Raw genomic sequence first — 50,900 nt, 5'->3', positions numbered from 1 at the left:
AGGAGGGTGTCAGGTGTCCTGATCTACCACTCTCTGCCTTATTCCCTTGAAATATTACTGTCTCACCAAACCTGAACAAGGCTAGTGGATTGCAGGCCCTTGAGATCCTCTTTATCTCTGCCCCCCACAATGCTGGGTTTGCAAACATGTCAGACAGCTTTTTACATGGGTACTGAAGGCGTGAAATCAGATCTTTGTGTTTGCTCAGCAAACATTCTTACCATCCAAGCCATCTCTCTAGCCCATACTGAGGGCTAATCACACTATAAGTGTTAGATCTAGAACAGAGGAGCCACAGAGCCACGTGATGCAAAATTCAAAATACAGCATAAAAGCCTCCGCTCAGCACCAGCCCTGATGGAACCTGCTAGGTCCCAGATGGCTGTCCCTCCAGAAGTCAGCCAACGTTCCCTCTAGTGAGGCATGGGTACAGACACACATTTATACACATGTAACTGTCATGCAACACCTTGGCTGTGCTATACCCTTCTGCACATAGTAGGTATTCAGAGACGGCTATGTTTATGTGGCACCTGCCATTATTGCATTCATAGTGAGGAGATTAAAAAGACCTTCCCAAGATTCCGCAGCCAAACAGTGTTGCCTTCTGTTTCCTGAAATTTACCCCCATTTTATTGATAAGAAAAACAAGCTCGGAGAGGCCAGGCAACTTGGCTCAACTCACATAGCAGGTTGGTGGTGGAGTTAGGAACTGTCCCTGGTTTTGGACTTCAAATTTTGCCCTTGGAGCCACCTGTTTCCCAGGACGTGTGTGTGTGTGTGTGTGTGTGTGTGTGTGTGTGTGTGTGTGTGTGTGTGTGTGCGTGCATGCCCATCTCCACAGTCACTGCTGAGCCATCCGTGGAGGCCCCTCATCCTGTAAACAAGCACAGGGAGGAGTATGAGTGATCAGCCTGCGAGTCTGCCTTCCTTCTGGAGGCACCAGGCCCAGGGTCAAAAGAACCTCCACTAGGCAGAGGCAGACCACCTCTCACAGCGACCCATGTCCAGAGAGGGACCTTGTCCTGTGACACACTGTGAGGAACAGAGCCTGCCCTGCCCTTCCCTGCTCCAGGAGAGGGTGGCACCCCAGAGCGTTGCTGGGGTCCGGTTCCTAAAACTGGCAGCTGAGCATGCTTGTGAGTGATGTCGTAACTCACCCAGGAACATACTGGACTGTATTCATGTACAACTCCATTTGCCCAGACTGGGTGCAAGCTAGGGGGGCCGGAGGAGATGGGAGTACACATCGAAGGTGCGTAAGAGAAGGTGCACCCAGTGGGTGCCCTTCCCTTACGTTTTATAAATGAAGAAACAGGGGCCCTGGAATGTGGAGGTGGCCTGCCTTCGAGCCAGATTCCCAGGCTTCATAGCCTAGCTCCATGGGTCACTGGCTCTGTGGCCTAAGGTGAATTACTTAAGCTCTTGGCCCTTGGTTTGCTCATTGTAAAAGAGCAGTGCTTGGGAGCTACTTCTTGGGGTTGCTTGGGAAAAGTTCTTTCTTGGAGAAGACGTTGACGGGAAGCAGCAGCTCCAAAGCGTGACTGGCCACCACCAACTGGCTGGCTCCAGACTCTGCCCAGCACCCTGTGCAAGCTGCACCTGACCCATTTAAACAGCATTGCCTGTGGGGAGCCAGCCTGGCTGAGGGCATCCAAAACAGTGCTCTGTCCTAAGAGAGACCAACCCAGGGGCACTGTCAGCAGCACCACTCTTGGCTTCTGGAAATGAATGGAAATGAAATGCCTACTGGGCTGTATTCATGTACAACTCCATTTGCCCGGACTGGGTGCAAGCTAGGGAGGCCGGAGGAGATGGGATACACATTGAGGGTGCGGATGCCTGGTGACCTTCCTGCCCAACCACCCTCAGGCATGACCATATCCTGTGAGAAGGTGGAGCTCCCAGAAAGCACCTCTACTGTCTGTGAAGGGCCAATGTCCAGGACCCAGTGGCTGTCCTGGGTCTGCTCAACAGAGTATATTAGTCCTGCTCAATTCCTCAAGGCAGATTCAAATTTCAATTATGAGCTTTGGGTAAATCACTGCCTCCCTAGGAGTTCAGATCTCTTTTAAAGGGTTTGGCTACTTCTCTGTGAAGAGGCTGGGGCATGACACAAAAGAGGAGGGCTGTGGGTGACACATAGACCTGTCTCTGACTCTTTCCACCCGTGGCAGTCTCTCCATCTGTAGACTAGTCTGTGGACACGGTGAAGGGAGCAATAGAAAAGGGGCGTCGGAGTTGGACAGTGGCTCAGTGGGACACATGCATAAGGGCCTGTGCTATGTTCAGTCCCCAGTACCATGAGAAAAGAAAGAAAAAGAGAAGGGAGACAAGCTAGGCTTGGTGATTCTTGTGGCTCATGCTTTTAATCTCAGCACTGAGGCGGCTGAGGCTGGAAGACCTTGTGAGTTCTGGACCAGCTTGGATTATATAGTGAGGAGCTCCAGACCAGCCACAGTTACAGAGTAAGATCCTGTCTTTTAAGGGGGGCAGAGGTCAGATCAGAAGCTATGAATATATTTCTTTTTAGAGGTAGGCTTGTAATGTCTTCCCAACCAGCTACTTATTTCCACTACAGTGAGAGTGACTTCCTTTAGTGAGGGCCTTGGCATGACTTGAGTCTGTAGTCATCCTCCATTTAAGGAAGGCTGGCTTCTTCAAGGACAGAACTACAAAGAGAAGCCTGAAGCCTGCAACGCACCCAGGATCATGTGGGAGAGTGGGCCACAGGAGGCACAGCCTGATCCTTGAGCTGTGTTCACATTTGTCCTCAGGAAACTATGCTTGTGTCCCTTCAGAATGGGCAAAGCAGGTATCTTTGGAGCTAGGAAGGAAGAGATAGCTACAGCCAGTCAGTGAAAGGGACTCCCGGGGGAGGAGTACGTGGGAGCCGAGGAGAGGAAGCAGTGCAGTTGCCTGTGTGAGGGAAGAGAGCACATGCCTAAAGGGCCAAGACAGTACTCTCTCTGAACAGCTCACTGGTCCCTATGGGTGCCTGGTGGCATCCCACAGGTCTCCAGCTCTAAGGGCTATGAAGCAGAGCTATCTGGACAGCTCAAGGAATGGGGTCCCAGCTGCGCTCTCTGTCCAGGCTGGAGTCCTAGAGCCTGGAAGCGTATTCCTTCTCACCAGATGAGGAGAGAGTGGGCTCCCAACTTTTGTGCCCTGACAAATCCCTGGATTTGGGGAGACGGTTGGGTACCCCAGAACCCTCTGAGAAGGCAAAGGAAATAGTACCCTGAAGAAATTGCTCCAGCAGGGACATCAAAGACAGAGGGAACAATCTCCTTTCAGGAGGGGCAGGCTGGTCTGTGTCAACCCAGACAGGCTATAGTCCTATTTACCCAGCCATTACAAGAAGTATTGTTCACTGGTACTCTGCAGCTGTGGTTTATCGCCGCTATACACAATTAAGCAAAGGACATTTCCCTCATAGCTCGCTCACGCAGCTGAAGGCCTGAGCAGCCAAAAAGGAGATTTCCCTAAGGAAGAAAGAGTCCTGTCTGAGTCTGCAGCTTGCTGGTCTGTCTTGTACATCCCAGAATGGTCCGGCAAGCCTACTCCTTTGCATACGCCTTCCTTTGCCTGGAAGGAGCCTGGTTGGCACCAGGAGAAAGCATTATGGTGACTCCACCGCCCTCTGCTCAGCTATTGCTTTCTAGAACTGCATATGGGCCCAGAGACTGTAAATAACATGGAAAATATGACTCTGCGCGTTCTTATACGAGACCCTGCTCCTGCACGTGGAAGCAGTCAGGGAGGACCCTGGGAGATGCTGGAGGACTCTGAACCAGGTTTACTGAAACAAAAGAGCTGGGTATGAGACGGGAGCAGACATAGCTCTACACAATGGTCTAGAACGCAGTGTGCACTTCACACAGCACACATGTGTGTTTTAAAGATTGGCCAGAGACCTGGGGAGATGGCTCAGTCACTGAGGTGAATGCTGTGCCAGTGTGAAGACCAGTGTGTCAAGCCCAGGAGCACCAGTGTGTCCCCAGAGAGGTGGAAGCTAGAGGATCCCTTGGGCTTGCTGGCCGTCTGACAGTCTAGCTGAATCAGGGAGCTCTGGATTTAGCGAGAGACCCTGTCTCAAATAAACACACGAATGTACACACACACACACACACACACACACACACACACACGGAATGAAAAAGATAGACAGAGAGAGAGAGACAGAAACAGAAACAGACTGGCCTGGGTCAGGCAGAAGTTGAATGGAAGCCAATCGCAGGCAGGGTTCCCTACAGCCAGCAAGGGGTCCCTGGCTACCATTAGCTCTTCATTCCATTTCATAGTCAAAGATGATGCTGTTAGAGAGCAATTGTGGGGGGCAGGCACAAATGATGAGGGTCTCCATCCACCAGGCACAGGATACAGAATTCCATAAGGTCAAGTGTTCGGTTTTAAGACTAGAGAAACTGGGTTAAAAGATGGGACCTGTGAGCTTCATTCTATGCCACTGTTGCCCTTCCCTCCTACCCTCCATCCTCCCTCCATCTCTTCCTTCCTATGTCCTTCCTTCTCTCCTTCTCCTTCTCTCAGCCTTCCTTTTGGGACTAGTTAGATTAAATTTAAAAAGAAAAACAAACAAGCAAGCAAACAAAACAGGGGGCTGGAGATGCGGTCCAGCTGTTTGGAGCACAGACTGGTTTTCCAGAGGAACTTAGTTCAATTCCTAACAAGTCAGGTGGCTCAGGACTGCCTGTAATACCAGCTCCTGGAAGATCCCATGCATTCAACCCCCTTGTCACCTTCACTGATAGGCAGGCAGGCAGGGACACATGCACATGCCTACACACAGAACTAAACGCAAAACTTAAACAAAACAAAAACATAGTTTGTGCGCTTGACAGACTCTTGTAACCACACCTCCAACCAAGATACAAGACAATGCCATCGCCTGAAACATTCCTTAAAATCCCATCTCCTCAACCCTTCCAAAGCAGGCTCCATTCTGATCATGTCATAGATTTCATTTGCTTTTGCCTATTTTGAATTTCATGTGTATAGATGCAGGCTGGTCTTTTCCCTTTTCTTCATTCATTCATTCATTCATTCATTCATTCATTCATTCAGCTTTGATCATAAGGTGGTGTGAGAATAGAAGTTCATATGAGGAGCGCCTGTGGTCCGGCTCTGCTAGCTGTGGGCACAGCTTTTCCGTACCACATGTCCCTCCATGCGCCTATCTCCATGTCATCCTCACTCAGCCCAGCCTCCCATTTTCTCACAGCACACTGACCCACTTTCCCCTGTGGAGCTGGCTGCCACATGCTCCCCTTGCCTGAAATCTCACCTCACAGCCCTTGGCACACTCAGGGAAATCAAAATCACTAGTATGTCAAGCTAGCTTCAACACCTGTGCCCCTCGGGCCAACAGCTTCGGGCAATGCCAGGTGAGTTGGGCACACCTCGTTCCCAGGAGAGCTTTCTCTTGCTTACCAGTGCTCAGCACACGCATTGAAAGTGTACACTGTCTGAAGGTGAGCTGTGCATGTGTGAGGGAAAAAAGGGACCGCAGGCCACAGGTGGGAGCAGGCATGCCGGGAAGGAAAGGAGTCCCATCAGGGCCCAAGGATGGGCTAGTGGATATTGAACTTTGTGTACATGAGCCCTTGAGCTGGTCACAGGAGTGTCCTGAGCAAGGCATTGCCATACCCTTGGTTTTATAGGGGCTGGAGCTCTGGCCCAGTTAGCCAGCCATTCCTCACAGAAATAGCCACTGAAAGTTCAAGATCAATCTGCTGGCAGCCTCGTCACCTGCAAAGTCCTGGTTTCTGGTGCAGAGGGCACCTCTTTTTGTGTCTTTATGTGGTTGGAAGAGGCATGCAGCTCTCTATAGTCTTAGATATTTATTATTAATTAATTAATTAATTTATTTACTTGAAGATAAGATCATATATCTTCAAATTCCCCACGTAGCTGAGGATGACCTTGAACACCTGATCCTCTTGCCTCTGTTGCCCTAGTGCTGGGATTAGAGGGGCATGTGCCACCACACCTAGTTTTTGGTTTTTATTTTTTAATCGATTGAGTGAGTGGGTGGGTGGGTGGGGCATGGTCATAGCATTCGAGGGTAAGAGGCAAACTTGAAGAATTCAACTCTCTCCTTCCACCATGTGGGCTCAAGAAATCGAACTTAGGTTGCAAGACTTTGAGGCAAGCACCTTCATGTGCCAAGCCATCTTGCCCCATATTCAGTCTCATGCATGCGGAAGATAGAGCCCGGAACTTTGTGCATGCTAGGCAAGCACTCTACCAACTGAACTACATCCTCAGACCTGGGATTTCCTTTATCAAGAGTGCTAAACCCACTTGTGAAGTTCATGCCTTAGTCATTTCTGGAACCACTCATTTCTGGACCTACTCCCACACACATCTGCTATATCACCTTGAGAGTGAGGAGCCAACATGTGAGTTTGGGGGTGACAGTCAGCCGGAATCCGGAAGCTGTCCACGGCTCACAGGACAGGTCCCCTCTGTATTCTGTCTTGCCACTGTAAGCCACCACCACCAAAGGCAGGGTGCAGCTCTCTATAGTCTTAGATGCACCAAGGACATCAGGTACAATGGAAAATGGAAAAAAGTCCCAATGCTGTGCTTGTGGTTGGGGATCCCGTGTCTACATGTCTCCCAAAGTTTTATCCTCCAAACTCTGAACCTTGCCTAGTTCTGATGGCGTGCACCCTCAGCCTCTGAGATGCTCTGAACTGTCAGCAGTTCTACCTCGGCAAACCGGGGCCTGAGCACCCCTGGGGCAGTTCTTGCATTCTTCCTTGCTGATGCGAGGCTTGGCCTTCCCACAGTCTCTGGACACCAGCACATTTCTGTGAGGAAACAGAGCCTAGGTGAGCTTCTTGTGCACTGACCCACTCAAGGTGTGACATGAGCAGCCATCAGGAGTGTGCACAGAATTGCTTTTGTCCTTTGCCTTCCAGGAGTCATCTCTGCCTCAGAGGCTCTGCCTCAGAGCCAAGGGCCAGAAATGACCAGGTTCTCTGTTCTTAGGGTTGTGTGAGATGGTAAAAATGGGAGATGGGGTGGGATGTGGGGTACAGAGCCCCATCCGTGGACTGCTGGAGAGTAGTGTGGAGCTGGCCCTCTGTGCAACGAGATAATTAGGAACACAGGACACTGACGGTCAATAATCCTGGCTCCTCATTTCACAGAAAGAACATTGGAGTCTGGAGACAGGAAGGATTCTTCTGAGGGCACATACATTATGAACTACGCTGCCACAAGCCTGGCCTCGCCTACTCCAGGACCTTTCTCTGTAGTCAGCTGCCCCTCCATTCTGCAAGAACAGCTCACAATGGCCTGACATGGGGACTGAAAGGGTGGCAGGAGGGTGGGACATAAACATCAACCACACACATGTGACACTTCCTCTGGGCCAGCATTCTAGATGTTGTTTAATTCTAACAGCCCCTGAGGATACAGATGTAGAATGGATGCCTGGGGCCCCTCATCTGCAGAATAGGAGCCTGCCAGTGTGTGGTATGGGGCAGGAAATGGAGCTGGGAGGGAATAAGGCTGAAGGCCCAGACAGGACCAGATAACACCAGGCCTTGGCTCAACATTGCACTCCTGGAGTATGACTTCATCCTAAGGCTGTGTGGCTTCCCTGGGGATATTAAGCAGAGAAACTTGAGGTCAGATTTTGGAGGAAGAGGAGGAAGTAAGAGAAGCAGGCAGAAAGCTGGTACAGTGGTCTGAGAGATACATGGTGAGGGTCTCAGCCAGACTGGTGTAAATTATAAAAGCTCTCCACCCTCAAAAGCTTGGGGCCCATGTAAGTCAAAGATCATGACCCTGAGGACTCTGTTTTCAAAGAAAATCAAGAGCCTTCCTCTCAAGTCCCTTCATTTTAGGAGCAAAATTTGAACTTACTGATTCTAGGACATGGGTGAGTTTTATCGCTGGATGGAAGTTTGCAGAAATCATCCAGCTAAGTCCAGTTGGAAAGCTGAAGTCAGTGTGCTCCAGACAGGCCAGGTTTCTGTGGTTCTGAGTGACCGTCAGCTGGCTTCAGATGTGCCAGCAGGCAAGCTGGCAATACAGCAAGGGTGCAGGCTACAGAGTCAAGTTGGGTGCCGCTCCTGCAGTTGGTAAGGTTCACAGAGGCCACACTCCAACCTCAAGTAAGATTGGAGCCGGGGCAGTGTGGTGGTGGCACACACCTTTGATCCCAGCACTTGGGAGCCAGAGGCAGGTAGATCTTGAGTTCAAGACCAGCCTGATCTACAGAGTGAGTCCCAGGACAGCAAAGGCTGCACAGAGAAACCCTGTCTCAAAAAAAAAAAAAAATTGAAGGCTCTTCCCGATTCTTGCTGCCTACTTTGTGTGTTTTGTCTGAAGGCTCCAAAGGGGAGATGGCACTGTGTTGGTAATTCTAGCAAAGAGGGATGCCCTAGCCATCTCTGGGAGGGCATCATGAGCCACAGTCATGATCTGGATTGTGTACTGGTGCCAGGCATGGGATGGAGTATTTCTGTCCACTTTGCTACTTTCTCCTCACGAGACCCTGGGTGTTCAGAGCCAGTCAGCCTCAAAGCTGTGTCACTGTGCACATAGGCTCCAAGCTCCAAGGGGCTGACTTGAGAACCTGTTCCTGTGCTGACAGCCCTGATATCTCAGGTACAGCACTCCTCTCTCTGACTCTCAGCTTTCTCGCCTGCCAGGTAAGTTTGTAGAACCACCTTACTGGGCCTCCGTGGGCAGCGGCGACTGCATTTTGCCTGCCAGCACCAGGAGAATTTGTACCTGTGTTTGGGAGGCTGAGATCTTAGTTTTGAAGTGACAGATAAGGAAGCATGAGAGGGCAAACCACATGTCTTTTGTGGTTTTTCTGGTTGGCTCTGCTTAGGGTGCCACCTAGAATTTTACACACCCAGCTGCTGTTTCCAGCTGCCACTTGAGGCCAGAAAAACCTTTCCTCCCCATTCCTAAGTGACACAGCATCTGTACAATGACTGGAGGCCATCTGGACAGTTTCCAGCTAGGCCTTTGGAGACATTTTTGGAGAGTGGGAGGGTACTGTCCTACAGAAGTCTAGGGTGTGGTACAATTAGTGCCCAGAGACTAGCCAAGCTACCTACTCTGTGATCTCACACAGCTAGTTAAATCTCTCTGACCCTCAATCCTTCAATCAGTGGAGATCGGGGATGGGTCAGACAGGCCCTCTATAGCCCCCGCCCCCCCTAGTCCTGAGGGGTTCTTTTGTGTGTTTGTTTGAGACAGTTTCTCCGTATAGCCCTGGCTGTCCTGGAAGTCAAAGAGATTCTCCTGAGTGTTGGGATAAATTCATGCACCACCCAGTCCCCTAGTTCTGAGTTTTATGAGAGAAATGGATAGGGAAAGAGTGACAGACTGTGAGCCCTTACGCCAGAAGAATTGGGCACCTAGGTGGCTGGAAGAGAGACTAAGAGTCATTCACAGTCCTCTTCCGTTCCATTGGTAACTCATAGAAGGACCACGCTTGTTTCACAGGTTAATTGATTTTTAAGTTACAATGTTCTTATATGAGCAGTACACATGTGTAATGGAAACACTCCAAAAAACTGAACACTTTCCATCGAGAACCCTCCTTCCCTGCCATCCCCAGGAGGATTTGGTGGCCATTCACAACCTCTCAGTGTGAACTTCTGGAAGCAACCTGCGAGTATGGAAATACATGTGTGCAATCAAGCCTTGGGATAGGTGACACACTGGCTGCCTGCTGAGTGGTCACGTATTGTGCTCATACCCTGAGCTATGATCGGTAGTAAGAATTTTGGCTTCTTTAAAAAACACACAACTATTATAAGAATGTGTTTTCAGTTTAATCCCAGGTGTGGAATATGGGGTTCCTTCCAGTCATCCCACAGCAGCTGACTGTGGTTTGCCCTGTGCTCTAGCAGGGGCATGATTTTGCCAGCCGCAGATAGTTTCTGCAAGTGTGTGATGTTTGGAATTCTGGGGGCTCTTTAGAGGGTAAATACTTGGGCCCTGAGAGCTGGGGACCTGTTGGTTGGTGGCTGGATGCTGTTGGCTCCTGTTAGTCACGATGTGTTAAGTAGTTGTGAGCAAGGAGGAAGAAAGAAGAAATTAGATAACCTAATGGAAAAGATCAAACTTGCCCTAAGGAACTTGATGCCCTTAATCAACAGGAAGTATTCTAATGATATTGTGGATGCTTTCTTCTTTATCCTTTTTTTCTCTCCTACCTAATGTTAGGGGATTGAAAGGAAGAGAGTAAAGGGGTGGAGAAGGTTGGAAGAGGAGGAACCCACAAAGTAGCCAAAAGAACGGCTACAGTGACCTCAGACATATCTCTAATCCAAATGGAGATGTCTGGGAGCTGCTGAGGAAGAAGGGTCCTTGGTTCTCGTTCCCAACATGCCCAGCTCCACATGACTCCGAGTCCCTTTGTGCTTTCTTGACCTTCCTCTGGTTGTTACATGTGTTTTTAGATGTGGAAACAGGGGCTCACATAGGTGGCCATCCAAGGCCATTCTGTGTTGTGTCCACAGAACTCTGGAGCCTGAAGGAGGCCGTGCTGAGCCCTGGTTTCCGGAGGTGTGCAGGCAGTATTAACTATAACTCAGGAAGGCGGGAGGCAGATGTGGAAATCAGAGGCCAAAGAACCACCCACCCTCTGCCCTTGGGACTCTCTGGCAGCAACTCTGAGCTGTGTAATATCAGCCCCTGCCCACAGAGCTGGTGAGATGAGTGGCCGTGTATGCACCTTTGACCTGGTGCTCTTTAACTCGATGACTCAGCCTGGGAGCTGGAGCACCATGATTGATTGAAGGCTGCGTTTGTGGCAAGCCTTTTTATACACTGAAATTAAGCTGGGCATGGTAGTGCACATTCGTAATCCCAGAACACAAGAGGTAGAAGCAGGAAGACCACTGTGAGTTCTATACTAGCCCGGGCTGTGTATTGAGACTCATTTGTTGTTGTTTAAATCGAGGTAAAATTCACACCACAGATATTTAGCTATTTAAAGTGTCAGCTCTGTGGCATTTATCTGCCTACAGCGCTGCATAATTGTCACCTCCGTGTTGTCCTAAAACATGTCTTGCTCTCCAAAGGAGACCTCACCTATTTATTATCTATCTAGCTATTTATTTATTTACTTCAATTTTTCAAGTGTTGGGGATGAGACCCAGGGCCTTATACATGCCTGCCTGGCAAGCCCACTATAACTAAGCACCCCACCCTAGCTACAACTCCACCTCTACCACTGGCCACTCCCCATCTTCCTGTCTGTTGTATCCCTGGCAACCCGGAGCTACTCTTCTGGGTTCCCGAGGGAGTCACACCATGCAGTGTTCAGCTTCTGGTGACTGGCTTTTCTCATTGAACCTGTTTTGAAGGCCATCAGGCTTGTAGCTGGTGCCTGTACTTTGCTTCCTGCCATGGCTGCCTGAGGTCCCCCTCGGTGGGTATCCTCTGCCTTTTCCGTTCACTCCTGCTATAGGAACAGTACGCTGACCCGTGGCCTCTCTCAGTGGCTTCTGGTTATAGTAAGTCTCCCACATCAGCCACCTGACGCTTACACACATAAAGTCCTTATCGAGGGTGTGGTTCCCGTCCTTGTTTCCAATGAGTGTCGACTGCACAATATAGCCCTTATTGAGCACTTACTGCATACCGTTCTGAATAAGTTTTATCCGTTTTCACTGAACAGAGGTGCTTTCTGTCCATCCTTAGTCCCTCCAGTAGCTGGGGTGGGCCTCAGGTGATCAGTCCCAGAGACCAGAAACAAGGTCAGCTGAGGAGTTATTTATAAGAGGAGAACTTAAAGCCGGGTCAGCCCAAGCCCGAGCCTGTTGGCGTTCCACGTGCGCCTGGTCTACGCCCTTGTCTGGACATATGCGGACTTTGCCCTGAGCAGGAACCGTGAGGACTTTCATTTTCCTTTTCCCGAGGGCTCGCTCGCTGCTTCACTTTTCAGTCATTGATTTGTTTTCACAATGACCAATCGGAAACAGAAAGCGTACCAGTCGGGAGGGAAATGAAAGTGCTGGAGGTGAATTTCCAGAAAAGTTCGACTGTAACCGGTTCACATGGCAAAGCCACCCAGTGGGCCCTGCACCAGCAGGGTGGCAGGGTGCCTTCGCCTGACAGCCTAAGTTGGGTATAGTTTTAGCTTTTGCATGTTTATCCTTCTTTGGTGGTTCCTTTTGTTGGTTCGTTTGTTTTTTTTGGGGGGGGGAGGGGTTTCAATTTTTGGTTTGTTTGGTTTTGGTTTTTGGTTTTTTGTTGTCATTGGGTTTTGTTTTTTGGGTTTTTTGATTTGGGTTTTTTTTTTTAATTTTTGTTTTGTTTGTGTGTGTGTTTCTGTGTGTTTTGTTTTGTTTGTTTTTGAGACAGGGTTTCACTGTGCAGCCCTAACTGGCCTGCAACTCTATGTAGACCAGGCTGACCCCACATTTGCTGCAATCCTCCTGTCTCTGCCCCTCAAGCACTGGGATTCCAGGCATCTCACATCCTAACTTGCTTCTACTCTACTCCTCAGACGAACAAAAGCTTTTTATACATTCACACAGGAAGTCCAACTTCCTCTTTCATACCCTCTGCCTCGGGTCCAGCTGGCAGGTGAACCTGAAACCCATGCTGGTCAAGAATTCGGGAACTGACACTGAAACTGTCTGATAGGCAATAGCCTTTCACCTTAGGACCTTCCTAGCACAGCCGCGTGTCACCCCCTCCACCTGGGCAAGCATGGTAACTGTGAAGAAAAAGTAAAACAGACGATCTAGAGTCAGCACAGAGTCCTCAGTGGAAATCAAATCAGGGATTCCAACCTCAAGCCTCCAGCAGCCTCCCATGTAGGGGCATCTCAGCCTGGGCGCCAAGGTTTCCTGGTGCCATCCACCTGCTCCCCCAACTATTTGCTTATGCTCTGCCTTCTACCCAGAGCTCTGTCACCCTCAAGTCCCCATCATCCTTCAGGCACAACTAGCAGTGCCCAGGGTTTCGGTCCCAGGAGTCAGGAGCAGCAGGCATAGTGTGTGGGCCCTGGCTGTAGCCTGACAGGTGTTTCAATGCCCTTGTTTGGGGTGGCCCTCACCAGCTCCTTGTGAGACAGGAATTGCCTTCCCTCTTCTTGCCTGCTTCCCTCAGGTCTAAAGGGCCTTGCATATAGCATTAGAAAACACCCAGGGACCACTGCTGCTATTCCTATATGAGGAGACGTCTGAGACTCTGAGAACTCAAGAGACTCCTCTGAGGACATGCAGCCAGTGGGAGGCCTGACCTGAGCAATCTTTCCCCATGCTAGCCCTCCATGTTCTGGTTCTGGGTTTCCAATGGGAGTGAATCCTCAAGGACATGCAGAGAGCTCTTTGCGAAGGAGCCATCTGTGCACGGTGGGTGAGTTGAGTCTCGCACCAGATGGCCAGTGCTCTAACCTGGGTCTGCCATGTACTCTCCGTGTGATCTTGGACAAGTTTCCCGAGCCCTTTCCCGAGCCCTCTGTGCCCATTTCCTCCTTCCTGGCATGACTACCAAGATGAGCCATACCTGATACCTGCTGCCAAAATCAGATCAGAGCTTCTTGGGCCTCCGCTGAGCTGCTAGGGAGAGCCAACTGCCAATAGCCCATCTCAGAAGAGGCTATAATTTCCAGGGTGGCTGGTGTCATTGGTTATCCTCCTTTTAGGGGCGGCTGTGGGACACCCTGAGTGGACCCATTCTCTCTATCTTGCAAGCGTCTTGAGTCACAGAGTCCCACGCCACCATCTGCCTCTATTGAAAGTGACCCTGTGGAGCTCAGATTCCTTGGGGGAAGCATAAAGCAATGTCTACCCCTCCTCTGAGGTTCCAGCAAAAAACTTGAGGCATGGTGCTGCCTAAGTTCCCTCTAGTCCCCGATCCCAATGACTGGATCGGGGTTCCTTACAGAGCCTACTTACAGGGGCGTGGGCACCCCTGCCCCAATCTGCTGCATCTGAAACATGTTATTCCACTCAGAGCACGGCTTCCACATTGCTGTGTAGATGAAGCCTCCATTCTAATCACCCTCAGGCTCTACACGCACGGCCCCCATCCAAGGCTAACTTTGATCTGACTGGAAGCAGCTGAATGCTCCGGGGAGAACCTCAGCTTTACTCTGTCCCTCTCTGGGGGAGTGCACATGTCAATATAGGCTAGCGGGGATGACCTTTGTGGTGTGTCGGGGTGTGGCTGAACTCGCCCGAAAGGCCATTGCTTGGCTCAGAGGGCAGTCACTTATGACACCCCATGACAGAGCAAAAGTCAGGATTCCTGTGCGGGACTGAGGATCTCTAAGTAGTTGGATTAAGAGACAGCTAAGCCTTTCATGGACGTACAGGGAGCTACAGTGGGGGATCTGCTTGTCTGCGAGCTTCAGGGCTAGTTTGCAGAGATGCTGCTCGGCAGTGGGTGACAGATGGATGGGAGAACGTCTCCTCACAGTTGAGCCACAGCAGGAGCAAAGGCAGGGAGGAGGGAGGCCAGAGGACACTGAGTCTGACCCCACAGCCACCTTGACTTTGGCAGGACACCCAGGGCTGGGCCGACCCACCCTGAGCCATAGCTGCCAGGAAAACAGGTCAGAGAGGGCGGACCCTGGCAGGATGACGCTAGAGACCTCCTTGCTGGCTCCAGAAGGGTGGTGGGAGGGAGCTGGCTGCATTGCACCCTGCCCTTCCTGAATCTGTCACTCTGCCCTGAGGACCAGGCCACCCAACATGTTTGTAGGCCAGTCCCAGGACTACAGCATCACTGGTGGATGACAGCCCTGTCCCTGCTCAGCTGCCCTGACAAAGCCTGCCAGGAAGCAGGCCCAGCTTCATTCCCAGCTGAGGGTGAGGTAGACGGGCTCTGAGGCTCAGTTTCCCACTTGATTGGAACTTTTGCCTCCCTGGGTCCCTGAAAGCTGGATGGAGGATGTGTTTTCAACAGCTAAAGCCGAGAGGTCTGCTGCCAATTACTAATCTATTGTTGGGATTGATGAAGGGTGACTGCCAGCTTCAGGAGGAGGCAGAGATTTGAATGCCCAGTTCTGTGGAAAAACGGTTTGTCAAGCCTCAGTTTCCCCACCTGTTTGAGCTGGAGAGCCTTTGGGCTCTAGGGTAGCAAAGCCTTAAAAAAGAACCATCCCGGGGTTGGGGATTTAGCTCAGTGGTAGAGCGCTTGCCTAGGAAGCACAAGGCCCTGGGTTCGGTCCCCAGCTCCGGAAAAAAAAAAAAAAAAAAAAAAGAACCATCCCAGAGGAGGTTAGGACCACATGAGGTTTTCTTAGTAGCTGTAAGCAGCATCCTCAGAGACCAAGGCCAGGCCACTCCCTGGTCTCCAGAGGTCTCCTTGGCTGATCTCCCAGGAGTCCACTGGCTCAAGGCAGCCTTGAGGGCCTTCTTACTGCCCTACTCCCATGCACAAGCCCCATTACTTATGAGGTATCTTGCTGTCCATGCTGGATGCTGTGGCTTCAGGAGAACATGTCAGTGGAGGTCGGTGACTCACACATTGAGTGAATGCCACCAAGACGGGCAGAAAGGCAAAACATGAGGGTCAGGGCTCAGGGCCAGGGGTTCAGGGCTGTCCTAAGGAAGTGGCCTTTGGCTGGGCCTTTCAGGGATTCTTAGCTGGTTTCTGTGCCCTCAGGCTCCAGCGCAGCAAGTGTCATGGTGCTGTTGAGGGTAGGGCTGAGGCGAGTAAGGGCACACGGAAGGCAAGATGGAGAGACCCACAGTATCTCATCAGGCTCCAGGCTGTTCTCCGTGAAAAAAAAAAAAACAACAAAAAAACAAAAAAACTTGACTGTAGGAAGTGACAAACTCCAGATTCTTGGGAGTAAGGAAGAGTCGAGGGAAGTTTGATGTCCCACTGGTGGATAGCCAGCTTGGCTTCTGGGCCTGGTGGCTCAGCTATCTGCCTCTCCGCAACCTGAACAGCCTAAGGGTTGGGCTGGCACAAAGGCTTGCTGTGCTGTGTGATCTTGGCTCCCAGAAGCCTGAGAGTGGCAGTCTTATAGAGACCACAGAGGCTCAGACCTTACTCTGGGACCCAAAAGGACACACCTCAGGGCCTATGACAAGGTTCCCTTTTCATTTATGACTGAGTGCTGTGGTGCCAGTCATGCTGGCTACTGGCACCCTCTCTAATTATTGTGTCTGTCCCCACACCCTGCTGCTGCTGCATCTGACTGAATGGACTCATTAAAGCCCCATAAAAGGAAGCGACAGGGAGCTACATCACCAACAAGGGAGGAGCCCACCCTCCTCCAACAGGGGTGAGGACAGAGAGGCTGTGTCTACCGGAAAAGCCTGACAGGACTGCAGCCTGCCAGCACCTCAGGGAGGTGAATGAGAGACAGAGATGGGGAGAAATGGAGGTGGTGAGAAACACAGAAACAGGGACAGAGGCAGAAAGAGATGAGAGAGACACTTAGGAGGAGTTTGGGAGCATGTTACAGGGAGGGGTAAGCCTTATGGAACACCTTAAAGCAGCTTGCCCTAAACACCAGAGGCTCTGGGTCTGGGCCTGGTCAGCCCTGCCAAGGCTGGGCAGGTGGTGGGAGGCACCTCTTGGTTTACCTGTCCCTGTCCCGTTGGAAGCCCCCTGTATATCCTCCTCACAAGTAAATGCATACAGCTCTGCCTCACAGCATCCTTCCCTCTGTGTACACCTTCAGAACACAGCACTGCGGACACAGTATTGAGCGTCCTGCATACAACATGGGGAATGCAAGCATGGAGAGCTGAGCACCTCTGTTCGACTGCGCACACTTAGGTTACTATGACAAGGACATGGTGGGAAAGCAAGCACAGAGCCAGCACACAAGCAGCCATGACTCTGGTTCCTCAGGATGCTATCAGTCTAGGTCTAAAGTACCAGTGTGGCTGTGGAACATTCTAGATTTTCAGCATGGCTCCAGAGCTGATCTCTCCCACCCTCCATCACCCAGACATCATCAGAGAGCTGTTCCTTCATAGTCTACCCATGTCCCCGAGGAAGGTCAAACCTCCCAGAAGCATCCTTTTAGGCAGGGCTTCTGGGTCCAAAGGCACCTCAGGCCCTGTACTATGCTGTGGGCCCTCATTGCCCCTGGCATGCTGCTCAGTCTTAGTTTATATTGCAAACTGACCATTGATTCCCTGCAAATCTGGGGAGCCCAACAGGATGTAAAGTGCCTCACAGGGCAGTGGCAGGAGAGACGCCTATCGCCCACCCACTCTGGAAAGGACCTTCAGAGAAGACAGTACTGAACCCTTCCTCAGGCCTCACAGAGCCTGGGAGCTTCCTCGGAGTTCAGGGAAGACTGGAAAGGCCAGGGCTCAGACAGGATATTCTGCCCCAGGGAGAAGCCTGAGCCCCTTTCCTTTGGTATTGTTGTGAGGCTGATGGGCTGTGCCATTGCTCTGCTGTGATGTTTCCAGCAAGATGTTTCCGGGAATCCAACCAGCACTCTTTCTGTCTATCTTCCAGTTCCTCCTCCCCTGAGGTGGCTCTGTGAGATAAGAGAGGAGGCACCAGCCAAGGGCCTGAGCTCCCGGACCGAGACCCACAGCATCACCAGGGAGCTCACTGATGTCTCCAGCATCTGCAAATGGAGCCTGCCACAGGGCAGTGGGAAAGAGGCAAAGAAAGGGTTATCAGTTAAAGTCAGGAAAGATGCTCTGGAGTGTTCTGGTGCAGTACAGAGCTTACACATACAGTCACTCAGTGGGCATCTCAAAACACTAGAGGAAAATAAAAGGGGAGGAGTGAGGTGTCTGAGGAGCTGGAGTGAGGAGAGAGATGTCTGAGGAGCTAGGGGCCTCTCTGACTTGGACACACCCCATGTCCGTGGATGAAACAGTGTTCCTGTGCCTTTTAAGAATAAACAGTACTGGGGTTGGGGATTTAGCTCAGTGGTAGAGCGCTTGCCTAGCAAGCGCAAGGCCCTGGGTTTGGTCCCCAGCTCCGGGGAAAAAACAAAAAAAACAAAAAAACAAAAAAACAAAAAAAAAAGCAAAAAACTTCAAGCACATAGAATTTATTCAACACAAACCACATTTTGAAAAATAGCCGGATGTGGTTGTTCACACCTTTAATCCCAGCACTGTGGAGGCAGAGGCAGGTGGATCTCTATGAATTTCAGGCCATCAAGTTCTAAGATAGTTAGCACTATCTTTAAATGAGAGAGAGGGGGAGAAGGAGGGAGGGAGGGAGGGAGAGAGGGGGGTAGGGGAAGATAAGGAAAAGAAAAGAAAAAGGCAAGCAACCCTGTTTTCATATTTTGATGAGCTTCCATTTTTGTTAAGCCAAGAAAATACTCTCTCCTTACAAGCGCTGTCCTGAATAGGACATCTACAGCAAACAGTCAAGGTTCAGGGAACACTGTGGAGGAGGGGTAAAAGGGAAGGGAAGAGCTGGAGAGGGGAGGGGGTGGGCACCTACCCGAGATCAAGACAATGTTAGTGAATACTCCGGCAGGAAGGACTCGATAATGTTGGTGAGTTACCAACGTTTAAAAAAGAAAGAGAGAGAGAGAGAGAGAGAGAGAGAGAGAGAGAGAGAGAGAGAGAGAGAGGAGAGAGAGGAGAGAGAGGGTAGGGCACATAAAGTAGGAAGGGGACATGGTGGGGGTATCTGAGAGGGGTAAGGATGAACTGATCAAAATATATACATGCATAAATTATCAAAGATAAAAGTTTTCTATAAAAGAGTTGCACCACTGCTTTGTAAAAATGTAAGGAGAAAAGATAAAGAAGAAAAGAAGAAAATGACTCATTGTACCACAGCTGAAAGAGCCTCTGTTACCATGTTTGTGATTGTATCCTGTGCAGTGTTCTGGTGATTTACAGACCCACTTGTATCTTTCATTAAAAACCCGAGGATGGGTTTTCCCTGCTGTTGGATCCTTTGGAGACTCTGGCTGCACCTCTTTAAGAGATTGGACGTAGAGTGTGAATCCTTGTATATCCTGGGGTTTCCAGTTTCGCATCCTCTGTATCACTCTGGGGCACTTTTGCTAACTGTCCTGTGATGAAGCGTTCTTAAGGGAGCAGCTCAGAGCCCCACAGTTGAGTGAACTCTTGCTGTGTCTGTGATGCTGTGAAATGCCTTTTAACAGGTTACATGTTTTTGTGAAGGGTGTCTACAAATGCATTTTCCCAGCAAATAAGTGGATAGAGGCTGGGAAAATGGCTCCGTGAATAAAGCATCTGCTGTACAGCATCAGTGCGTGTATGTAGCATACGTACATGTGCATGCCCAAGGAGACCAGAAGGGGATGTCATATACTGACACTGGAGTTACGGGTAGTTGTGAGCAGCCTGGGGACCTCTGCAAGACCAGCCAGTGCCTATAATTTCCAAGTCACCTCTTCAACTCCAATTTAAGCCATTTAAAACATTATGTACATACGTATGTATGTATGTATGTATGTATGTATGTATGTATGTAGTTATGTATGTATGTATGTATGTATGTATCTGTCTGTCTGTCTGTTTATCTATCTACTTATCTATATCTTTGATCTCTTCATGTATCCACCAACCATCAATTCCTTCATCCACTTACATATTTACTAACCTGCCCACCTATTTACCAATTCATCCACTCTCACACACTAAACCATCTATCTGTCTATCTGTCTGTCTGTCTGTCTGTCTATTTGTCTATCTCTATCATCTATCTATCTATCTATCTATCTCTATCATCTATCTATCTATCTCTATCATCTATCTATCTCTATCATCTATCTATCTCTACCATCTATCTATCTATCTATCTATCTATCTATCTATCTATCTATCTATCTATTTCTCTCTGCTTATTTTAATGTGTGCATGTTTGTATTATGAAATTGTGAAAGAGTAAATCAAGATGTATTAAAAAGAGAAAGGGTTTTGGAAATGTTTTTTTTTTAAATAAACTCAGACCCTTCTCTGAGAAGCCCACACTTGTACTCTCAGATGACTCACTCTTTCCCTGAGTTCCTTTCTTTCTCCTTTTCCCAAACTTTAGCTCTGATTCATATCAAGCTTGTCCTAAAATTCTTTTCTTTGAGGAAGACAACAATCCCAGAATCACCCGAGTCAAAGTCCCTAAAAGATTAAGGGAACTTTTCCGTTGGCTGAAGGTGACAGTGAGGAGGTGTGTCCTCATCTTTGCTGCCCCACTGACAAGAGCACATGGTAGGTAAGACTCAGCCCTTGGGCTAGAACCATGCTCTAGGTTAGAACCAGGCCTTAAGTAAGAACCAGGCCCTCTCCTTGGAGTCTGGCCCTTCTTCATCCTTGAAGCTTGGAGCCTCCTACATGTGAGTGATGGTGTTTATAGGTGTCTCTGTGAAACAGGACACAGTAGGGCATGAGCTATTGGAAACAGTCTTGAGCAAAAAAAGAAAGAAGACTCCTGTTTGTGGTCATCCTGCTCAGGGTGTTGTGGCTGATGTCAGGAGCCACAGTCTGCCCCTCAGACAGATGTTAGCTGGGTGTGAGTGTGCTCAGCAGGTATGTGTGGACCAGTGCCAGTGGCTGAGTGGGCACTCAGTGACACAGCACTGTTTCATAGGACAATGACTTGAGGGCTCCTGTTCCCTGCTCTTTCTCCATCGGGCAGGACTGGAGACAGGTGGGCTGTCCTTCTGGGATGCTCTGAAGCCTGTGCTTTCCCCACCACAGCTGAGCTCCCATCTTTCCACCCACAAATCTATCCATACATCTGTCTGTATGTTCATCCATCCATCATCTACCCATCCACCCACAGATATAGCATCCATCCATTCATTATCCATCCATCTTCTATCCATCCATCCATTCACCATCAACAAATTCATCATGCATCCACAGATACACCCTACTGATCACAGATTCATGCTGTCACTAGAGAGCCTGGGGCACTCTTCTCCTTCCTCCAGCAAACGTCCTACCTGTCCCACACCGGAGTCCTCTCCCTCCTCCAGCCAATCTTAGTGTCTCTGCAGAATCCTATACCCTTCTCTCTGAATGGGTGGGAGTGAGAGATTCTGGGGGAAGCAGGATCAGATTAGAGTATTCTGTTTGTGGGAGTCACTGTGAGACCCCTGCATAGCCCTGTTCTCCACCTGGATGGTGAAGACCACAGCATCTACCCACGCCAGGCAAGCTCTGATCTCCAGGATGAGTCATGGCAAGGGGCAGCCCACCTGGCCTTACATATCTCCAGTAGTCACCAGGAAGCCCCCTACTTCCCTGGGAGATGAACCGTCATGATGGCAGATAGCAGTCCAGCCTTGGCTGTCCAAGAGAACAGAAGAACTTCGTTTCACAGCCTTGAACAATTTCAAACAGGTTGTTCCCTCTCTCCCTCCTCCAACCCTGACAGCGATTGTTTGTTTTGGGAGCCAAATTCAAAGGTGGATTCTTCCCAGCAGAGAATCCGTTATCTGTAGCAGCAGAAAGAAATGGAACGTGGGAAGGGCCGGGTGAGAACAGCTTGGGAGCCCAGATAAGGGCAGAACCATGCATCCTGAGCCAACTATGGAAGCCATCTTGGAGGGCAGGGCTGGTGGCATCAGGCTCGCCCTAGAGAAAATGATTTACTTTCCCAAACAAGCTGGGTTACTGTGGTACAACAGCAGCCAGATGCCGGAAGATGCTTTGATGGGCTGCCACGGTGCAGCTTTGCTTCTAAAATCACTCTTGGAGCTTGGCAAATGAGGGACTTTTTTTTTTTTAAATCACCCTAGTGTTCATCTGTCCTTGAAAGTATTCACATTAAAAATGCTATTGAAGACAGAACAGAAAACAGAAAAAAGGTGAAGACCTGACAAAAGTTAGCTGTAATTCCTTCATCTGGAAACAGTCTATTTTGTGTGTATCTTTTAGAGGCTGCTGGAAGAGAGACCACCCCTGTGCGATGAACATTCAGGTAGTCTCCAGTCTTCCTTTGTTACAGACACGGAGCTCATGTCAGTTGCGTACAGGGGTGCTGACCGATCGGATGACTTTGTGAACATGGGATTTCCGAGACAGTTTTTCCTATTACGGTGAAAACACGGTAATGACTATCATTGTACATATTTGTAGCATATTAAGTCAAGCCAATCTTGCCAGCCGAATACCTCTGGGCCTGCGTGAGGCAGTTTTCAGTCACAGACTTCTCTAGACTCTCTGGGTCAAAAGATTTGGTAGGCTTCTTCTTCCGCAAACCCTTCATCTCTTCCCATTGCTTGGCTTACATATGCCTAGGAAGGGGAATCTCCCTTCTGCTTCTGCCTCTGGGAAATGTGCCCTTCGAATCAAATAAAGCATGTGCTCAACCCAGGCAGTAGTGGTACACACCTTTATTCCCACACTTAGAAGGCAGAGGCAGGAGGATCTCTGTGAGTTCAAGGTCAGCCTAGTTCCAGGACAGCCAAGGTTACATAGAGAGCCATGTCTCAAAAAAAACCAAAACCAAAACTACAACTGAGAGAGAGAGAGAGAGAGAGAGAGAGAGAGAGAGAGAGAGAGAGCGCAACCTGTGCCCCTGATCTTTATTGCTGACACTAGTTACTGACTCGGACCAAATCCAGACCCTGTACACCTGAGGCCAGCTCCACATGCCCTGCCCCTTCACAGTCTGTCACACAGAATACCTGTTAGTGGCCCTACTTACTAAATCACAGTTGGTCTCTTGGGGCTCCAGTGTGGCTTGCTTGCCTGGCCTTTCTCCGCCACTCTGGTCAGGGATCAGACATTCCTGTGCTCCCTCCTCTGTCCCAGCCCTTCACTCAATACTCACTTGTTGCTTTGTCCTTCCCCTGCCCCCACCCCTGCCACCACCAGTGGCAGGCTTGAGGCTTCAGTGCTATCTCTGTACCAGAGAGGAGCCCTTTCCTGACACACATAAGATCAGAGTTTGAGCCCCAACACCAAACAGACTAACAAAACCACAAACTCTATCTTTATTGCCTAAGTACTTGGTGCCTAAGGTTCTGACCGAACCAGCCTAAGAATGAACCTCTATAGGTAGCAGGTCCTTTGTTTACTCTACAAGAAATGGTCACTAGGTGGGTACCCTGAGCTGCTATTACTGAATACCAAGGACAGAGGATGGGCAAGCCAGGACAGGCCAGGTCTAGCCCAAGCCCTTTGTAATGAGAATAGGTAGAATTACTGTCTCCATGGAGATGGGCAGGGCAAGAGCTGGACAGAGGGGAGAGGGAGAGTAGTGGAGAATGTAGATGGGGCTGTCCACCCCAGGAGGCACTTCCGTTGAGGCAGCCTCCTTGCATGCAGGCTGGCAGAGTTCCAGGCCCAGTGAGTAGCAGGCACAGGGATTCTGAGGTCCTGCACACCACCCTGACGTGGTTGCTCAGACCTCACTCGTGGTACAGTGTTGTGTCAGGCCTAGGATTGGCATCAGCTCCAGAAATCTGCCCTGCCTCTGACCTGATTGTATGGTTAAAAACCCATTATAGGCAAGGATTCCTGCTGCATGGGGACTCGATCTCATTCCTGTTCCTGTCTCTGATCTCATCAGTTAAGCAATTGGTCACTGAGTGGTTAGTCTTGGTCAGATTAACTTCTGACAGGTGGCCAGTTGTGGCCATGGCTTTCTCTGAGCCTGGTATTATACTAGACCCTGGGGAAGTGGACCTCTATAGGTCCTTCTTCTTCTCTTGAGGCCTTCTTCTTGCAGAAATGTCCTACCTTTGATACTGTGATTTGATATTGTGGTTTACAAATGTGTCAAACTGCAATGGTGGCTCTCCTGGATGCAAACAGCCCCAGGGCTCAGGTTGGGCACACATAGGAGAGCCTAGAGATAAAACAGAAAATACACATAGGGAAAACCAACAGGGCAAGATGACAGAGTGAGAGGCCTTCAGCTGTGAATGCCCACTAAGCAGGAAACAGGGCAACTTCAGCTTAGTCTTGAAGAAGGATGAGGTTGTCCCATAAGGGACAGACGGTCCTTCGCAAAGGCCCTGAACCTTTAGTGTATTGGAGCTCAGTGAGAAGCCTGCTTTCTCTGCTTGTTGAAAATGCCTTTTGCCTGTAACCAATTGACCCTAATTTGAAGGGGTTGCCAACAGAGAGGTGGCTCCATCTCTGGCCACACACAGTGCTTATGTCTTCCTGGAAACCAGCTCTGTGCAGCTGGCACGGCCTCCTCCCCAGGCAGGCTCTGAGCAGCGGGCTGCTGTGTGGTAAGGAGAACAAGGCTACATTATGAGAGTTTCACAGGCTGGCTATGGACAAACAGAAGGCCTGAGTGTGCCCAGGGACAGCAGCCTGCTTAGAATAGATCACTGAGCTTGGCTGGGGTGGGGGGAGGGAGATGGGGGGGAGGAGCAGGAGAGTAGCCAACAAGAACCAGGTCTTTATGAAGGGGAGGCAGCTTGGCATGAACAGAGAGTGTGCACACCTGCCATCTATCTGCAGCCGTTGACAGGCCTCTGGCTCTGGGTGGCACCACAGGCACGCACACATGTAGCATGCAAACTTTACAGGTAGACTGCTGGGTGACGCAGCTCCCAGCTTCCTCCCTGCTGCCTCCCACTCCAGGACACAGACAAACAAAACCAGTGGGTATTGAGAGCAGCCCGGGAGGTTCTGTGCACAGCTCGTGAAGTGGGCAGCTCCTCCATGAGCCTCGGAGGTGGGCTTTGGCAGACCCTCTGACAGAGTTGCTGCTGATCGGAGAACATCGGTCACGTGGTCAATTTCATAGCTGATAAGTGACAGATGAGTCACGGAGCCTACCTAGACCTGCTTGAGCGCAGGCCTGGTCCACACTGTGATGTGCGTGGTCCGCTTCTCTCTCTGAAGTATGGCTGTGTTCTTTATCACTTTGGCTACGGAGACAATCACTGAAGGTCGCGCCGCCAAAGAGCTGTGTATGAAGATTCCAGCGTTCAGAGGGGATGGCTAGCCTCCCTCTGTGTTGGAGGTCTACTGGGCTGGAAAAGCGGAGCTTTGATCAGTCCTCACTGCAATGACCAGGATGTCCACCAGGGGTCTCACCTCCCCCAGCTTCTCCCTATTGCCCTTCCTAGGAGCTGGTTGGGGCTTCCTCAGAGAGCACAGTCCTCTAGCATCTCCACGGACTGTGAAGAGGGACTAGCAGTAGCTGGTCATTAAAACTGACCCAGGGGGCTGGGGATTTAGCTCAGTGGTAGAGCGCTTACCTAGGAAGCGCAAGGCCCTGGGTTCGGTCCCCAGCTCCGAAAAAAAGAACCAAAAAAAAAAAAAAAAAAAAAAAAAAAAAAAAAACCAAAAAAAACCTGACCCAGTTTCAGCTATACAGGAAGAGGACAGTGAGAGAAAGGACCTCTTAGCCCAGCACAGGGTGGGGCTCAGCATGCCCTCAGGAGACTTTGAACTCATAGATTCTCCCTCATTGTTTCCAGAGGAGGAAACAGAGGTCCAGGGAGCTGAACCTCTTAAGACCTCGTTGCTGAGCAACGCTACACCACACTGACCCTTGGTGGCCATAGGTAGCATGCCTGGCCTCCTAAGGCATTAATGTAGCCAGACACTCCTGGGCTAGTGGATAATCCACAGCCTTGGCAGAGTCCTGGGTGGTGTCTGCCATTGGTGCTAGTGAGAAGTGAGGTCTGCACCAGATAAGCTCTGTGACTCCTCACCTGGTTCTCTCCTTCAGGGACTTTACAAACAAGAGAGGCAGAGCGACCTGAACACAGATGCTTTGCACCCACCCCTACTTGACCACTGCTGCTTTTTCTTTCCTCTTTTCTGTTGTAGTAAACGTCCAACCCCAATAAGCCTCTACAAAAACACACAACTCGGTTCTTATAAGTTATATGTCTAGATTGGGCAGATTGACCACTACACTAATCTATTCCCCAGCTAGGAGATCCCTTGTTACTTGTGGCTTTCCCAGGCCATGTGGTTTTGCTCCATCTTTCTTCCATTTCTTTTTCTTCTCTGTCATCCCCTACTCTTCTTCTTCTTTTTTTTTTAAGATTTATTTATTTATATGTAAGTTCACTGTAGCTGTCTTCATCCACACCTGAAGAGGGCATCAGATCCCGTTACAGATGGTTGTGAGACACCATGTGGTTGCTGGGAATTGAACTCAGGACCTCTGGAAGAGCAGTCGGTGCTCTTATCCACTGAGCCATCTCTCCAGCCCCTCCTCTACTCTTCTTAAAACCTCCAGCCCCACCTTTCCCTTCCACTGCCCAATCACAGGCTCCAGCCTTTATTTGACCAGTTTGAATGGGGAGAGAAGAGGAAGATGAGAAAGAGGATGAAGAGGAGGAGGAGGAGGGGGAGGAGGAGGAGGAGGAGGAGGGAGAAGAGGAGGAGGAAGAGGAGGGAGGAGAAGAGGAGGAAGAAGAGGAGGAAGAGGAAGAGATCTAATGGAGAGGCAGGATATTACTCTTGTGACCACCTCAGGGCCCTTCAATGTGCTTATTCTTGGGCTCTGATCCCTGTCATGTTCTGCATGCCTTTGGTCCCTGCTTGGGGCTCAGTATAGGTGACACCACTTGCCAATGGCTCTGTCCACCCTGAACCACCCTAGAGTAACACTGGGTACTTTGCTCCTGCCGAATAAGATGTCTCCTTCTGTAGGCCTTTATAGAGACAGGCTCTTGAGCTCAGCCACCTTCTGATGGCCTGGTGGACTGGACTTGGGCAAAGTCACTTCTAGCCTGCCTTCAGCCTGTTGGGGCTTTCTCAGCCCTGGCAACCACAAGAGCTAGTTCACCCAATAACCCCTTCTCATAGAGCCGTGTGCACGTCCTCTTGGTCAGCCTTCCTGGAGAAGCCTGAGTGATACAGTGTGGCAGAGAGGTGGAGCAGGAGAACTGGGGTGGCAGGAGGGATAAGACAGATACTGGTTCCTTTAAGGAACTCACACATCAGGCTGGACAAGACAAGGCTACAATCCAAGGACACAAAGGAGGAGGTTAGAAGGAGAGGCCTCCAAAGTCGAGGCCAGGATACACGCTGAGGACCAAGCGTCTCAGAGGTACCAGGCACCCTCTCCACCTCCCTGTCAGCTGCCATCTCGTCCCCATTGTCCCCTTCCATTCATTCCAGGTACATTGATAGTGCCTGCTCTGATCATTGGCTTAGCCCTAGGTGCCACTCGTTCAGAATGAACAAAGGGAACAAAATTCAAGACCTTCCCTTAACCAGGAGACAAGGAATAAGTAAGTAAATGGCCCTGCTTCTCTTGGAGGAAGGTCAGGGCTATGAGGACAGTACAGGGTGGGGAGCACGGCGATCGTGGTGCTTACCGTATGGTCCCAAATGTTTTTCACGCAGCCTCTGCCTCTCTCCACTCACCACGCCACGCAAGAGGAACAGACACTGTGCCTTGGCTTCCGCTTATTCTGTGTTTGTGCTCTGTGTGCCTGTCACGGAGGTCCAGAGTGATTGAATTCCCTCTGCAAATCTTGGAGTTTCATTTCCTTAAGGCCATGGCGAGAGGCGCTGTTTTCACGTCTTCCCTGAGCCTGTAGCGACCCCTGCTGGGAAGAAGCTATCCTGCAGCCAGATGGTCCACAGATGACTTATTTACATAACCACCGTCTCATCTTGTCCCCACCTCATCCCCCAACCCCCAGCTGGCTTCACGCCACGGGAAGAATCCCCTCCCCCTTTGATGGATGAAGTGCCTAAAAGAATGCTCTCACTCCCGACTGATGGGACTGATGGTTTAAGCCACTTTGGAAAAAGTTCTCTACAGCATCTTAGCATGTTTAAGGTCTTAGAAAAGGTTAATTCCACACGTACCCAGCCCTTATGTCCGGGCCCTACCTATGTCTGGTGTTCCTACAAAGCTCATATTGTTTCCCTAGGAGTGCTTGTGCTGTGTTTGCCTGGTGTAGTCTTGGAGCCATGGTTTGGACTAAGTTGGCATTCAATCTCAGCTATTAGTCAGCCGTGTTCTTGAGCTAGAAACCGCATATTATCCGTGTTCTTGGCTTGCCCATAGTATTGGTTTTCTAGCAAGAATATGACTTCATTTACTTTTCTATTTTGAGAGAGTACCCAGCTATCATATAGCTCGCTCACTGGGTCAGTCTGACTGCTAGTCATTTGACGGACATCTGAATGTTTCTGGACTCTGCTGAGAGTCCAGGCAAGCCAAGCAGGACCTGGGGAGCATCTTTAGTCATGCCTACAGGTGATGAGGCAGGCTAGTTGGATAATACCACAGCTGCTATTACGCAGGACTTCCTGGGTTGCTTCCAGGTCAGGATCAAACAGAAAGTAGGTAAGAAGGTTGTTGCAAATTTGTGGGGATGGAGAATGAGTCCTATGGGAACCGTCAGTGCACCCGACAAATTTCTAGTTTTATTCCATTTATTTCCAAATCTATTAATGAGAGCATTGGGTAAAGGCTGATGCGTTTGACTCAAGGGTTTTTAGGGAGGTTGGGGTGGGAGTGGTACATGTATGTGTGTGTATGTGTGTGTATGTGCATGTGTGTGTGTGTGTGTGTGTGTGTGTGTGTGTGTGTGTGTGTGTGTGTGTATGTCTATGCACAGAGAAGACAGAAGACAGCCTTTGGTGCCATTCCTCAAGAGACACTGTCCACCTTGGTTTTGTTTCTTTTGAAATAGAGTCTCTCATAGTGCACCCAATAGGCTAGGCTGGCTGGCCAGCAAGCCCCAGGAATCCTCCTGCCTCTGCCTTTCTGATACTGGGATGACAAGTGCACACCATCAGACCCGGGTTTTCTTCTGTGGAATCAAACTCAGGTCCTCGTGTGCACAGCTCAAGCACTTGACAAACACAGCCATCTCCCCAGCCAGACTCAGAGTTCTAAAGGCCCTTGACTGTGTGCACAGAGTGGACAGCAGGAAAAAGCAGGAGACCACCCAGGGCTGCTGAGCTGCTGGATCAACATGCTGCCTGGCTAGGGAAGAGTGGTGGTGCAGATGGGATGGGGGAGGGGTGCACCGGGAGGCACTCCAGTGACAACTTAGATACCACCTTTCTCTGTGAATAACAGGCCACTCTAAACCACGGAACTCCAGAAGATACTGCTGTGAGCAAGTTCAGAAAGTTAGTCATTAGTCAGGTAAGACCCCAAAGTAGGACTCCCTTTTTTTTTTCTTTTGTGATTCACTCTTGTGACCTACTGACCTATTCTCACTCCCTGCCAGGCATCCTGAGCTCCGTTTTCTACTTGTCACTTTGAACAGGGAAAAAAAAATCCTTAGGAACTGGCCCTGCACCTTCCCATGAGGCCCAAGGTTATGCAGGCAAGCTAGTTACAAACTTCAAATTCGAGGCCATTATTAGCGTTTTCTACTGTTTGGTTTTGACCCCCAACCCTTGTGTATGTGTGTTCACATACACATGTGTGCACGTGTACAAGGGCTCACACATGTGGGAGCTTGCCTGAGTGGAAGCCAGAGTATCCTCACTCACGTCTCCATTTTTTTTTTCTTTTGAGACAAGGTCTCGTACTGGGCCCTTGAGCCGTTTCTGTAGGAATGCAGCTGGAGATGCCCTGGGATCCACTTGATTCTGTCCCTCAGTGCCAGATGCATGTCACCAGGCCTAGCTGAAGAGGTAAACTGAGGTCGCCAGCTTGCATAGCAAGCACATTACCCACCGTCATCTCCCCAGCCCTTTTGTGCCTCTCATGTCTCAAGAACAACTGTTTTAATGGCTTACCCATGCACGATGGTTTACACATGGTCTCAGGTGAACAGTCATGAAACCACATGCCGACTGGCCTTTTCAGGAGTACTGATTACTCCCTGCCAATCAGCAGGCTCACTAGACACTAGGAACAGTTTCAAGGTTGAACCCTGAAAAATTCTGGTGTGGGAAACAGTCACAGACTGCTTGTTGTCTCCTTAGTGGCCAGCATATCATACGTGTAAATTCAGTCGGGGTTGCCAGAGGCTTCTATCAGTTGAGAAACATCCTATATCCTGGTAATCTTAACAGGTATACTTTTGCAAGCAAAACAGACTGATCCAAGAGTGACTGACTGGTGGGATGCCCATCCCAAGTTCTGTGAGTCCTATCCATTTATATCAAGTGGGGATGCTCCAGAGCCAAGCAGCCAAGGTTTAGTTTTATTTTTTATGGGCACGAGTGTTGTTTCGTTTCATTGTGTACACACCTGGTGCCTTCAGAATTGGAATTACAGGTAATTAACTGTGAGCCTCTACAGGGTTGCTGGGAATTGAACTAGTGTTCTCTGGAAGAACAGCCAGTGGTTTTTTTTTGTTGTTTTTTTTTTTTTTTTGTTTTGTTTTGTTTTTCCATTTTCTTTTTTTTGGAGCTGGGGACCGAACCCATTGCCTTGTGCTTGCTAGGCAAGCACTTTACCACTGAGCTAAATCCCCAACCCCACAGCCAGTGTTCTTAATCACTGAGCCATCTCTCCAACCCTGAGCCTATATTTAATGGATGGGCTAGGAAGCCTTTTTCTACGTGTTATTAACTTGGCAAGACATAGAAGAAAGTTTTCAAAGATCCAGAGTTGGAAGAGGGAGCCAGGCCAGAAGGCAGCACTGCTGAGCAGTACAGAAGCACCTATGTTCCTTGTTTTTACAGGCAGGATCTTACTCCCAGCCTACCCTGGAGCTCACCATGCACCTCAAGTTGGCTGCAAACTGGAGTTCGTCCTGCCTATGCCTCCTGAGTGCTGGGACTACAGGGAAGACTCGCATCTGGCTACAACCTTCATGTTTGAGGTAGTCAAAGAACTTTCATCTAATGTCCGGTACCATGGAGGCCAACAACTGCTCACATTAAGTAAGGCTACAAATCTCTACTTAGAAACCCCAGAGGCACCCACTGGCTTGGATGCCAGGCGCCCAGATGTTTTGGAAATAAGGTTCACAGGTAAGTATGCATGTTATCATCTGGACCAGGGCTTCTCCATGTATTCTCTGAAGGTTTTGATTGGCTTTAAAATATTCCCTAGTGCTCACCACTTTTTCCTCAGCCTAGCTTATGGTTTTCTAAGTAAATATATAAATAACATAATCATTGTGTTACTTTATACCACATTTATGTCCTCTGGAATTTAAGAGTTTTACTGTACAGATATTAAATCTCAGATTCAAAAGTTTTATAATTTCTCCTATTACTCTGTCTTAAGCATGCTTAAAAACTTTTTAAAGGGGCTGGAGAGATGGCTCAGCGGTTAAGAGCACTGACTGCTCTTCCAGAGGTCTTGAGTTCAATTCCCAGCAACCACATGGTGGCTCACAACCATCTGTAATGAGGTCTGATGCCCTCTTCTGGCCTGTAGGTGCACATGCAGGCAGAAAGCTACATGATGTATACATAACAAATAAATAGATATTTAAAAAAATTTTTTCTAAAGATTTTATTTATTTATTTATTTATTTATTTATTTATTCTAAGTACACTGTAGCTGTCTTCAGACACACCAGAAGAGGGCATCAGACCTCATTACAGATGGTCGTAAGCCACCATGTGGTTGATGGGATTTGAACTCAGGACCTCTGGAAGAGCAGTCAGTGCTCTTAACCACCGAACCATCTCTCCAGCCCTTAAAAACTTTTTGAACAGATATGTAAATAACTTTTTGCTGTGTATTTCAAGACAAGGTTTCTCTGTGTAGTCCAGGCTGTTCTGGAACTTGCTCTGTGGGACAGGCTGGCCTCAAACTCAGATCCGCCTACCTTTGCCTCCTGAGTCCTGGTATTAAAGGCCTGGTGTGAACAACTTAAGAGAAGAGCTGTAGCTACAGACCACTGTGAGCTCTCACAAAACTCAACTGGGCTATCCGGGCAGTGGATTGTATGTCTTTAACCCCAGAACTTGGGAGGCAGAGGCAGGAGGGTCTCTGAGTTCGAGGCCAGCCTGGTTGACAGTACCAGTTCCAGGAGGACATCCAAGGCTACACAGAGAAACCCTGTCTTGAAAACCGAAACCAAAATGAAGTGGGGAAGAACCATGCTCTTAAGTGCTAAGCAACTCCTTACGTAAGCAATCTTTTTTGGTGTTGAGACAGGGCGCTACTCTTGTACAGGCTGGCCTGAAACTCTATTCTCACACTCACTGACTGTCATAAAATGTATTAATAATTTCTTTTTTTTTTTTTTGGTTCTTTTTTTCGGAGCTGGGGACCAAACCCAGGGCCTTGCGCTTCCTCAGTAAGCGCTCTACCACTGAGCTAAATCCCCAGCCCCATATTAATAATTTCTAATAGCACCCACTATATTCTGAACAGTAAATGTGGGTCACTTGTCCCTTCAGCTTTTAAACTTAGCTGTTTCTTGAACTACAAACCAAATGAAAAAATGCCACCATACAAACACAGAAAGTCCACAAAAAGCCAAAGAGATTATATTACCACCTTTATCTGTCTGTCTGTCTATCTATCTATCTATCTATCTATCTGAGGGTTGCAACCCTGGCTGTCCTGGAATATGTAGACCAGGTTGGCCTCAAACTAAGAGATCCACCTGCCTTTGCCTGAGTATTGGGATTAAAGGCATGTACCATGATACCTGGCTAAGTCATTTACTTCCTAATATATGGTCTTCTTAGCTAGCTCCCCAAGCTGACCTGGAACACACTCTATAGCCTGCCTCTGACTGAATGCTAGGATTGCAAATGTGTGCTACCACACCTGGCTCCATTACTGATTTTACCCTGACAGACAGCAACAGACTTAGCTGAGTACCTTACTTGGGGCTACTACCTGGGAGAACGAACTTAGGGAATAGGAGTTTGTTGTTCAAACATTCTGTGTGCCCGGAAGTTAAAGAACAAAACCCTCCTACTGCTCCAAAAGACTCAGCGGGGAAGAATCGCAGAACTGTGAAAACAGCATCGAGGTTGGCTTTTCACCCAAACCTTCAGAAGAAGGAAGTTGCCTTTTCTTACTCGACTATTAAAACCATGAATGACAAGTTCATTTCTAAACAAACTACGGTAAATAATTTCCAGAAGGAAATATCTGCCAAAGAAATTTAACATTTTAATGAATGTGTTATAGACCACTGACAACCATACATTAATATGCTTGCTTTGATAAACTAAGTCTGAGTCATACTGTCAAATACAACTTCAGAACTCTCTGCACAAAACGCCCAGTTTGCTATCTTGTTTCCGTTGGTTTACAACGCGGGTCCTTCCTCCATGGCCCGCCTGGCCGCTTCCGGTGCTAAGCGATTGCGTTTCCACGCTATGGAAAACTGAACATAATATTGAATCTGCCATCTTTCCCAGAATGCTACAGAAAACTGAACCACTGTTACGATTTAAGAATACAGCTTTAATTTCTTGGTCACTTTTGATCATATAAATATATAAATCTTAACAAGGTAACACTGTTCACTGTAATAAAGGCCATAAAATAACAGCTCTGCCATATTGCACAGATAAATTAATTCAATTGGCTTCCCCAGGCCCCGACCAAAGAGCTTTTGAATCAGCACTGGAAGACATAAGGATCTACACTCTTGACATCGATGTCAAGTCGCTTGCAGAAAATAAACTTTAACATTTCACAAGGCGGTATCATGTATGCCAATTAACAGTCTGGACAAGAGTCTCACTGGAGTCCTCCTGTGGTAGAGCTTCACGCTCAGAGTTGCGGTCTGTCACCGCTGCCAGGGAAGTGATCCTCTGTCCGAAACAGGACTGGCGGCTCGTACACTGCGCGCTGGGGCGCGGTGGGCGCCGACTTAAAGAGAGCGGGAACGCTGATGGTATGCAGCAGCCTCCGAAAGGCTCGGGGGAAGGTCCCCAGTTCGGCTTCGGCCTTGGTGACTTGCTCCTCCATTCTGGCCACGCTACTACCGATCATCCTCACGAAGGCCTCTAGTTTGTCGATTCTGCCGTAGATGCGCCTCATCTCGGCGGCTTTAGCGTGGATCCGAGGCACACCCTCGCTCACCACATGAGACGAGTCTCCGCGAATCATGTCCAGCATGCCCACGAACTCGTCCACCTTGGCGAGCAGGTCCTCCAGGCTGGCGTCCAGCGCCTCCACCTCCGGCCGCGGCCCGGTGGCAGGCAGCAAGCTGGAGGCGTAGCCCAAGGCGGCGCGGCGCAGCAGCGGCAGGTCGCGGCCTGGCGCGTCCTCGGTGCCGTCATCTTCCCAAGGTCCGGACGCGCTGCTGTGGCTCTGCGATACGTGGCCGCTGTCCCCGCTCCACGCGGCGACCAACGGCTCGGCCTCCTCAGTCGAGACCTCTCGAGACAGGGTTCCGATCGCGGGTCCTTCCTCCATGGCCCGCCTGGCCGCTTCCGGTGCTAAGCGATCGCGTTACCTTCCGCGGTCCCTGCTTCCGGCGCCTCCTAAATGCGTCATGCCCCTTACCACCCAGCCAATCCTATTATCCACATGCCCAGAAGAGACCAAAGGGTTGCTGTCTGTGTTCATAGTGTGTGCTGGCAGAGTTTGCACATGTTACTAGTCCAAAGAGGATGACAGATGATTAGATGATTGATAGAAAGATGGGTAGATGACGTCAAGATAGATAATAGATAATAAATAGATTAGACTATTAGTGGCACAAGCCTTTAGTCACAACACTCAAAAGACAGAGGTAGACAAATCTCTTAAGTTCAAGGCCAACCTGGTCAGTTTCAGCCCAGCCGAGGTCGAGTAGTGAGACCCTGTCTTAAAGAAACAAACAAGCAGACAGACAAATCAGTATATGACTGATTGATAGGTAGATCAATGGTAAATTGATAAATGGTAGTGGAAGAGAAATACTCTAAAGCAGAGCTAAGGATGCCCATAGAGACCTTTATGCATTCCCTCATAGCCAGGTTACCTGTTTCTCCACCTGCCCTGTAGTCAGCCAAGGCTAAACCTCCGTAGATGGAAGGATATTCCAAAGACCTGCCTAGGGACTGGGGGACTCCGGGTGTTTGCGCTCCAGAGTGGTACAAAGCACTTCCCGTTTTAATTATTAAAGTAAGCAAAATATGAGGTGATGTTTACAATTAATTTAAGCAAATACGAGTACAGGAAATACACCTGGTGTTATCCTCTTTGGTTTTGTAAAAAGAACAAGAACATTTCTCCTATTCGTCTTTCTCACAGAGACAATGTGGACATGCCCAGACATTGCCTTCATGGCCTTGCTTTCAAGTGTGTTCACTTATCACAGTTTATGTAATTCTTTCTAGAAGGCCACCTTGTGGGAAGACCATTCTACACACTGCTCTGTCCCTAGTTCACAGTGAGTTCACAGCTTTCTTACGGGGTACCCAGCACCACCCAGTAAGCCTCCTACCTGCTTCTTTCCCTTTACCAATGACAGCAAAATAAATTGTAAGCAAAAGCAAGAACAGTGGAATGCAAAAGTCATCCTACTGAGTGGTCATCTTGGCGTCCTCACAAAAGAAATAATCGATAATCCCTCCCAAGCATGGAGTACACCAAGATGCTATCAGGGAAAAAAAAAAAGGAATAAAATTCTTAAAATTCTTAGAAACATCCAAGGTGGCTTCTCCTAGACCCGTACAGTCTGGCAGGTCTCTGGGAAACTTAGGGTCTTATTCTTCAACACTGTCACGTGAAGACAGGCATAAAGTGGAGATGGCCTTGTCTTCATGGGGTTTGTAGTGGATACTTTGTCCAAATGGCCTGAACCCCATTATCAGGAGGCGTAAAGCAGATCCGCAGTATGGAACAGCTGAGAAAGGCTTGGAATTCTTACTATTGACGAACTCACACCCAGGTGGGCACTCACACACGTCCTGCAAAAGACCGGGTGGTGGGGACAGCTGGAGTGTTGTTAGGTGTTAAACGCATCCTCTTCCAGGGTAGAATTCACAAGATCTCTTTCCCCTCTGGGAATTAGGAATTAGAGAAGAAGAAAAACACCTTTGAGCGACACAGCAGAGAAAACTACAAGTTGCTTCAGGCCATCTGGGTCAGCTGACTGGAGCCCATCACTGGGAACCTGAAACACATCAGGGAGGTTCTTGCCACAGAGACAGTGAATGTCAGCCTTTCATAGCCCAAGATTTAAAAAAAAAAAGAAAAAGAAATGTTAACTGCTCTTAAGAAAGCTACTTCCTGGGCTGGAGAAACAGGTTGGCCGTTTCGAGCACTGGCTGCTTTCTTCTGGAATCCTGAGTTCAATTCCCAGAAACCACATGGTGGCTCGCAACCATGGGATCCAATGCCCTCTCCTGGCATGCAAGTGTAAATGCAGTTAGAGTACCCTAGCATGTTTTTTAAAAATGCTGCTTCCCTAATCCAGTGTCCTTGTGTGGCATATTTGCCTTTTAGAAACATCTAGAAAGCCTTAGAAACAGGCTTTCTAGGTTCTCTCTGGCTTATTCTTGCCTATTTCTCTTTGCTACATTCAGGACAAAGGGGTGTCATCACAGAGAATGAACCCTGTGATGTTGCTTAGGATTGAAGGTTCAGTGGTGAGTTTTGGAATTCAATATATGTAAGGAATATAGAACTCTGGGTGCGCATAGAAGCTTATGCATAAACCTACAACTGTCCATTGCTTCTGTTCACTGAGAGGGACCAGGAGCACACCTACTTCTAAGATCTTGGCTTTCAGATACCACATTTCACTAAAGGGACTCGGGAGTGCTTGGAGAAAAGGCCTGTCCTAGAGACAGGGCAAGGAAAGCATGTCAAGGAATGTTGGGCTCAGGTAAGAGCATAGAGATAACAGATTAAGTGGTGAAAGACCCCAGCTTAGCAGCAGTAACGCCATTTTGCAAGGCTGTACTTAAGATGACTGGTTCAGGGAAAGGTTAGAACACTGAGTACACAGCAGCTGCCAAGCAGGATGTGTTTGGTTGAAGGCCTGGCAACAGGACGACTTCGGTTGAGCACCTGACAATGAAAAAAAGCCCCGGGAGAGGTCCCACACCCTGGTGGGGGGCCGAGTCAGTCGTTATGTTCCAAGAAGGTAGCTAAGAAACTTGCCCCCGGGCTGAACCCTTGGGGGGCCGAGTCAGCCGTTATGTTTCAGGAAGGTAGCTAGGAAACTTGCCCCCGGGCTAAACCCTTGCCATATTAGAATCCACCAATTATATCCCTGTAACCATGCATCTGCTTCTGTATGCTTGCTTCTGCTCCCCAAAATCCTATAAAAGCCCATCCTTGGTTCCGTGGGGCGCGCCAGTCCCCCGAGTGACTGTAGCGCCCGCAGGTGCCTGTGCCTGTGTATCCCGACAATAAACCAAATCCTCTTGCTGATTGCATCCTGTGGTGTCTCGGTCTGGTCTTTAAAGTTGGAGGGTCTCCATCCCGAGGGAAAGTTCTCCCTGAGAGCTTTTCATTTGGTGCATTGGCCGGGAAAGGAGATCCTCCACCCAGGGACCACCGACCACCCACTGGGAGGTAAGCCGGCCGGCGTCTGTCTGTCTGTCTGATTTTGTCTCGTTCTGCCTTATTCTGTCTGTTCTGTGAGCGCTCAGCCAAGTCTGTTCTGTGAGCGCTCAGCCAGGTCTGTTCTGTGAGCGCTCAGCCAGGTCTGTTCTGTGAGTGCTCAGCCAGGTTCTGTGAGCGCTCAGCCAGGTCTGTTCTGTGAGCGCTCAGCCAGGTTGTTTGGAATTTGGGCGGGATGAAGAAGGAGCTGACGAGCTCGGACTTCTCGCCCCGCAGCCCTGGAAGACGTTCCAAGGGTGTTAGGGGCCCGACTTTTCGGGGCCCAATCTGGGAGAGGAGAAAGATCCGGACTAACGGCACCTCTGTCTGTATTTTTGGCTTTCAGAGGGCCCCGGACCTTTGCCACCTCCATCTGACTTTTTGCTTTCAGTTTGGTACCAAAGCCGTGCAGCACGCCTGTCTGTTGTTTGTTTGACTGTTGGTGTTGTTTGTTTTCTCTGTGTTCTAATCTTCCTTAGAACTAACATGGGACAGTCCCTAACAACGCCCCTAAGTTTCACTCTTGATCATTAGAAAGACGTCCACGACCGGGCACACAACCAGTCCGTCGAGGTTAAGAAAAAAAAAAAAGAAAATGGCAGACTCTCTGCACATCCAAGTGGCCCACTTTCGGAGCGGGATGGCCAGTGAATGACACATTTAATAAGATCATTATTTTACAGGTTAAAGATTGGGTCGTCCACGGACATCCTGACCAGGTTTCTTATATTATCACTTGAGAGAGTCTCGCCTTAACCACCCCCCCGGGCGGAACCCTTCGTGGACCCGAATTGGCCTCCCCTCAACCCCCAGCCTGTCCCCTCGGCCCCGCCCGGTCCGCCGGCCACGTCTTCCTCTCTCTACCTTTGTGAAATCAGAGCCTTCTAAGAAACCTGTCCTCCCGGCAGACCCAAACTCCCCTCTCATAGATCTTCTCTCTGACAGGCCCGGCTAAAACGGAGGAGGCAGAGCCGCCGGCCAGATCAGTTGCCGGGCCACAGTCTGATAAGGATTTCTCCCCTGTCGCAGGGAGATTGCGCAATAAGCACGAGGTGGTGCCAGATACAACCTCCCAGGCTTTCCCACTTAGACAGGGAACCGGTGGCCAGACCCAATACTGGCCGTTTTCAGCAGCTGACATTTACAATTGGAAACAAAACAACCCTTCTTTCTCCAAAGATCCGGTGGCACTCACCGACCTAATAGAATCTGTTTTACTTACCCACCAGCCTACTTGGGATGACTGCCAACAGCTCTTACAGGCCCTCTTAACCTCAGAAAAAAAACAAAGAGTGTTCCTAGAGGCCAGAAAGCATGTTCTGGGAGATGATGGGCGTCCCACCCAGCTGCCTAAAAAAATTGATGCTGCATTCCCACTTAAGAGACCAAACTGGGATTTTAATACAGCTGAAGGTAAGGGACACCTACGCCTTTATCGCCAGTTGCTTCTAGCGGGTCTCCGAGGGGCTATACGACGCCCTACTAATTTGGCTCAGGTAAAACAGGTATTACAGGAAGCAGGGGAAACTCCCTCCGCCTTTCTAGAGAGACTTAAGGAGGCCTACCGTATGTACACTCCCTATGACCCAGATGACCCAGGACAAATGACGAGTGTCTCTATGTCCTTCATCTGGCAGGCTGCTCCAGATATCAGGACTAAGTTACAGAGGTTAGAAAATTTGCAGGGCTATACATTACAGGATTTACTTAAAGAAGCTGAAAAGATTTTTAATAAGAGAAAGAATTGAGTCGAATCTTGGCCGCCGTAGTTCAGGACCAAGAAAGGAAGGGAGATAGGGGGGAGCTCGAAAGGGGCTGAAGCTGGATAAAGATCAATGTGCCTATTACAAAGAGAAAGGGCACCGGGCCAGAGAGTGCCCCAAGAAGCCTGGCGGACCCCGAAAGCCTCGACCACGAACCTCCCTCTTGGCTCTAGATAAAGATTAGGGAGGTCAGGGCCAGGAGCCCCCCCCTGAGCCCAGGGTAACGCTTAAAGTTGGGGGGCAGCCGGTTACTTTCCTGGTAGACACAGGAGCCCAGCATTCAGTCCTCACCCAAGCTTCAGGACAACTCAGCGACCGGACGGCCTGGGTACAAAGAGCTACTGGTGAGAAACAATACCGATGGACTACGGAACGCCGGGTTCAGCTGGCTACCGGTAAGGTGACCCATTCCTTCTTACATGTTCCGGACTGCCCGTACCCTCTGCTGGGCCGTGACCTGCTCACCAAACTAAAAGCACAAATTCATTTTGAGGAAAGAGGGGCCCAAATAACTGGCCCCCACGGAACTCCCCTTCAAGTTCTAACCCTATGAACCGGGACAGGACACTGGCTTGGGCAGAGACTGGTGGGATGGGGTTGGCGCTCCAACAGCCCCCCTTAATTACAACTCCAGTCTCCATAAAACAATACCCCCTGTCACATGAAGCTTATCAAGGTATAAGGCTTCACATTACGAGGCTTCTAGATCAAGGCATCCTAGTCCCCTGCCGGTCGCCTTGGAATACGCCTCTTCTGCCTGTTAAGAAACCCGTCACTGGAGATTATAGGCCAATACAAGACTTGAGAAAGGTCAACAAGAGGATAAAAGATATTCATCCGACTGTTCCAAACCCTTACAATTTGCTCAGTAACTGTTCATCGATGAGAAACAGGGGTATGCTAAAGGGGTCCTAACACAAAGGTTGGGACTCTGAAAACGCCCTGTGGCCTACCTGTCTAAGAAATTGGACCCTGTGGCCTCCGGCTGGCCACCGTGCCTAAAGATGGTGGCTGCTATTGCTGTCCTGATCAAGGACGCTGGAAAATTGACTTTGGGACAGCCACTCACCATCCTAGCACCCCACGCAGTGGAGGCCTTGGTAAAGCAGCCCCCAGACCGCTGGCTCTCTAATTCTCACACCAAGCCTTGTTACTGGATGCAGAACGGGTTCAGTTTGGGCCCGTAGTCGCCCTCAATCCTGCCACCTTGCTTCCTCTACCAGAGGAGGCAAAACAGCATGACTGCCTACAAATCCTCGCAGAAGTACATGGAACCAGGCCGGACCTATCGGACCAGCCTCTTCAGAATGCTGACCACACATGGTACACGGATGACAACAGCTTCTTGGCAGAGGGAGAGTGAAAGGCTGGAGCTGCGGTCACTACGGAAGACAAAGTGATTTGGGCGAAAGCCCTGCCTGCTGGTACCTCCGCACAACGGGCTGAACTCATCGCCTTGACTCAGGCGTTCAAGATGACAAAAGGTAAGAGGCTAAATATATATACAGACAGCCGTTATGCCTTTGCCACGGCACACATCCACGGGGAGATCTACCGGAGGCGGGGGCTGCTCACATCTGAGGGTAAAGATATGGCTAAAATTCTGGCCCTCTTAGAAGCCCTATTCTTGCCCAAAAGACTGAGTATTATATATTGTCCAGGACACCAGAAAGGACACAACCCAGAGACACGAGGAAACCGGCTGGCCGATGCCACGGCGCGAAAAGCGGCCATGAGCAAACAAATCTTGCCCTTAAATAGCCCAGACCAACCCACGCCCCCACCAGTGGGACAAACCAGTTGGGTTTATGCCCATGAGGACATAGAGCTCCTAAAAAAATGGGGGCCATCTACCACCCTCAACTAAAACAGTGGGTCTACAAAGGACTTTTGAATTGATCTCCTTTTTACATAAGAAGATAAAAACCTTACTAGATCGAGAAGAGATAAATCTGTTTTTTTTTTAATTGGGACAAAGCGATACAAAAGGTGACTGAGAGTTACAAAGCGTGTGCTCAGGTTAACCTGGGAAGGACCATGATTGGACAAGGAGTTCGTCCTAGGGGACACCGTCCCGACATCCATTGGGAAATTGATTTTACTGAAATTAAACCAGGTATATATGGATACAAGTATCTCCTAGTGTTTATAGACACCTTCTCAGGATGGGTCAAAGCCTTCCCCACGAAGCACGAGACTACAAAAATGGTCACCAAGAAGCTCCTCGAGGAAATCTTTCCCAGGTATGACATGCCTCAAGCGTTGGGGTCAGACAACGGGCCCGCTTTCGTCTCCCAAGTAAGTCAGTTGGTGGCCAAATTGTTGGGGATTGATTAGAAATTACATTGTGCCTATAGACCCCAGAGTTCAGGTCAGGTAGAACACATGAATAGAACAATTAAGGAGACTTTATCCAAACATACGCTTACAACTGGCTCAAAGGATTGGGTGGCCCTCCTTCCCCTAGTTCTATATCGGGCCCGGAATACCCCGGGCCCCCATGGTCTAACTCCTTTTGAAATAATATATAGAACACCACCCCCATTTGTCCATTTCTTTGATTCAAACATTGCTGATTTTGCTGACAGCCCTTCTCTGAGGGCCCATTTACAGGCCCTACAGATTGTGCAGAGAGACGTCTGGAGACCTTTGGCCGCTGCTTACCAGGACAAGCTTGAACATCCGGTGGTGCCACACCTGTTCCAGATTGGAGACACCGTGTGGGTGCACAGACACCAGACCAAGAATCTCGAGCCACGGTGGAAAGGACCCTACACCGTCCTCCTGACTACCCTGACCGCCCTAAAGGTAGACGGAGTCTCGGCTTAGATCCACGCACCACACCTCAAGGCAGTCCGGTCTGAGAAATTGACTAATCACAACACTACACCCCAGACATGGAGAGTTCAGCACACTCCAAACCCCTTAAAGTTAAAACTCCTACGTGGCTCCTCCTAGCCCTTTTGTGGCCTAGAGTCAGTGGGGGAATAAGCCCCCACCAGACAGAAATTTCTTGACCAAGTCGAGTGAAAGATTTCACTCAAAGTTAGCAAAAAATGGGGGAATGAAAGACCCCAGCTTAGCAGCAGTAACGCCATTTTGCAAGGCTGTACTTAAGATGACTGGTTCAGGGAAAGGTTAGAACACTGAGTACACAGCAGCTGCCAAGCAGGATGTGTTTGGTTGAAGGCCTGGCAACAGGACGACTTCGGTTGAGCACCTGACAATGAAAAAAAGCCCCGGGAGAGGTCCCACACCCTGGTGGGGGGCCGAGTCAGTCGTTATGTTCCAAGAAGGTAGCTAAGAAACTTGCCCCCGGGCTGAACCCTTGGGGGGCCGAGTCAGCCGTTATGTTTCAGGAAGGTAGCTAGGAAACTTGCCCCCGGGCTAAACCCTTGCCATATTAGAATCCACCAATTATATCCCTGTAACCATGCATCTGCTTCTGTATGCTTGCTTCTGCTCCCCAAAATCCTATAAAAGCCCATCCTTGGTTCCGTGGGGCGCGCCAGTCCCCCGAGTGACTGTAGCGCCCGCAGGTGCCTGTGCCTGTGTATCCCGACAATAAACCAAATCCTCTTGCTGATTGCATCCTGTGGTGTCTCGGTCTGGTCTTTAAAGTTGGAGGGTCTCCATCCCGAGGGAAAGTTCTCCCTGAGAGCTTTTCAGTGGCTTTCTACTTAGTGACAATTTGATCATCAAAATAACAATTACAGCATAACAGCGTCTTAGTGTTTCGTTGCTGTGAAGAGACACCATGACCAAGGCAACTATTATCTTTTAAATTTACTTATTTATTATATATAAGTACACCATCGCTGTCTTCAGACACACCAGAAGAGGATATCAGACCCCATTACAGATGGTTGTAAGCCATTATGTGGTTGCTGGGATTTGAACTCAGGACCTCTGGAAGAGCAGTCAGTGCTTTTAATCACTGAACCACCACTCCATGCCCAAGGTAACTCTTATAAAGGAAAAAATTTAATTGGGGCTGGCTTGCAATTTCAGAGGTCCAGTCCACTTTCATCATGGCAGGAAGCATGGCAGCACGCAAGGAGACGTGGTGCTGGAGGAGCCAAGAGTTCTACATCTTGATCTGCAGGCAGCAGAAGGGAATTGTTTTCTGCAGGTGGCCAGGAGGAGGCTCTGGTTCCACACTGGGCAGAGAATGAGCATAGGAGACTTCAAACCATGCCTCCACAATGACACACTTCCTCCAACAAGGCCACACCCACTCCAATAAGTCCACACCTCCTAATAGTGCCACTCCCTATGGCTAAATATTGAAACTCATTAATCTATGGGGACCAAACCTATTCAAGCCCCCATAAATAGTAACAGACTACAGCCCAGGAGTAAAGTGGGAGACCAGTAGTTTATACCAACAGCAATGTGTGAAATGCTTGAGTGCCCCACAGTACTTAATACCACAGAGCAGAAAAGAGTAACCACATTGCAAAGCCTTGGATCTGGGAATTGGAGTCTCTTTCTTCTATTTTTGTCTTGGTTACTTTGTTGTTATTTGATAAAATACCCTGACAAAAGCAACTTAAGGGAGAAAGGCTTTATTTTCACCCACAGTTCAAGAGGTATGAGCCCATCATGGTAGGAAAGATATGCCAATAGGCTGGCATGGCGCTGGAGCAGTAGCTGAGGGCTTATATTTGGAAGCAGGAGGTAAGGAAGGGGGGAGGGGAGGGGAAGGAGGGGGAAGAGAGATCAGTACCTCCCCCATGACATATTTTCTCCAACAAAGCCACACCTACTTATCCTTCCCAAACAATTCCATCAACTGGGGAGACCAAGCATTGAAATATATGAAACTGTGGTGTGTGTGGGTGGAGTGGGGTGTCCTCATTCAAACTACTGCACATAGCAGCCCAACAGACTCTGAATAGTAGGGTAGTGGAATCTGGTCTCTTGGAGCAGGGAGAACCAGACACATTGTCCCTTTTTGAACAAGATAGGACTCTCAGCAAGATGAGAATGGCCGGAGCAACCGCGAAGTGATGGGAGTCTTAGCTCTAGGAAAGACCTTTAAATCAGGGCAGTCAGTCAGAATCCATCCTGTGGAAGATGCAGAAAGATGGACAGAATGACTATGGGTATGGCTCAGTTGAGGGCTGTCCTGCCATACATGAAGCCTGGGTCCTGTCCCTAGTGTCACATAAACTAGGTGTGATAGAGCACACCTGTAATCCCAGCACTGTAGGTGAAGGCCAGAGGATCAGACGTTCAAGCCTGACCTCAGATGCACAGAGTTTGAGGCCAGTCAGTTATACATGTTTCTGTCTCAAGAGGAAGAGGAGGAAGAGGAGGAAGAGGAGGAAGAGGAGGAAGAGGAGGAAGAGGAGGAAGAGGAGGAAGAGAAAGAGGAGGAAGAGGAGGAAGAGAAAGAGGAGGAAGAGGAGGAAGAGAAAGAGGAGGAAGAGGAGGAAGAGGAGGAAGAGAAAGAGGAGGAAGAGGAGGAAGAGAAAGAGGAGGAAGAGGAGGAAGAGAAAGAGGAGGAAGAGAAGGAAGGGAAGGAAGAGGAAGAAGAGGAAGAGGAAGAGGAGGAAGAGGAGGAAGAGGAAAAGGAGGAAGAGAAGGAGGAGGAAGAGGAGGAAGAGAAGGAAGGGAAGGAAGAGGAAGAAGAGGAAGAGAAAGAGGAGGAAGAGGAGGAAGAGGAGGAAGAGGAGGAAGAGGAGGAAGAGGAAGAGGAAGAGGAAGAGGAAGAGGAGGAGGAAGAGGAGGAGACTAAGAGAGGATGGCCCTGTGCCTTGACAAGGAGAGGGTAGGAGTTGCCAGGCCCAGTCAGAGAGGCCAGAGAAGGATGCTTGCAGAGGTAGCCCACTGCAGTTTCTATGCAACAGCCCTCTAGAGCTTAGTTGGAAAGTATAGAACCCACCCTCAGTGACCCAGTTCCAGAAGACGTCTCCAAGAGTTGGGTTCAGCTGAAGCCTCCTAAAGGCTCCTGCAATACCCGTACGACCTTTGCGTGACCTACCTTTCTCTATCAATTGTTGAACCCCGTACCCAGGGTGAGTCGGGGGAGCCAGCTGAGGTGTCCTCACCTCAGGCCTGAGTAAGGCTCTACAGTGAGGGAGGCCCTGACCCTAGCAGCGGCTTTTGAGATTTTCACCTCCTACCAAGATCAGCAGGCAGAGAGATCATCACCCACCGTGGCCACTTACGTGTTAAGCATCATGAGAAAAGAAAAACGATCTCTGCTCTGCTCTGCTGCATCCTTTAGGTCCCAGGGTGTCATGCTGACATCATCTGCCATCCTCCTTGAGATGTGTGCCCCCAACCCACAGGCTGTCCTTCTTATGGCTATGTCTGCATCGCATCCCTAATGTGGGTAGCCCCCATATCATGCCCTCCTGAAAGTCAGGGTTTCTTCCGAATGCTTAGACAGGTTTCAGTGCTGGCTGCTCAGAGGATGAGGACAGTTTTGAAGTCAAAAATCACCTCACCCTGGCCACTGTCTGCTTTCAGCCAGCGTCAGGACACTGACCTGAGTGAGAACAGTGGTCTGTTGACTGTTCTCACTCCCCTCCGCCCTTGTAATGTGCTGTCTCTCAGTCTGATGCTGGGTGCACCTAGTCTTTCTTAAAAAACAAAAACAAAAACAAAAACCAAAAAACAGTTATAAGCAGCATCAGTTACAAACATCTCAAGTGGCTGTGGGGCTAGCACTCAACGACTAGCCATCTTAATAACTTCAGAGCTTGGGTTGTGTGTCAAAACCACGTGTCCAGCAAAATGTGGTTATGATGCAGACAGCTTGATATATAGCCTGCCGTGTCCTTCCAGTGAGGTGTCTCTTTGTTAGGCAAAGACCTCTAGGTCTAAAGGAAGCACCTGGATTCTCTGAGCCCACAAGCATTTCATAAGCATTTATTAACCAGAGGGACACCAGCCAGCTCAGCCCAAGGAGGAAACTGCTAGCAAGTACTTTCTGGAGGCTGGAGAACCACTGCCAGGCCTGCCTGGGGATTCTGTCAGGATTCCTGCCTCCCAGACACCATCTTTCTGAATTATTTGGCATCTTCCCTCAGGAACTGCATGATGGTGACAGGCAGAGGTGAGCGCAGCCACAAACACCATGAACTCACTGAATTCCACCCGGGCATCTCTGCTAGTGTCTAGTTCCTCAAGCAGTTTGTTCTGTGTCATCTTCAGCTAGAGGGAGGGAGGGGCAGGGTCAGCAACAGGGATGCAGAGCAGGCCTTGGGGTTCAGTTAGCTCCAGCCTCAGGGTCAGAGGGAGGGGATAGGCACCCACGAGTGAGCCACATGGCAGTCCAGCCACACCTTGGCCACACAAAGACACACTGGTGTATGCAGGCTGTGAGAGGCTTTGGATGGTGTGACAGGACATGAACCAACCTTAACCGATGCTCCATCTCCCAAGCCCTCACTCCTGGCTTTTATGTAGGTTCTGGGGGATCTCCACTCAGCTCCACTTGGTCTTTACTCCCTGAGTCATCTCCCCAGCCCCTCTACTGTGCTTCCAACTGGAGTATCTGTTTCCCACAAGCCTGCAGGCTTCACAGCTATAAGAGAAGAGGCTGCCCCACTTATGTTCATTAGAGGTGAAGACTGACAGACCAGAGGTCCCAAGGAACCTGCACAGAGGCCCTGTCCTTCTCTGCTCCCGCACTCTGCGGGGGTCCCAGGCCTTTTTGGAGAGGACAATCCTGGTGCAGGCTCTGAAAGGCTGATCACGTGACAGTTAGGGCTGATACACCATTCTTCCTGAAAGGGGAACAGAGGACAGATCTGAACATCTGCATCAGGAGGGTAGTAGTTCAGCTGAGGTCTGGAACGTTTTTATATTCCATTTTTTTTTGTTTTTTTGTTTTTTTGTTTTTCAGAAAGTGTTGAGTCCAGACCACCCACTAAGCCGTGGCTGTGCTCATGAAAATGGGTGTTGATTATAGCAGGTTGGAATAGCCAAGTAAGGGGAGGCTGCAAATTCAACACCCGGAGAGTGGAGGGACACACCCATCCACTTAGACTTCCCACACATCAGAATACCTGCACCAGGCCTGAGGATCTGACTCGGTCTCTAAAGTGCTCCCCACAGGATCTGGGTTTGATTCCGCAAACCCACATGAAAAAGCTGAATGTGGTAGCATGTGCTTGTTATCCCAGCACCAGGGTCCTTGCTGGCCAGCCAGGGTAGCCTAATTGGTGAGTTCCTGATCAATGACTTTATCCCCAAAACAACAACAACAACAACAACAAACAACAACAACAACAACAACGTAGGGAATCAGGCTGGAGAGATGATGACTTGGAGGTTAAGAGCACTGTCTCCTCTTCGAAAGGTCCTGAGTTCAATTCCTAGCAACCACATGGTGGCTCGCCACCGTCTGTAATGGGATCCAATGTCCTCTTCTGGTGTGTCTGAAGACAGCGACTTATATACATAAAATAAGTAAATCTTATTAAAAATTAAAAAAAAAAGAGGCAGGGAGGCTGGCTGGGAAATAAGGGTGTGAGGATGGCAGATAGGGAAAATCAAACAAAGGAGGCTGGAGGGGGAGACTGCTTAGATCAGCCCCAGCAGAAGCAGGCTGGCTCCTGGCCTCTTGGGAGGCTCCTGGCTCTGGGGTCCTGTCTGAGCACTGAACTTAAGAAAAGCTGCTGGCTAGGGGGTGGGGGTGGGCAGATCAGTCAGGAACAGACCTCCCTTGTCCTTATCCATGTCAGTTCCACTAAAACCAGGTTACAAGGGACCTGGGATGGGAGGAGGTTCTATAAGGCTGAAGTCTGGGGGATGGAAAGCTCTGAGGGTCTAGCAGACAACCTCAGGATTGCCCTGGATCTCACTCTGCCATAGGCTGGAATCCTGCCCTCCTGGCCTTACATGAAAAGATGACAAATGCCTTGCTCCTAGGCTTCCTCTGAGCATGCCCTGTGGCCTCAAGGACTCCAGTGTCCCCTGCACAGGGTTCATAGGGCCATTCTTTGGCCTACACCTTTCAGGATGTGCCCCTTCCTCCTCCTCGCACTATGGGTAACAGCTCTTGTCCTTTCTGCTACCACAGTGTCATCTTACTGCCCACCTGGACTTACCTTCAGGAGACCTGGGAACTCCCTCTCTGTCAGCGTCTACAACTCCATCCCCTCCAACCACCCCCAGCCTCACATTCCTGCCCTTGATGTCTGCACACCTGTCGAAGACTTTGATGACTGGACGAATGCCTGTCTCTAGCTCTGTCCTGGTGCTGGTTTGGGCCTTCCTTCCTCTCAGGTCCCTTTTGGCTCTTTTTAGCCAAGACAACTGCTCTAGGTGGAGACTCCATGACTCTTTATAAGGCCAGTCTCAAACTGACACAGAGTGGGACGGTCAACAACTCTGTCCCTCCCCGTTTAGTCAACTGGATCCAATAGAAGGCATAGTTGTGACCCTTTCTAAAGCCTGCCCCTGGGAGGGTCCCACTGTGTTATGTGGCCCCTTGGAATCATCTTTGAATCATACCAGGGACCTCCCTACTATGTGAGATGGTGTCAGCATCTAGGTCAACTTGAGAAGTATCTGAGAGGGAACAGTAGGTGGGTAAAGAACAGGGTAGCCATGTGACTCAGAGGGGCAGTTTATACCTCAACCCCATTTGCACCCAGCAGTCCCTGCTCTTCTCACTATGGAGCTTTTCAAGGCCAAAAGAAGGGTCCAACCCTCGGATGGGCCATTTTCCTGGAGCCTTGAACAGTTGGGGCAGAACTGGGAGCAGCAGAGGTGAAGGGCCAGTGTCCTGGTCACTCTGCTGCCTGGACTGTCTAGAGGAAGTCTGCAGTTAAATGAGAACTGTGGCCTCTGTCCAGAGGAAAGGCCCAAAGCAGCCCTCCAGCACCATTGGCTTAGATTGAGTAAAGGTCATTAATTTTGGCAGCCTTGCAGCTGGACAGCACAGTGAAGCCCTGCCCCCCACCGCGGGTCTGTGACAGATGGCACTGCTCTGGTGCAAGTATAATTGTTGCCTAGGTAACTTGTGCTTCTGATTCCAACGCTGACTCTTCATTCAGCCACAGGCATCGGCTGTGACTGTGGCAGAGAGAGGTCAGCATCTCTACCTTTCCCTCTTGGCCTTTGGGTCAGATCCTGGTCAGCTCTGCACATTGGTCATTGAGAAATGTTTTGTCCAGAACTGTAATACATGGTTAGCTTGTCCTAGACCATGCCTTTCTCTTCCAAGCTAAAGATGCCTACTGAAAAATCTAGGTCATTAAAGAAATCTAAAGAGGAAGGACTGAGATCCTCACAGATCTCACCAACTCCCAGGCAGGGCATAAAAGCCTCACACCTCCGTTGGCTTACCCATCTCTCTCCTCATTCCCATTCCTTATCTGAGATCCTCATCCACCCTGAAGCCAAGCCGTTGGTTTGGGAGCAATGCTCTGGTCACTGAAAGAGATCTTTCTTTCTCTCCAGCTCACAACACTCTCAAATGCTGGCTTCTCCATAGAATATGAGCTTTCACGCCTGGGTTTGATGAGTTCTTCACAGAATTAAAAATAAAAAAATCTCCCAGATACATAGGAGCAAAAGGTCAAAACCAACCTTTGCTGTGTCCGTTATCCCACCATCCCTGCCTCTTCCAGCCCCAGGTTGTCGTGATACACATCCTGTTTCTCATTTTCCACATGGTGTTTGGGATGTTGGCTAGGTAGAAACCTTTACCCTTCTAGTGCAGGAGGTGTGGTTTCATACACACACACACACACACACACACACACACACAGAGAGAGAGAGAGAGAGAGAGAGAGAGAGAAACATACCATATACACAGACACAGGGACATACACTTCACACACACAGAGATACACACAGCACACACAGACACACAGAGAAACACCACATACATACACAGACACAGAGACACATACTACACACACACACACAAACACACAAAGCACATGCATATACACTCACACACACACGTGTGCATATACATGCACATGCACACACACAGAGAAGCATAACACATATAGAGACACACACTTCACACACAGACACACAGACACACAGCACACACACACAGACACAGGGACATACACTTCACACACACAGAGATACACACAGCACACACAGACACACAGAGAAACACCACATACATACACAGACACAGAGACACATACTACACACACACACACAAACACACAAAGCACATGCATATACACTCACACACACACGTGTGCATATACATGCACATGCACACACACAGAGAAGCATAACACATATAGAGACACACACTTCACACACACACACACACACACACACACACACACACACACACACACACACACACTATGCAGTGCTGGATTGCCTGAGATGCTTTCTATGGAGCTTAGACCTGTATGTTTTCTTCCACACTCCTTCAAATGAGGGTAAGCAACAGGAACACACTTCCCAAGGCTGCAAAGTTGGGACAGAGCCCATAAAACTCTGTCGCCCAATTCCTTACTGGAAAGCTTTTTCTTAACTGACATTAGGTCTCCCACCAGCCTGGAGACACGGGCAGGACAACCTGGCCATGTTATGGATGCAATAGGGCGTGCTGGCTAGGTTTACATCAGCTTGACACAAGCTAGAGTTGTCTAAGAACAGGAGACCACAATGGAAGATGCCCCCACAAGGTTGGCCTGTAGGCATCTTCTTAGAAAGCGATAGACGTGGCAGGGCCCAGGCCACTGTGGTTGTTACCTCTTCCCTTAGACAGGTGGCTCTACTGTGTATAAGAAAGCAGGCTGAACAATTCACAAGAAGCAGCCCAGTAAGCATTGTTCTTCCATGGCCTCTGCTCTTCCATGGCCTCTGCTCTTCCATGGCCTCTGCTTCAGTTCCTGCCCTGACTTCCCTCAGTGATGGAGTTGTATG

General features: G+C 49.5%; 1 protein-coding gene and 2 long non-coding RNA genes across 3 annotated transcripts; 1 reads left to right on the top strand and 2 right to left on the bottom strand.

Annotated features, from left to right (window-relative positions):
- Window positions 1-22,264: 22,264 nt before the first annotated feature.
- On the bottom strand, window positions 22,265-27,419 carry LOC103693769 (uncharacterized). The gene is made up of 2 exons (XR_595849.4): window positions 27,194-27,419; window positions 22,265-24,883 (listed from the first exon to the last, which is right to left on the bottom strand). It is a non-coding gene; the product is annotated as an uncharacterized LOC103693769 (long non-coding RNA).
- Window positions 27,420-32,866: 5,447 nt separating this feature from the next.
- On the bottom strand, window positions 32,867-34,167 carry Bloc1s4 (biogenesis of lysosomal organelles complex 1 subunit 4). Its single transcript, NM_001100766.1, has one exon. It carries the CDS (start codon window positions 34,141-34,143, stop codon window positions 33,496-33,498), a length of 648 nt encoding a protein of 215 aa, NP_001094236.1. The 5' UTR covers window positions 34,144-34,167; the 3' UTR covers window positions 32,867-33,495.
- A 4,518-nt stretch (window positions 34,168-38,685) lies between these two features.
- Window positions 38,686-42,620, top strand: LOC134481777 (uncharacterized). The gene is made up of 2 exons (XR_010057579.1): window positions 38,686-41,272; window positions 41,618-42,620. It is a non-coding gene; the product is annotated as an uncharacterized LOC134481777 (long non-coding RNA).
- Window positions 42,621-50,900: the final 8,280 nt, after the last annotated feature.

This window comes from Rattus norvegicus, chromosome 14, assembly GCF_036323735.1.
Source record: "Rattus norvegicus strain BN/NHsdMcwi chromosome 14, GRCr8, whole genome shotgun sequence".
In the NCBI taxonomy this organism is placed as follows: domain Eukaryota; kingdom Metazoa; phylum Chordata; class Mammalia; order Rodentia; family Muridae; genus Rattus; species Rattus norvegicus.
Note: the sequence above shows the minus strand (reverse complement) of the source record. Positions and strands in the feature narration are given on the sequence as shown.

Coding starts and splice junctions, on each gene's coding strand:
- Bloc1s4 (NM_001100766.1), bottom strand. CDS start 34,143: ATGGAGGAAGGACCCGCGATCGGAACCCTGTCTCGAGAGGTCTCGACT.